At 38.1% G+C, this 72089-nt stretch overlaps 2 protein-coding genes across 2 annotated transcripts in view; one reads left to right on the forward strand and one right to left on the reverse strand.

Moving 5' to 3' along the window:
• Positions 1-16749: 16749 nt before the first annotated feature.
• On the reverse strand, positions 16750-55801 carry CUNH14orf39 (chromosome unknown C14orf39 homolog). Its single transcript, XM_036355380.1, has 19 exons — positions 55703-55801; positions 54881-54937; positions 54728-54784; positions 53647-53773; positions 47526-47615; positions 43274-43461; positions 43141-43183; positions 41080-41200; positions 39898-39977; positions 37536-37669; positions 36740-36816; positions 31439-31524; positions 31290-31348; positions 27248-27309; positions 25499-25674; positions 22848-22986; positions 18181-18238; positions 17408-17430; positions 16750-16788 (listed from the first exon to the last, which is right to left on the reverse strand). Exons 2-19 carry the CDS (start codon positions 54927-54929, stop codon positions 16750-16752), a joined length of 1608 nt encoding a protein of 535 aa, XP_036211273.1. The 5' UTR covers positions 54930-54937; positions 55703-55801.
• A 14358-nt stretch (positions 55802-70159) lies between these two features.
• SIX6 (SIX homeobox 6) overlaps positions 70160-72089 on the forward strand; it is a 2279-nt gene continuing 349 nt past the window's right edge. The window contains exons 1-2 of the mRNA XM_036325202.1: positions 70160-70816; positions 71869-72089. The exon at positions 71869-72089 is cut by the window's right edge and continues 349 nt beyond it. Of these exons, the coding sequence (XP_036181095.1) occupies positions 70245-70816; positions 71869-72037 (741 nt within the window). The 5' untranslated portion in view covers positions 70160-70244 and the 3' untranslated portion in view covers positions 72038-72089. The remainder of the gene's footprint in view (positions 70817-71868) is intronic.

The following is a 72089-nucleotide window of genomic DNA, read 5'->3' on the forward strand; positions in this document are numbered from 1 at the left end:
GGTCTGTGCACGGGTAATAATAGAGATGAGACACTGTTGGGGAAAGCAGGCCCAGGCCAGCACTCCTTATTACCACCAAACACAATGGGGCAGGTAGGAAACTTTTATTTCTAATAGTCTGAGAGTAGGCAACCCCCAGTCTCTTATGAGCACCAGATTTTACACAATACATTGAACTTGATTTTATGTCAGGATATTGCTTCCTTATCTTTCCTATTGGCATTAATGATAAATTAATGTACAATAATATTTTGAAGTGGCTGGCTCATGTGAGCACTCTATGTAGTCCCACTAGCTTAAAAGTCTTTATAAATAATTCCATTTTATAAATGATAAAATGTAAGCCCAGCTGTTGACTTAGCTGCTCAAATAGATTTAGCAAGTCTGTAGCAGGAATGCAATAAAGCTCCATGCTGCCTCTCTGATAGTTCTTGCTGATTCAAGTACGGTATAGGTAGAACAATAGGTTGTTTCTCTTCTTATTTTTCAGAAAGGCTGATTATTTTTTTTTCTTTTTTTTTTCTTTTTTTTTAATTAAATCTTTATTGTTCAGATTATTACATTTGTTCCTCTTTTTTTTCCCCCCATAACTCCCCTCCTCCCAGTTCCCGCCCCACCCTCCGCCCTCACTCCCCACCCACTGTCCTCATCCATAGGTGCACGATTTTTGTCCAGTCTCTTTCCGCATCTCCCACACCCCTTTCCCCCCCAGGAATAGTCAGTCCATTCCCTTTCTATGTCCCTGATTCTATTATAATCAACAGTTCATTCTGTTCATCAGATTATTTATTCACTTGATTCTTAGATTCACTTGTTGATAGATGCATATTTGTTGTTCATAATTTGTATCTTGACCTTTTTCTTCCTCTTCCTCTTCTTAAAGGATACCTTTCAGCATTTCATATAATCCTGGTTTGGTGGTGATGAACTCCTTTAGCTTTTCCTTATCTGTGAAGCTCTTTATCTGACCTTCAATTCTGAATGATAGCTTTGCTGGATAAAGTAATCTTGGTTGTAGGTTCTTGGTATTCATCCCTTTGAATATTTCTTGCCACTCCCTTCTGGCCTGCAAAGTTTCTGTTGAGAAATCAGCTGACAGTCGTATGGGTATTCCCTTGTAGGTAACTGAGTTTCTTTCTCTTGCTGTTTTTAAGATTCTCTCTTTATCTTTTGCTCTTGGCATTTTAATGATGATGTGTCTTGGTGTGGTCCTCTTTGGATTCCTTTTGTTTGGGGCTCTCCGCGCTTCTTGGACCTGTAAGTCCATTTCTTTCAAGTTTTCTGTCATTATTTCTTCAAATAGGTTTTCAATATCTTGCTCTCTCTCATCTTCTGGCACCCTATAATTCTGATGTTGGTACGCTTGAAGCTGTCCCAGAGGCTCCTTACACTATCCTCGCATTTTTGGATTCTTTTTTCATTTTGCTTTTCCGGTTGGGTGTTTTTTGCTTCCTCGCATTTCAAATCATTGACTTGATTCTTGCGCTCCTCTGGTCTGCTGTCGGGAGTCTGTATAATATTCGTTATTTCAGTCCGTGTATGCTTAATTTCTGGTTGGTTCCCCAATATAGCATCGAGGGTCTCATTAGTTTTCTTGTAGATTTCATTAAGTTTATCGGCGGCTTCTAAACAGTTCTTGAGAGACCTTAAAAGTGTCTATATCTGAACTCTATATCTTCCATTGACAATTTTGTCCTGTTTCTTTGTCTCCGCATTTTGTTATGCTTCCTTGGTGCACCCCCTAGTGGTCTTTGTTCGCAGTCTTATAGTTAAATCTTGATTGTTGTAGCTAATTCCAGGGAGGGTTTGACCTCCAGGCCAAGTGGCTATGAGAATCAGCTGTGTCAGCAGTGAGAGAACTTCTGTCCTCTAGGGAGGTGCTAATCTAGCCTTTGCCTGAGGCTATCCGGCAAATGCCTGTGTGCAGGGCTTGGGCGGGGCGGGTCGCACAGGATCAACAGGGTGGGCCGGAGAGAGCAGTTATGGCGACTCTCAGTCCTGTCCCCAGGGGCTCTGCCTCTCTGAGTCCCAGCACCCGCTGCAAAGCTCGGAGAGAAAGCTGCACTCGCTCTGACCGAAGCCAGACAGTCCCACTTCTCCCGTTTGAGTCTGGGTCGCTAGAGACTCGCCCGGATCTGGAGCTCAGAGTCTGCAACTCCCTCCCGATGGAAAACGCCAACCGCGCCAGCCCGCTCCGCGCACTCCGAACCTCAGAATTTGACTTCAGCACTGCGCCTCCTCTGAGTGTCCGTATGCGTTTCTCTTTCCTCCTAGTTGTAGGACTTCCACTCAGCCGGCGTTCCTGTGGTTCTGGGTGATGTCCCTTCCGTTTTTTGGTTTCACTTTTGAAGTAGTTGTTCAAAGCAGCAAACTCTGGCGTTAACCTATGCCGCCATCTTGGTTCTCTCTATTTTTTTTAAAATATATACTTTTATTGACTTTTTTTTACAGAGAGGAAGGGAGAGGGATAGAGAGTTAGAAACATCAACGAGAAAGAAACATCAATCAGCTGGAAAGGCTGATTATTTTATTTAACTTATTTTTTTAGACAGCGTGGAAAGGAGGGGGAGAGAGAGAGACATGGATGTGAGAGAGACACATCAATTGGTTTCCTCTTGTTCGTGCCCTGACCAGGGCTGGGCATCAAGCCTGCAATCAAAGTATGTGCCCTTGACCAGAATTGAATTCAGGATTCCTCAGTCTGTAGGCCAACGCTCTATTTACGGAGTCAAACCAGCTAGGGAAGTGATCATTTTAATTGAACTTATAGAATTATTTTACATTTTGAAACTTTTATAAGATTTTCCCTCCAAAACCAAATAAAACGTTTTTTAAAACTATAATTGATTTGTGAGGCTCTGTAGCATGTTCCTTTGTTTTCCAGAGAAAACATCCTGAGGCTGAAGCTCCTTTAGGGCAGGGATCACGTCTCTGGGCTCTCCACTATATCCCAAGAATTTAGCAGTGTTTGGTACACTGTGGGTGTTCGATCATATGTGTTGAACAATAAGTTGGCAAGTAAATGAATAAATTAATATACTTAAAAGAAGCTGGTGCCTATCATTATTTTTCTAGAATTCATTCCTTTCCAGTAGTATTCTTGAAGTGATTAAAATTTAACTCTTTAAAATGAATTTATCCCTGCCCCGTGTTTCCTAGTGGTTAGAGCATCAGCCCATACACCAAAGGGTCGCAGGTGCAATTCCGGGTCAAGGGCATGTACCTGGGTTGCAGGGTTGCAGGTTCGATCCCAGCCTGGTCAGGGGGCATGTGGGAGGCAACCAATGTGCCTCTCTCACATTGATGTTTCCTTCTCTCTCCCTCCCTCCCCCATTCCTTCCACTCTCTCTAAAAATCAATGGAAAACTATCCTCAGGTGAAGATTAACAAAAGAAAAGAGGATTTAAAAGGTTACTTAACATTTTACTTTTAAGTTTCTCATTTTCATTCCTTTTCTCCTCCTTTTAATAAATCCTCAGTTTTTCAGTGGACAGTAGAGAATTGATTGGTCAATGGTTTAACATCATGGAATAAAGTGAGTTCAGCCTATCAGTTTAATTTCTCTATATCCTTAATAGGATGGAACAAAATTAAAAAGGTAATTTTAGAGCCTTTCTATCCTTTGGAGAAGTAACTAAAATTTTGAAATGTTTAAAATAAAAAAGATTAGTCTTACTTTCTAATATTTAGGTGGTTGTGACAATTAAAAAATTGATAAAATGCTCACATTTTAAAGTTAAACTTGAAAGTATGAAATTATATATATTTTTCTTTTCAGCCTACTGATTTTTTAAAGAAATGTAACAAATAGTTATATTAATGTACCAGGAGTCATCCTACTAATATAATTAGAGAAAATTATAATCAAATAAAGTTCATTAATAAACTTTGATATTTGTTGGCTGATTATTTTTTATTTTGCATCAGAGTCTGTTTTTCAGTTAGTGCTAAAAATACACCTTTTAGTTAATAAGTTCTGCTAATTGGTATAAGTATGCATAATGAAAGCTATGCTCTAATAGGATTATGGTAATACTAGAGGCCTGGTGCATGAAAATTCATGCACTGGAGGGGGTCCCTCAGCCTGGCCTGCCCCTTCTCACGGTTCAGGAGCCCTCAGAGGCAGGAGGCGACCTGGCGATCAGGGGAAGGAGATGCCCCATCACACCTCTGCTGCTGCCACTGCCGGCAGCGCAAGCCTCGGTCGGCCCTGGTCACCTGAGCCTCAGGTGGCCCTCAGAGGCTGGGGGGCTGAGGGGGGTCTCCGGAGGCAGGCACGCATAGGCTTGCCATGGGCCTGCCACCCCGGCGGGGCTGAGGGGACTGGGAGCTGCCATCTTATGGCTGTGGGCGTCACCATCTTTGAGGGATGGGCAGTCAATTAGCATATTCCCTCTTTATTAGATAGGATTCCCTTTGCATCTGTAAAAAACCTACCACCACTAATTATTAATCATTTTTATGCAATAATCCTTTGCCATTTTTTCAGAAATTTATCGATATTTTGTTTGGATGAAGTCTTCTATTTTGCTCTTTTCCCCATATTTTGTGTTTTGTTTTTTTACATTCAGTATGATTACATGTCTAATAGGTAATGATTCTATAGTTACAAAAACTGCAACAACAGGGAGAATGTCTAATAATGGTTTTCATTTTAAAAAGAAATATATCTTGAGAAACCAAGATGGAGGCATAGGTAAACACCGGAAATTGCTGCCTCACACAACCACTTCAAAACTACAACTAAAAGAAAAAACAGACATCATCCAGGACCATAGGAAAGGTGGCTGAGTAAAAATTCTACAACTAGAAGGAAAGAGAAAAGCACACTGAGTCTCAGAGAAGGTGCAGAAGTAAAGTGCAGAGGTATGGAGGCACGCGAGGAAAGGGCTGGCAACAGAGGACATGGTTGTCTTTTTCAATTGGGAGGGAGTCTCAAACTCCCGACGGCTCTGAACTCCAGTTCCGCGAGTTCCTGGGGATCCAGACTCATACCGGGAGAAACTGGACTGTCTGGCATCGGGTGGAACTCAAGGGCGGCTTTCTCTCAGAGGTGCTTGCAGTGATTACCGTGGGACACTGAGACCCGGGGGCCTCTTAGGGTAGGACTGAGGAGCAGCCATAGCTGTTTGCTCCACCCTGTTGATTCCCTGAGACCCCGCCCCACCCAAGCTGCGAGCAGAAGCTTTTGCATATGAATGGGCTGGCCCTTTGAGATCTAAAATTACCTAACAAACTGCAGCTGGGTCAGAGAGACCCAGAACATCCAAAAGAAGGCCCAAGGCCCCACAGCAGCTTGCATTGCTTCACAGCTGGGTCTCATCTGGGCACCTCCAAACCCCAAACAAGGAAGGGGAATCTGCAGATCTCCTCATAGCTCCTGCTGGGTAGCCTCAGACAGAGGCTAAATTAGCACCTTCTTAGAGATTCAAGAGCCAGTGTACCCAGTGGTCATATTGGGACCATCCAGATTACAACTCCTCAGATTCATAAGGGACACACTCAGGGGGCAGACTCAGTGAGCACCAAAGCCCCACTGAAGCAAGTCTTGCCCCAGAAGGGTGTCTCCAGCACAGAAGTTCTCCCACTGTAGACACAGCTGATTCTCACAGCCAATTGGCCTGGAGGTCAATTCCTCCTAGTGATACCTACAACAATCAAGGCTTAACTACAACAAGACTGTGCACAAAGCCCACAAAGGGGTGCACCAAGAGTGACCACCTCAGGTAATTAGGGAGGCTGAGCCACTGGTCCCTATAGGTCACCTAGCACAGAAAGCCACTCTATCAACACAGGGAAGCAGCCAAAATGCAGAGACAAAGAAACAGGTTACAAATGACAGAAATGGAGGAAAGCAAACTACTGGATATAGAGTTCAAAACCATGGTTATAAGGCTTTTCAAGAATTTTCTAGAAACCACCGATAAATTTATTGAGACCCTCGAGGATATGAACAAGGACCAAATAGAAATTAAGCATACACTGACTGAAATAAAGAATAATATACAGAGATCCAACAGCAGACAAGAGGATCCCAAGAATCAAGTCAAAGATTTGAAATACGAAGAAGCAAAAAATACCCAACCAAAAAAGAAAAAAGAATCCAAAAATATGAAGATAGTGTAAGGAGCCTCTGGGACAGCTTCAAGCGTACCAACATCCGAATTATAGGGGTGCCAGAAGAAGAGAGAGAGCAAGATATTGAAAACCTATTTGAAGAAATAATGACAGAAAACTTCCCCTACCTGGTGAAAGAAATAGACTTACAAGTCCAGGAAGCGCAGAGAACCCCAAACAAAAGGAATCCAAAGAGGACCACACCAAGACACATCATCATTAAAATGCCAAGAGCAAAAGACAAAGAGAGAATCTTAAAAGCAGCAAGAGAAAGTCAGTTACCTACAAGGGAGTACCCATACGACTGTCAGCTGATTTCTCAACAGAAACTATGCAGGCCAGAAGGGAGTGGCAAGAAATATTCAGAGTGATGAGTAGCAAGAACCTACAACCAAGATTACTTTACCCAGCAAAGCTATCATTCAGAATTGAAGGTCAGACAAAGAGCTTCACAGACAAGAAAAAGCTAAAGGAGTTCATCACCACCAAACCAGTATTATATGAAATGCTGAAAGGTATCCTTTAAGAAGAGGAAGAAGAAGAAAAAGGTAAAGATACAAATTATGAACAACAAATACGCATCTATCAACAAGTGAATCTAAGAATCAAGTGAATAATCTGATGAACAGAATAAACTGGTGAATATAATAGAATCAGGGGCATAGAAAGAGAGAGGAGTGACTATTCTCAGGGGGGCAAAGGGGTGTGGGGGGTGCGGGAAGAGACTGGACAAAAATCGTACACCTATGGATGAGGACAGTGGGGGGGGGGGGCGGTAAGGACAGAGGGAGGGGTGGGAACTGGGTGGAGGGGCGCTATGGGGGGAAAAAAGAGGAACAACTGTAATAATCTGAACAATAAAGGTTTATTTTAAAAAAATAAAAATAAAAATAAAGCTATCTTATAATTTGATTTTCTAATTTTATAGTACTATCAACTTCGGTCACTAGGATCTTGTAATCAAAATCAATGTAATTCTAAAAGTACTTGGAGCTTATGCTTATCACTTAGCAAATTGGATTAAGCAAGTGGTAGGCCAATTCAAAAGAATATCTGCAGCAGTAAGGGACCTCATGCAGCTTCATCATAAGTAGAATGATATGCCTAAGTATACATAACGCTGGCATCTAATCAAATCAAGAGTTTCATTGCCCTTGCTAAATATGTCTCTTTTGAAAAGTTATTTTTAAAAGATATAATTCTGCTTGTTTCCCTTGTGTTTGTGTGATGCTATTTTTTAGCTAAGAGACTTTACTAATGTTTCAAAAAGTACTTCTCTTAGAAAAACTTGCATGCTGACCATTAGATTCAAACAAATAAATTAATCCTTTTAATTTTATTTTTTGTTCTTTCCTCAAAGTGCGGTGTTATTTTCAACAAAGTATAGTGATAATGAGACGTCTACTTTGATGCAAAACAGATTGTGGTCCTGTGTACGCTATGTACAACTCATTCATTCTTCCCCTCCTTTCCTCCCTCCCTCACAAATCTTTATAAGAATCTACTATATGCCAGACATATTAAATGCTGATATCTGAGCATCTTTAAAAAATAAATTTATTGTTTTCATAACATTTCTTCTAAAACATTAATAAAGCTTAAGTGATCATTCCATTTTTAACATAATATATTAATGAAATTCCTTTGAAGAGTTTCAATTTTTTAACTTTTTTAAAGTAAAAAATAAATATTTATTTAGAATGAGAAAGTAAATAATAAAGTACAGACATAGACTACAAACATCACAAAATCTAGAAAATTTAATCTTTTAATTGCCTGAAATGCCTCTGTAATATATTTCCTCAATATTTTCATAGGAAAATTATTGCATATTCCCATCAAGTTTCTTTCTAATCCTATATAATAAAAGCCTAATATGCTAAGTGTCCAGTTGGCTGGTCATCTGTTCAACCAATCAAAGCATAATATGCTAATGATATGCTAAGGCCGCTCAACCACTCACTATGACGTGCACTGACCACCAGGGGGAAGACACTCCAACTGGCAGGTTAGCTTACTGCTGGGGTCTGGCTGTTCGGGACTGAGCGAGATGGGCCAGACACACCCTGGAGCCCTCCTGCGGTTCCTCTCCAGCCAGCCAACATCCCATGTCCCTCCCCGGCCCAGATCGTGCACCAGTGGAGTCCCTAAGCCTGGCCTGCACCCTCTCGCAGTCTGGGACCCCTCAGAGGATGTTGGAGAGCTGGTTTCAGCCCGATCCAGCAGGCCAGGCCAAGGGACCCCACTGGTGCACGAATTTGTGCACCGGGCCTCTAGTCTTCATATAATGCTATGTACTCTGGCTGAGGTGGCACAGTGGGCCATGGAAATATGTTGAAAGCTATTCTAACACCACTTTTTAAAAAAATGTTTTTATTGATTTCAGAGAGAAGGGAGAGGGAGAGATAGAAACATCGATGAGAGAGAATCGATTGGCTGTCTCCTGCACGCCCCCTACTGGGGACTGAGCATGAAACATGGGCGTGTGCCCTGAGTGGGAATTGAACCATGACCTCCTGGTTCATGGATCAACACTCAACCACCGAGCCACCCTGGCCGGACTCCATCACCATTCTGACATGTAATAATAGTAACACTATAGTAACGTCAATCTTCCTAATCTTAGGCAGTCTAATGGGTATGAAATAATATCTCCTTGTGGTTTTGTTTTCACCCTCCTGACAACCAATGAAGATGAGCATCTTTAGGTGTATTGGTCATCTACATATCTTCTTTTGAAAAAGTTTTGTTCATATCTTTTGCCCATGTTTTACTGAATTGTTTGTCTTTTTTGTTATTGATTTGTAGGAATTCTTTATATATTCTGGATACCAGTCATTTGTCAGATATATGTCAGATATAATTATTTTTTCTTGTTTGTATCCATCAGGATAGGGAAGCCATATAGTAATTTGAACAGAAAAAGTTTAACATAGTTAAGAATACTTACATATAACAGGGGATTGAAGTAAAAAAGATTGGTTAGTAAGAAATAAAGAGAGCTCTAAAAATAAATATAGTAGATAGAATGAGTAGCTACTATCCCTAGGACTTGGATGCACAATACCCAAGGATTGAGCCTACAACCTGGGCATGTGCCCTGACCAAGAACTGAACCCATGACCTTCTGGTTCATAAGTCGATGCTCAACCACTGAGCCATGCTGGCAGTGTTTTTATTTTCTTAACTGTGTCTTTTGCTGAGCAGTTTTAAATTTTGATCAAGTCCAACTTATCAAAAATTTTTTTCTTTTAAAATTAATGATTTTTGTGTCCTCTAATAAATCTTTATCTATCCTAAGTTGTCAGAGCTATTCTCTTATGTTTCTTCTAGAAGTTATAGCTTTAGATTTTATATTTAGGTCAATGATACATCTCTAATTTTTGTGAAGTATAGCAGATAGGATTTGAAGTTCATTTTTCCACATATTTATTCCCTTTTCATAGTACCATCTGTTGAAAAGACTTTCTTTTCCCTGTTAGATAGCTTTGGCATCTTTGGAAAAAAAGCAAGTGACTACATAGGAGAGGGTCTATTTTTGGACTTTCTGTCCTGGTTCACTGATCTGTTTATCTGTCTTTATGACATGACCACATTGTTTCGATTATTGTAATTTTGTAGTAAATTCTGAAATCAGATACTGTAAATCCATCAGCTGTGTTTTATATTTTTCCAAGATTGGGTTTTGTTTTTCCATATAAATTTTAGGATCAACTTGTGAACTTTAAAAGAAAAATCATGTTAGGATTTTGTTTGGGATTGAATTGAATCTAAACATAAACTTTGAAAGAATTCAGTCTTTAAATCTTTAAATATGTTACCTCTCTAATTATTTTGGTCAAAAATTTCCTGTGAAATGTTTCTTGGTTTTCTGTATGAATAAATTCAGGTTCTTACAGAGATGCTACTATTGCTGTAAAGGATTAATACACTGTATTTTCCTTCTTATTCACTATGTTCCAGCCTGGTGAATGAGAAGGAAAATAGAGTGTATTAATCCTTTACTTCTTAAAAAAGCCAAGTTCCTGCCTCAAAATCTATGCCAATTTCATGTTCATTTTAAATATTTATGCAATTTTTGTGCACTGCTTATCATCCCATTTAGATCTTACCAAATATTTCTTGAATTATTAGATTTGCCACATTTTCCCTTTTGAGGCCCTTTATTTTCAACACATCAAGTACAGAAAGTAAGAAAAAGACATACTAATCAAATATATGTGGAATGTTATTAATTTAAAACCTCAACACACAATTCAAATATTTTTATAGTACCAGAAGGTATCAATTGGTAAAATAATAAAAATAAAATTAGGACCTGGGCCGGGGAGGATCCTGCAACCCGGGTACATGCCCTTGACGGGAATCAAACCGAGGACCATTTGATCCACAGTTTGACGCTCTATCCACTGAGCCAAACCAGCTAGGATGGGAGTAAATAATTTAATGTTACTGTTTTATGATATGTAAAGAAATTCTTTTTTGGAAGAAAGAATTATTTCCTTGCCTGGAACAAAACACACATAACTTTTGCAAGCAGTTATTTTTCAGACCCATTCGGACTATAGAATAACTGAATATAAAATACCTTCCTATTGAATACCTGCTGTGCCATTGGACAGGTTCTAAAAGTTACTTTAAAATATCTTGTGTCTCTATCATTTGATGTGCTTTGTATTTCTTAATGTTTATAAAATTTGAACATCAAATTATCTTGTTTTGCATGAAAATCTCTATCTGTAAAACAAATGAGACCACAATTCATCAAGCATTTACCATGAGCTAAGCACCAGGTCAAACACTATCATATTCCTAACAACCCTATTCATAGGTAGGATCATCAACCCCATTTTGAAAATGAAGAAACTGAAGCAAAGAGGGTAAGCAGTTGGCCCACAGTCAGACCTGTGCAAGAATCTCTCTGTGTTTAAACCCAGACAGTACTCCAGGGCCCACACTATGGAATATTCTTCCTATCATTCCTCTGCTGTACTTAACGCTTCATCGGTCTGGAGCTACAAATACTTCATTAAAACACACTTCCTTAAACACATCAAAAATAAAATAAAAATGTGAGCTGAGTCTTTAGAAAAACTACCTTCAAAAAAATAAGTTAACTTAAGTTCTAAAAAGTATCATATTCATATCAAAACAAAAAAGGTACACTATAAAAGAAATGGTGTTTTAAGAGACAAATTCTCAGCTAGATGTTAACATCAGAATACAAAGTAATGTATTTAGAAGAAGAACTGCTGAGCTGCAAATAACCTGGGTGTGAGTCAGAAAATATTAGGACAGGCCTATCCACCAGGGATATAGATTTGATTACATGTGACTTGTGTCAACTTTAGAGAAATCACGAGCAAAATATAAAAGCAAAGCAATGGGAATGCTTCTAAATGAGCCATTCAGCCTCCAAGGCAAGTTACATGGCAGCAATTGAAATTCAAAGGGAAAGCATCAACATGCCAGCCAGGTTTATATATTGCTTGCTCATTCATTCTTTCAAAAGATCAGAAAAACTTTGCTTTTTAAATTAAAAGTGGTAATAATACCACTTCAAAATTACTAACACTCTCTGGTGAGCTGTCTGTTTAGGCCCCTGAAATTCTAATACCTACTCAGTCACAATAAATAAAAATGAATATTTCCTATTACTCAATAAGGATTTACAACCCTGCAATCAGCAAGATAGTAAAAAGCTTAAGTAAGGTTGTGTGTGTGCGTGTGCATGTGCATGTACATGTGCATGTGTGTGCGTGTGTGCATGTGTGTGTGTGTGTGTGTGTGTGTGTGTGAGAGAGAGAGAGAGAGAGAGAGAGAGAGAGAGAGAGAGAGAGAAGGGGGTGGTGGTGTCCAAATTGCCTTTCATTCGTTTTTTAAAATAGATTTTATTTTGTAGACAGGTTTTAGATTCACAGCAAAACTGAACAGATGGTTCAGAGATTTCCCATATATTCCCTACCTACTTCCACACATGCATAGTCCTCCCCATTAACATTCACCACCACAGTGGTACATTTGTTATAATCAATGAAGCTACATCAGCACATTAACACCCAAGGTCCATAGCTTACATTAGGGTTCACTCTTTGTGTTGTACATACTATGGGTTTGGACTAATAATGACATGTATCCATCATTGTATTATCACAGAGTATTTTCACTACCTAAAAATCCTCTGTGCCCTGCCTATTCATTCTTCCCTCCCTCCTAACCCCTCATAACAACTTATCTTTTTTCTGTCTCAATAGTTTTTGCCTTTTCTGGAATGTTGTATAGTTGGAATCATACAGTATGTATGCTTTTCAGACTGGCTTCTTCCACTTACTAATATGCACTTAAGTTTTCTATCTTTTCATAGCTTGAAGTTCATTTCTTTTTAACATGGAATAATATTCCAGTATCTTGTTATACCACAGTTTGTTTACCCATTCATCTACTAAAAAACATCTTAGTTGCTTCCAAGTTTTGGCAATTATGAGTAAAGATGCTTTAAACATCCATGTTCAGGTTTTTGTGTAGACATTTTTTGCCTTTGTTAGGTATACACCAGGAAGCGCTATTGCTGGATTATATATTAGTAGTAAGAGTATGCTTAGCTTTGTAAAAAACTGCCAAACTGACTTTCAAATTAGCTATACCATCATTTCACATGCTCATTTGCATACCTACACCATTGCAATTACCTCCTAATTTCATTTTTCCTCTGACTATTGTCAGTTTAATCTGTCTTAGCCAAACTTTTTCTCTTGCAACGGTGGCATTTAGGATATAAGTTCCTTATTCGCCTCAGAAATCAAATCAAAACACTTGAAGATCCTCTATAAATCAGTCCTATCATATGTAATAGACTCATTTTCCTACTCTCTACTCCAATTAGGCCTATTCTAAATTTCCTTCACACATACATATTTGTGATTGTATATTTCTTTTGTTCATATTGTTCCCTTTACCTCGAAAGTCCTCCCTGCTTCCTTTACCAATACAGTCAATTCTATTAATTCAATAAGTATTTAATGAAATCCTACTAAACACTTTCCCATAGAGTTAGGCAGAAAAAATGCAAAGCTAAAAAAAGCCATCAACCTTACACTGAATAATTTTACAATCTACCTACCTTTAAAGTCCTAATTTAAATGCTATCTCCTCAATGAATCCTTCGCAGGCTTTCCATTCCATGATGGCCTTTTTTCCTGACTCTTAAAATACTCAGTCTCTTCTCTACCACAGACCAAGTTATAAACTATCAAATTTTATTATAAACTACTTTATTGTAACAGTTTTGTTGTTTAATAAGTTTTTGTCCTTTCAACTAATATAAGTTCCTTCAGTATAAGACTGCCTTTTACAGAAAGAGACTTTGCTTGGGGCAATGAGTGCATTTGCAGCATGCAGATGAAGTTTTATTGAGTTGTAGACTTGAAACCTGTATGGTTTTGTGAACCAATGTCACCACAATAAATTCAATTTAAAAAACAACACTATGTCTTTTAGCTCTTCTATATGCCCTCAAAATATCCTGCACACTTTAGATATTTTTAAAATACGTATTTTACTTTACCTCATTTATTAATACATGATAAATCTAACTCTACTGGTGTGGTAGGCATTTATTTAAAGTAAAAATAAACCATAGAATCACTGGGTCTCTCAAGGCTAAAACCCATTTTGACCCTCTTAATAAATGACAAATAAGTCAATAACATTTTTCTTCTTTTTCAAATATAGTCAATGTTTTTACCAAAACTATCATTTAATTCAATTGTAGAGTCAATAAAATACTTGAAATAAAAAGTAAAACTCCAGCCCTGGCCCATGTGGCTCAGTTGGTTGGAGCATCGTCCCGTACCAAAGGTTGCAGGTTTGATTCCCGGTCAGGGTACATACCTAGGTTCCATGTTCAATCCCCGGTAGAGTGCATATGGTAGGCAACAGATCGATGTCTCTTTTTGTTATCTCTCTCTCTCTCTCTCTCTCTCTCTCTCCTAAAATCAATAAAAACCTACCCTCCAGTGAGGATTTTAAAAAAACAACCCTCCAGCCCAGCCGGTGTGGCTCAGTGGTTGATTGTTGACCTATAAATCAGGAGATCACAGTTCTATCCCTGGTCAGGTCATATGCTTGGGTTTTGGGGCTCAGTCCCCAGTAGGGAATGAGCAGAAGGCAGCTGGTCAATGATTCTCTCTCATCATTGATGTTTCTATGTCTCTCTCTCCATTCCTTTATGAGGAAACAAACTCCACAAAAAACAACCCCCTCCAGCTTCACTTTCAACCGTTCATCTTTCAACAGTTGTTGAAAGTTTTGTGTTTTGTTTTGTTTTTAAAAACACAGTCCAAAGTTGTCTTAAATTTTTTCTATCATTAGTTATATGTCATCCTTATACTTCTAAAAATACACTTTGAGAAGTCTTAATTTAATACAATTGTGATATGTTGTGAACATCCTAAAGAAGCAAGATAGACTCTCACTCCAAATTTGCTTAGGATATTGAGATATAACACCAAACACACTCCAATAGGATATGAGAAGTCTTGTTACTTGCATAATAACATTTTTCTGAAGAGAGAAGACCAGACATTCTAAGCTGGTATGAAAATGGCTTAAGAGAGCAGGGGAAGAAGACTGGCTTTGGGTTTTTATATCAGTAGGGGTGGAGCTGGAGCAAGAGTTTCTATAGATTGTTTTAATGTGGTGCCAAAGGAGGGAACATCTGGGCTTTCTTATCAGCTTGACTTAATATAGGGCAAAAGGGGAAGAAAACAGGGTGAGGCTTAAAATCCAAAATATGGAGTCAAATTCTTTATTACTTAATAACTCGATACAACTAATTAAAAAAACACAAAATACAATGATATTGAGCAATGTGTTTATATAATTTCATAAAATTTTAAATATCTTCACTTAAGCTATAGAACTGATTAACAAGCAAATGCTGTACATAAAACAGATTTTTGTTGAAGACAGGAAACAAAATTTTAAATGTTCTTTAAAAATATTTAAGCAAAAAAAATACATTAACAGTGTCACCATTAAGACAACAATCCGATGTTCAGAAAATTATGTTTCACATTTCCTTTTCTTCCACTAAAGAAACTGAAAAAAAACTGATAAAATTATAATTTTATCCTTTGTTGTATTATAAGAACATACATATTATTAAGGTATTACTCTTTATATTGCGAGAGTAAAGCATAAGTGAAACACAGTAATTTTAAAAGCATTTTTTAGTAGCTAAAAACTAAGTATATCTCAACATTAATTCTGCATAGTTACTGCTAAAAGGTCTTCTGATGGCATGAAGGAGTTCTTGTCCTTATCAAAGCACCTAAAATACTACCAAAATGAAACTTAGATTCTGTGGAGAAGCAGGCTTAATATTTATAATAAAGATTAAAGGAAAAAAATATCAAATTCTATTAAGATTAATAGAAGTTCTGCCTGAATATGGCTTGCAAAATCAAAACCAAAATAATGATAGTGATAGCTAATACCACAATAAAAACAAAATTAAATGGCATGGGCTTAATTTCCTTCAATATTTAAATAATATAATAAAATAATATAATTATGATAACCCATTATTGCTTTAATCAACAAAAAAGTCTTCATATTTTAATAATGTAAATTTATGCCCTAGAGCAGTGATGACGAACTTTTTGAGCTTGGCGTGTCAGCATTTTCAAAAACCCTAACTTAACTCTGGTGCCGTGTCACATATAGAAATTTTTTTATATTTGCAACCATAGTAAAACAAAGACTTATATTTTTGATATTTATTTTATATATTTAAATGCCATTTAACAAAATCAACCAAAAAAATGAGTTCGCCTGTCACCTCTGACACGCGTGTCATAGGTTTGCCATCACTGCCCTAGAGGTTTACAGAGCAGTAAAATAATTCAAGAACTTAGTAATTAGTTCAAAAAAAAGTAAACTGAGTTGTATTTTGTGAGGAAGATGAAAAACCTTTTACAGAAGAAGGGGGTGTTGAGTTTTGATCCTGTTCAAATGAAAATGGAAAACTAAAATCATCTTTTCCAGCTCCAAATGTATGAGTTGAAGAGTCTGATGGAAAAGAAAATGTAAAGGCATCTTCTGGTTTCCCAAATAAGTTTCCTGAAGAAAATATATACATAATATCATGCTATTCATGTTACATAATTTGCATAACCTACTAAATTACAGTATACAGCTTACAATAGGATAACATTGAATCATTTATCTATCATGCAGATATTTAACTGTATTTCTCGTATGTGCAAAGTACTATCCTTTGTAGTATGGAAGGTTATTGAGATTCAAACTTAAATTCTACTTTAAAGTAATGTGTACTCAAGTACATAAAGAAATAGTATAAAAGTGGAAGGAAGGGTAAAGAACTCAAATGGAGAATATAGCACAGAGGCACAGAAATAGGTATGCATAGAAAATATACAGGTGACAGAAAACAATTCAGCTTTCAGGAGCACTGAGAAATAAGTTATTAAAAGGGAATTAATGAAGATAAGCTTGGAAAAACTGCTGTATGTCCAGCTACAGAACTGGGCTTCATTTGGTAAGTAAATGAAAGCCACTAAACATCTTCAAGAAGAGATATGACAGGACTTCTACTTCTTTATATAAGAGTTATTCAGGAGAGGATATGTAGAAAGGCTGGGAGAGTGTCTAGAAGTGGAAATAACAGAAAAGAGATGATAAAAGCTTGGCCTTACCTAAAATCACAGCAAGAAGAATGGAGAAAGAAATATTGGATCTAAGAGACATCGCATAAGTCAAACGTATTCAAATATTATTTATGAGTAACTACAATTACTGCTAATGACATTGGTCTAGGACAGTGATGGCGAACCTATGACACGTGTGTCAGAGGTGACACGCGAACTCATTTTTTTGATTGATTTTTGTTAAGTGGCATTTAAATATATAAAATAAATATCAAAAATATAAATCTTTGTTTTACTATGGTTGCAAATATCAAAAAAATTTCTATATGTGACACGGCACCAGAGTTAAGTTAGGGTTTTTCAAAATGCTGTCATGCCGAGCTCAAAATGTTCGCCATCACTGGTCTAGGAAATAACAGAACAATGAAAAGGGCTCTATAGTTTTAAAATAAAATTTTAAAAATCAACTTTACATAAAAAATAACAATTCCCAGAATTGTTATTAAGGAAAAATATTCTTTTTCATTCATTTTATTATTTAATACTATAGATATATTTTCAACATCTTAATTATAATTGTTGTTAAGTAATTTAAAATGTACAGTAATCCAAAGACTTACCTGAAACAAGTCTTTTAAAGCACCTATATTTTTCCATAGAGAACCAATTCAATGAGTGCATTAAGCAAAACAATTTAGTTTGTGCCACGTAGAAATTTCATATATTTTTAAACATCTCAGTTATTTCACCCTAAATAAATCTGAACCAGCCAGCAGTAGGGTGAGTGGGTGGGTAGGTGGATGGATGGGTTGATTACAGATACCTGAGTACTTCCTGCCTTTTTCACTTTATTGTTCCACTGACATTCAGTAGATTTAAAAGAAGATTGATAAAATATAGCTACAGGTCCAGAAAGAACTAAAATATTGAAGAGAGAGAGAGAGAGAGAGAGAGAGAGAGAGAGAGAGAGAGAGAGAGAGAGAGAGAGAGAGAGAGAATGATCGGTTGCCTCCCACACACACCCTGACTAGGCATGCCCTGACCAGGAAATCAAACCAGCAACCTTTTGGTGCATAGGACAATGTTCGACCACACTGGCCCGGCTATAATGTCAACAGGTATTTTAGATATGAAGAGATATCAATAATATTGTCAGAAATAAGGTCAGATGGCTTCACTGGTGAATTTTACCAAACATTTAGAGATGTATTAACACCAACCCTTCTCAAACTCTTCCCAAAAAAATCAAAGAGGAGGGAACACTCCCAAACTCATTGTATAAAGCTAGCATTAACTTGATACCAAAACCAGAAAAGGACACTACCAGAAAAGTAAAGTACAGACTAGTATCCCTCATGAATATACCAGTAGATGCAAACTACATATCACTTACCAACTTCTTGTTGTGACGAGAGAGGATTTAAATTTCCTGCAGAATAGTGTTCATTAAACTGAAAAATAATTTCCATTAAGTATTATTCATAAAATCAGTAAAACAGTATACATAGCATTTATATTTGAATCTAAAGCCTGGTTCTTCTAGTAAGCATAATCAGAGTAGACAAAACAGCAACATTCTATATAGTACACTATTGTACTTAAAAAGAGATTTATCTTCATAACCTATCATTTGATTATATTAAAATAAGGCTTATTGATTTGATTCTGGACACTAATAAAATATTAGCAGGCAACATATATTTTACTAAGGAAGTTCCTACTTTGAAATATTAATAAAACCTAAAATTCTAATTAACTTTTGCTTTATTCTGAAGCCTTTTTTACAAATCAGGTTCTTGGTATTGTTTTTTGTTTTTAAATATATTTTATTGATTTTCTACAGAGAGGAAGGGAGAGGATTAGAGAGTTAGAAACATCAATGAGTGAGAAACATCAATCAGCTGCCTCCTGCACACCCCCTACTGGGGATGTGCCCGCAACCAAGGTACATGCCCTTGACCGGAATCGAACCCGGGACCCTTCAGTCTGCAGGCTGATGCTCTATCCACTGAGCCAAACCGGTTAGGGCTCTTGGTATTGTTTTCCTGCCTATATGCTAAGTGAAATAAGCCAGTCAGAGAAAGACAAGTATCACACGATCTCTCTTATGTGGAATATAATGAACAAAATAAACTGAGGAACAAAATAGATCCAGAGACATGGACACATGGAACAGACTGACCAATCTCAGAGAGAAGTGGGGCAGGGAGGAGGGCAGGAAGAGATTAACTAAAGAATTTATATGCATAATGCATTATTGAACACAGACAATAGTGCAGTAGGCCTGGGAAGGAGGTCCAAAGGAGATGGAGGGGTTCAAAGAGAGAAAAAAAGGGGACATCTCTAAGACTTTCAATAATAAAGATATATATTTTTAAAGTTATAGGAAGTATGATAGCTTCATGTCACTTCAGATCAAGTTTTGCTGCCAAAGCCTGTTTTCTCTGTAAAACAAGCTTTTAAAAAATGGAATCATGGCCTTGGCCGGCTCAGTGGTTAGAGTATCAGCCAGTGCACCAAAGGGTCTAGGGTTCGATTCCAGTCAAGGGCATGGACCTGGGTTGCAGGTTCCATCCCTGGCCCCAGTTGGAGCATATGCGGAAGGCAATCAGTCAATGTGTCTCACGTCGATGTTTCTCTCTCTCACTCTCCCTCCATCCCCCCTCCTTTCCACTCTCTCTGAAAATCAATGGAAAAAATACCCTCAGTGAGGATTTAAAAGAAAAAAAAGGAATCCTTACAACAGGTTTCTGTTCTTTTAAAACTTAATATTGCATTATGAGCATTTTTTATGTTATTATTCTTCCAAAACCTGATTTTTAATGGCATTTTAATATTTCTCCATAGTGACATACAATGCAGTTTCTTTTTTCTTTTTCTAAATATATATTTTATTAATTTCAGAGAGGAAGGGAGAGGGAGAGAGAGATAGAAACATCAATGATGAGAGAAAATCATTGACAGGCTGCCTCCCGCACAACCCACACCGGGGATGGAGCCCACAACCTTGGCACATGGCCTGACCAGGAATTGAGCTGTGTCCTCCTGGTTCATAGGTTGATGCTCAACCACTGGGCAGGAGTTTATAAATTTTGTTAATATTCTTCAAAGGCCCAACTTGGCTTTGTTAATTTTCTCTGCTTGTTTTCTATTTCATTCATTTATCTTTCTTATTTTTACTTTGTTCTTTTTTCTAGCTTTTCAAGATGGAACCTTAGGTCACTAATTTTAGACCTCTCTTCTTTTCTATTAATTTAATTATCTAAATTATCAATTACTTAAAGTGATCATTTTGCTCTGGTTTTGGAAGCATTCCACAGTTTTTGATATGCTAAATGTTTACAATCATTCACTTCAAAATTTTTCTATTTTTTTTTCATGATTTCTTCTTTGACCCATACCCTACATATTTAGGATTTTCCCAACACCTTCCTATTGATTTCTAATTTAATTCTATTGTGGTCTGAGAAATTTATTAAGACATTTTATGGCCCAGATTATGATCTGTCTTGGTGAATGCACCATCAGTTGCTGGGTGTGGTGTTCTATAAATGTAAGTTAGGTCAAGGGGATCAATAGTGTTGTTCAGATTTTATAACATACATTTATTGACTGTTGTTTAATTATATAAATTGCTGACAGATTTTAATTGTTTAAAAATCTCCAACTTAGTTTGTGTTTTTGCCTATTTCTCCCTTAATTCTGTCAATTTTTGTTTTGTATTTTGATGCTGTTAGTAGGCATGTACACATTTGTCATTGTTATATCTTCCTTAGTAATTGACCCTCTTATCCTTATGAAATGTTCCTTTTTATCTCTGTCAATATTCTTTGCCTTGAAGATTACCTAAAATGCTATTAGTAGAGCCATTGTGACCTTACGCTTACAGTTTTCATGATATACCTTTTCCATCCATTTACTTTCAATCTGTCTTTGTCTTTATATTTAAAGTGTTATCTTATAGATAACTTATAGTTGGGTCATGTTTTTATCCATTCTTACAATCTCTACCTTTTAATGGAGTGTTTAGTCCATTTATGGTGAATGGAATTATTTTAAAATTTCATATTTTCATCAAACATTTTACTATTTTTTTTTCACTTTCTTCCTATGTATCTTGTTTTGCTGTTCCTTCTCTGCCTTCCTTTGGGTTAAATGTCATCTTAGAGTTCCACTTCAGTTTATTACAAATCTTATTTTTTTAACATTTTTATTACTCTTAGTCAGAAAACTGAGTAATTATTATGCCAATCTTATTCCTCAACCCTACTACTACAAAATCAAAACAAAAGATTAAAGGTAAATCAGCTTGCCAGGACTCCAATTAGAATTGGATATTTATAAATTATTTGGGGAAGAAATATATACTTACAATATTTTCTACCTATACAGGTATGTCATATATCTTTTGATATATTCAATTATATTTTTTCTTTATCCAAATGGACATATTTCCTGCTAAAGTTACATACATGTGTTTTGCATTTATGTTACTATTGTAAATGAGAATTAATTAACTATAGTCTATTTTTTAATTCCTCTAGGGATTACTGTTTTTGAAATAATCATTTAGATAAATTGAGATCAAAGGTGAAGACATAAAATACTACAAATTGTACACTAATACTATGTCACCCATCAATAAATTTATAATATCAACATTTTAATATTATGTATTAGATGTAGGAATAAAATATTCTAATCCACATAAAATTGGCTAACTGTGACTAAATTAGTTGAGCAATAACAATATAATATTTATATTATATTACACTGCTACTTATGGCATTAAATGGTTTGAACTTTTCTAAGTGTTTTATATACATAAATCCACTTAACAGTAAAAAATAACCCTATGGTAAAAGTTATTATTTTCATTTTACAGATGAAAAATAGAGTCTTACATATTCAAAATCCTACATCCAGTATACACCCAAGTGGTCTGGTGTCAGAGTCTAGTGTTAATCACTATGCTATACTATCTCTACTAATCAAATAAAGTACATAGTCTTAATTTTCAGTTTCAATTGCTAAATACAGAAGTAAGTATTTTATCATGATTTCTATCACTTAACAGGAGAAATCACTATTAGATGGAAATTCTTTAGGTCTTTTAAAATTATCCTATCTAATAAAAGGGTAATATGCAAATTAACCATCACTCTGTCACAAAGATGGTGGCACCCATAGTCACAAGATGGAGGTGCCCAGTCCTTTCAGCCCCGCTGGAATCCCCCAGTCCCAGGGGTGGGGGTGGCCACTGAGAGCAGGCAGCATGAGAGGCCTGGCAGAATGTTTGCTTCATCGCCGTGGCGACGAGGCAAGTGTTTTGCACCCGGCCACAGATGGGCCTCTGGGCCACGGAGAGCCTCTGGGCAGCGCGCGTGGAGTGGCCAGGCCCCGCAGAGAGCTACTGGCGCACGGATTCGTGCACAGGGCTACTAGTTTGATTATAATGTTGTTATACACACTCATGTAGATAGAAAAACCAACTAATAACCTGGAGTTTTTACACTGAGAATATAGGAAATTTGTTTAGAAGTTAAACACATAAATTATAAAACCAAATTAATTTTTAAACTGCCTTTAACTGCAATTCAAAGCATTCCTGCCCTGAGATTCTTTCTTTATAAATATATGTCAATTTGGGGCACCTGAAGTTGAAAATAAAAAATAATGGGTGAACTTTGCTATTTATCAATATTCAGAATCTTTTTTTTTTTTTAAATATATTTTATTGATTTTTTACAGAGAGGAAGGGAGAGAGCTAGAGAGTTAGAAACATCGATGAGAGAGAAACATCGATCAGCCGCCTCCTGCACATCTCCCATCGGGATGTGCCCACAACCAAGGTACATGCCCTTGACCGGAATCGAACCTGGGACCCTTCAGTCCGCAGGCCGACGCTCTATCCACTGAGCCAAACCGGCTACAGCCAGAATCTTTTTAAAAATTGCCTTTGTCCCAAGATAGTTTGGTACTAAAGAAATAAAATTCCTTGAGGTTCTAGTGTACATTTTTTTTTTTTTTTAGAAATGAAACTTTAGCTTCTCATGTTACCTTATCTGATGAGGTTTCTGAATCAAATATAGAAGAATCAAATAAATTCAATCCAGGTGATCTAGAAGTATAACTCATAAGAAAAGAAAACCCAGGGGATTCTTTTTGTGTTTGATCTTCAGGCATTGTATTTCTGTTTCTGTTATAAAGAAATAAGAAATCACCAAAATGTTAAAAACATATTATTTAATATTGCAGAGTGGTAAGTACCATAACAAATGTCACAGAGCAGTGATTTTCAACCTTTTTCATCTCATGGCACATGTAAACTAATTACTAAAATTCTGCGGCACACCAAAAAATATATTTTTTGCTGCTATTACAAATAAAAGTAGGTATAATTTTGATTCATTCACATCTGACAGCTATTGTTGTGTTGTCATTTTTTTTATTTGACCATCTAAGGCAGCGGTTCTCAACCTGTGGGTTGCAACCCCTTTGGGCAACTTTGGGTTGCTTAAGATCATCGGGAAACACATATATAATTACATATTGTTTTTGTGATTAATCACTATGCTTTAATTATGCTCAATTTGTAACAATGAAATTGGGGGTCACCACAACATGAGGAACTGTATTAAAGGGTCACGGCATTAGGAAGGTTGAGAACCACTGATCTAAGGGAAAAGAGGTCAGTGCCCAACTAAACAGTCAGGTATTGCATGTTTTAAAAATTATTGCCACATACCAGTTGAAAAATCACTGGCATATAGGTAAGAATTGACACGGTAGGGAAAGGGAGGAAGTAGCTACTGAAGTGACAACCTAAGGAGAAAAAGATGGTTTAAGGTGAAAAATAATGTTAAATAGAGTAAAACAATCAATTATGGAATGATAATAATTCCCACTGAGAATATACTGTCAGGCTCTATTCTAGGTATTTCCAACACCACTAAAGTGCTTTATTCCCCCAAATAACCCTATGAAATAGGTACTATTATTATCACTTCCATTTTATAGAACAGGATTTTGATGCATAGAAAGGTTAAATAATTTGCTCCAAATAATGTAGTGCCAGAGTTGGGATTTGATGCAACAATCCAGATTCAAAGTCAAGACTCTTAACCTTGATTCTGTAGGTCCTGAAAGCCAGTCACAAAATTATAATCTTTATGAGAAGTCAGATTGTTGCATAAGGGATTTGGAAACAATAATTAGACAAGACAGCATATAAAACAGTTTTTATATACAAAAATATTTGTATATAAATACAAAAAGATTTGGAGAAAATAATTAGATAAGACAGTATATAAAACATGGTTAAAAGCAGGGATTCTGAAAGCAAAACTGCCTGGGTTTGAATCTCAACTCTAACACTAATGAGTTGTACCACCTGTAATTCTGTTTCCTCATTAATAATAATGTACTTACATTTCATAAAGTTGTGAATATTAAATGAGTAATATTTATAAATTCTTAGACATTGCTATTAAGTGTTTGTTAAATACATAGAAATCTGAAGATAACTTCTATAACTACCTCTATGACTATTAATGAATCACTTAACTTTATAGATCGGTTTTCTCATCCATAAAAAGAGGTTTTAGCATATGATTGCCACATCCTTTTACAGTTCTTGGATTTGATGATGAGTCCGCTTTGAACATGCTGTGTTTGAGTCAACAGTATTACATTAATATATATAATACTCTTACTAGCAATTTAAAATATAGCTGTAGAACCCTGGCCAGTGTTGCTCAGTTGGTTGGAGCATCGTTCCATAGACTGAAAGGTTGTGGGTTTGATTCCTGGTCAGGGCAGGAGGCAGCCAATTGATGTCTCTCTTTCAACTCTATTTCTCTCTCTCTCTCTCTCTCTCTCTCTCTCTCTCTCTCTCTCTCTCTCTCTCTCTCTCTCTCTCTCTCTCTCTCTCTCTCTCTCTCTCTCTCTCTCTCTCTCTCTCTCTCTCTCTCTCTCTCTCTCCTTCCCCTCTTTCTAAAAAAAAAAAAAAATCAGTAAACATATCCTCAGGTGAGAATTAACAAAAAATTTAAAGATAGCAGTAGAACACAGGTGAGAGATTCCTGATGAAGTGAAATCTGTTTGACATAGGGTTTAGAGGAATCTCAGGGATCAGCATTAAGGAAGGGAGTGAACTATAAAAGGTAAAAACGCAGCACTATTTTCTTAGCTGCAAATTAAAAATCTATGGTTTTCAAAGTTAAATTATCATTTTAGAGATATTTATGCCTATGATGTTAGTTACAGAAAAGCAATTCTTGCTTTAGACATTGCAACATAAGGAAAAATGACTGCTGTAACATTATTCAATGATGTCTACAATCTACCACATGGGGTAATAGCATTTTAAACTTTCCATAGATTTTTTTTTATCCTTTGGAAAATGTTAAATATGTAGACTATTGCACTAGATAAGTACTCAGGATCTATGCCATCTCCAGCTAAATGTTGCAGAAAAAATGGGGTAGAAGATACATGAAACAAGAATGGCAGGATGTTAATAACTGATAATTGTTTAAATAGGGTTATAGGTACATAGGGTCATTATATTAGTGTGTATCTCCTTTGTATAGATAACATATTCCATAATAAAAACTTATTAAAGGTATAGGCATTTTACTATCCCTATCAATTATTTATGTAACTCAAAACATAAGTTCTTTAATTATAATTATTAATTAAAATCTTACATTTCAAGTGGGGGCGTTTTAGAGAACAGTAATTTCTCCAAAGATTCAGGTGTTTTCACAGCTTCAGGGGTTCTTAAAAATAAAGGAATTTCAGAAGTCTGTGCAAAATTCTCAGCCCTTTCTTCTACTTCATTATTATTATCTATTGGCTTCCCCAAATGTTCTTCATGTATAACCTGCAAATTTAAAGTAACAGAAAACTATAAAAATGAATGTTATTGCATTAATAAACTCACATATATAAAAATGTGTGAAGTGGAAAATACCATATTAATGTATGGTATTATCATTACACTAGAGGCCCGGTACACTAAATTCATGCACTTGGGGGAGGTGGTGGGAGTCCCTCAGCCCGGCCTGAACCCTCTCACAGTCTGGGAGCCCTGAGGGGATGTCCGACTGATGTCTTAGGCCTGCTCCCCCCAGAAAGTGGGCCTAAGCTAGCAGCCGGACATCCTTAGTGCTGCTGTGGAGGCGAGAGAGGCTCCCACCACCGCTGCTGCGCTCACCAGTCGTGAGCCCGGCTCAGGGCTTCTGGCTGAGTGGCGCTCCCCCTGTGGGAGTGTACTGACCACCAGGGGGCAGCTCCTGTGTTGAGCACCTGCTCCCTGGTGGTCAGTGCATGTCATAGCAACTGGTCTTTCTGCCATTCAGTTGATTTGCATATTAGCCTTTTATTATATAGGATAGGCAAAATAAGTAAAATAAGAATAGTTAATGAAAGTAATTGTCCAAACACACAAAATATATCTGTCCAAAAATGGGGGAGGGGGGGAATGATGAGCAATTTTTCTTTTAAAATTTCCACATCATGCTCTGGGTTGAGTTGAATATGGAATCTCCTTGAAAGGGAGAAGTAATTTACTTCTAAGCAATCTTGCTCTCATTGCATATGTTCTTTGCATTTTTTTTTGCTTTTATAAATTCATTATACTATTTTCTCAGCAAAAATTGAGAACTTGAATAACTAATTTTCCTTTACATTATTTTATATGCTAGCAATGTGGTTTCTAAAATATGTTTGTTATACCTAATTCCATTACAGAAACAGTTTGGGTCACTCCACAAAAAACTCTAAATGTGCTTTTTATCTGTATTTCTTTACAGCAAAAAATGTTATGTTGCTTCTCTTGTTTTTCTTAAGTTCTTTATTTTATTTTTAAATTATGTATTGGTTAGGGTGTACAGCTTATGGTTAGAAAATAATATACTTTACATAGCGTTCCCCACAATATTTTGAGTACCCCAACTGGCACCATACATAATTACTATAATACTATTGACTATATTTCCTATACATTTCTTACTTCCCCCTGAATATTTTATAATTACCAATTTGTTTCTCTAGTATGTCTACATATATCAACATTAACGATTTCTATTATTAAAAAATATTCTGAATATATTTTTATGGTAACCACTGGTCTTAAATTGTTTTGGTAAATTATTCCATCTTACCAAACAAAATTGTTTTCTTCCATTATAATTTAGTTGTGGTGTCAATATATAGTCAATTATTAATGACAACTCTTTTTGTGTATTTTCATATAAACTTTTTGTAGCTTCATTTTTTAATCTAAAACTCTAAGGAATAGATTCTATAACATCATAGCCACTTGATTACTAAGCTAATAACATCTATACCTCACATAAATAATCTTTACTATAATAAATCTGAAATAAAATTATGAACTAATATTTAAATTGGAATGTTTTGCTGAGAAATTAGAAACCAAACATTTGACTTACTTGTGAAGTACATTTTGATTCTTTCAATTGTCTTACTGTCCCTGTATCTCCACACTCAGCATCTGTTATATGAGAATAAACTATTTTTTCTTTTTGCAATTTAATTATAAATAAAACATGTTACACCATATGAAATTGCCAATATTTAACTGTTTTTGACCTACAAAACTACAACTTCATACAATTCAAAACAATACACAGACAGTAGAATAAAAACTATATGATCCCAGTCAGCGTGGCTCAGTGGTTGAGCGTCGACCTATGAACCAGGAGGTCACGGTTCAATTACTGATCAGGGCACATACCCAGACAGTGGGCTCGATCCCCAGTGGGGATGGTGCAGGAGGCAGCCAATCAATGATTCTCTCTCATCATTGATGTTTCTATCTCTATTTCCCCCCTCTCCCTTCCTCTCTGAAATAAAAAAATATATATTTTTAAAAAACCATATGAACAGTTTAATGAACAAAATTACAAAGAGAACACCTATATAACTACCACCCATGTAAGAAAAAGAATATTATGAGTACTCTAAAAGGTCTTATATTCCTCATATCCTCCTCCTCAGATGTAAGCACTATTCTGACTTCTGTAATAATCATTTCCTTGATTTGCTTTATATATCACCTAAGCAATATAGTTTACTTTTCCTGTTTTCAAATGATAACATGATGAAATAATAATATACATGCTCTTTATCTTGCTTTTTTTTTGTTTAGCATATGCTTGTGAGATTCATCTGTATTGTTATACATAGACAAAGTTGCTTATTTTAATGACATAAAGTATCCCATTGCCCAAACACACAATATATCTATCTATTCTACTGAAAATGGGCATTTGAAGTGTTTCTGCTTTGAGGCTATTACAAACAATAATATCACATTCTTTTACATATATACTTGCATTTACACGCTTGTATTTCTGTAGGTATAGAGTGGAATTACATGGTATAGAGTATGTGTATCTTCCATTTTACAAGATGTTAAACTATTTTCAAAGTTTAGCTTCCAAGCTATTTATCCATTTTTGTTGTGGCAACTGACCATCCTGAGCTACTCTAGGAAATCATTCAATTTCACCAGACAAAATTATTAGCTCCAATTATAACTTAGGTGTGGTTTCAATACATGGTCATTTATAAATGGCAGTTCCTACAATAATTATGAGAATTCCTATTGCCCTATATTCTCATCAATACTTACCTAGTATTGTCAGACTCCTTAATTTTACTAGTCTGGTGGATGTGTAGTAGTATTTCATTGTGTTTTTATTGTTAAGTTTCCTGATTTGCTGAGCAACTTTTCAGATGGTTAGCTGCCACAAAAGTTTTGCTATGTAAAGAACCTATTTGTGTACTTTGCACATATTTCCAATAGGATTGCCTTTTTCTTCTTGATTTGTAGAAGTTCTTTATACATATTTGGAAACTAGTCTTCTGACAGTTCTAAATCATCTTGCCTTCCAATCTTTTTATAGTGTCTTTTGATGACCTAGTGACCTAGCTTCTATTTTTTTAAGTGTCTTTTGATGAACAGAAATTCTGAATCTTAATATAGCCAAATTTATCAATCTTTCTTTTATGATTGGGCTTTTTAATTCTTATTTAATAGAACTTTCTTACCTTGAATAAATATTTTTCTACTTTATCACCCGAAAGCTTTATATTTTGCCTCTTGCATTTAAGCCACAAATATTATTTTTACCATATATTAACTTCTTCAAAAATACACTTGGAAATTATTGAACAGAGTCTTTTTTCTTCTAAGATAACTATATGCCTTCTTGAGTATGAAACCTCGCCATATCTGTTCATTGCAACTAGAACTACACCACATATATGCATTTCCCCACATAAGTGTACTAGTGATGTGTTGTTTCTAGAGATTAGCCATTCTTTCCTTGTCTAACACTCAGTCAGCTTGGCATGTATGGAGGATTATAAACAGGTGGAACAGATCACTGTGCAGATAAGATATATTTCTTTTTTCCAGAAGAAAGCAGGAAGAATATCCATTTACATGGGTATTTAAATAAGCATATTGTATTGGTTGAATCCTATACTGTGTGAGAAATAGTATATTACATGACCTTTTTGAATATGCTTATATTTACAGAATTTTGATACTACCAGAATGAGCCATTTTTAAAACCTCAAAATAAAAGTCAGCAATCCATATGCTAGAGACAAGAAGAGGTGAAGACTTTTATATAGTTTATAAGTAGAATAATTATTATTCATTACTAGGTTACCACAATATGCATACACGTGAACATGATATATTAAAAATATATCTACATGGATGTATACAGATACAGAGAGAGACAAAGAATGAGTATTTTTTTTTAAATATATATTTTATTGATATTTTACAGAGAGGAAGGGAGAGAGATAGTTAGAAACATCGATGAGAGAGAAACATCGATCAGCCGCCTCCTGCACATCTCCTACTGGGGATGTGCCCGCAACCCAGGTACATGCCCTCGACCGGAATCGAACCTTGCCGGGGTCCAACCCCAGCAGGTCCAAGGGTCCCCAAAGGTGTGGACGGAGTCGGCGAAGAAGGAATGACACGAAGACAGCGTTCAGTTGATCAGCAGCCTATCCAGGATCTCTAGCCAGGATCTCCAGCCAAGTTCTGGTCTGGATCTCCAGCGAAGTTCTGGTTTGGATCTCCAGCCAGGTTCTGTGTCCATGTTGTCTTGCTAGGTTCTCCAGGTTCTCCAGCCAGGTTCTGTAGCCATGTTCCCTCGCTAGGTTCTTCAGCCAGGTTCTGTCCAGGTTCTCCAGCCAGGTTCAGTCACCAGGTTCTAGTCAGGTTCTCTTGCCAATTTCTGTAGTCAGGTTCAGTCCAGGATCTTTTGCCATGTTCTCTTCAGCGAAGTTCTTCTGTCTGTAGGTTCTGTGTAGGTTCTGTCTTCTAAGTTCTGTGTGTAGGTTCTGTCTTCTAAGTTCTGTCTTCTAAGTTCTGTGTTCTAAGTTCTCTGTTCTTACATCTGTATTTATACCAGTTGATTCCAATCCTATCAATCTCTATTCCAAAGGTTAGGGCGTTTCTTATCTCCATTCCAGGGAGTAAAGATTATGTAGTTTAAGCATGAGTGTTCATAGTTAAAGTGATTAATTACCCGCCTGGCACTTAGTTAAGAGGTTTTATTCCCTCCCTAACTTCAGGGGAAAATCCCTACCTGGGGAAACAACCTTTCTCAGAGACCTTGGTTAAAACACATAGTGCCAAGAAGGTGAGCAAACATATTAAGAACAGTATGCCATATATGCCAGGTCCCTTAAAACAGCAAGGATGGACCGGCTCCCGGCAGAACCTGGGACCTTTCAGTCCGCAAGCCGACGCTCTATCCACTGAGCCAAACCGGTTTCGGCAAGTTAGTATTTTTAAGGATGTGTCGAAGTTTCAACAGCTACTTGTTTCTAGGATAATAAACTCATAGATATATATCCTATGACCTTTCTATAATTTTATTCAAAGTTAATCCAAAATAGTAAAAGATTTATGTAAAAGAACATAGTAGCATTATTTTAATAGCAAAATAACTGGAAACAAAATATTCAAAGTGAGAGGAGGCTACTAGTAAATAAATTGTAGCAAATCTATACAATCATTACAAATAAATTCAACTGAATGGCACAGAAAAACACCCTCAACAATGGTATACCAAGTGGGAAGAAAAACAATACAAAATTATATACATAGCATGTTTCAAATTTGTGGGAAAAATATCAAAGAACACAACATACATATGCATAGGAAAAAAAATCAAGAATATATACCAGTGTGTAAAGAGCCTGTTATGTCTGGGTGGTGGTATTTTTGTATCTTTCATGTTTTTCTCTGTTTCCCAAATTTACTACAATTAAAAGTATTTGTTTTATATTTAGGGGAAATGTACTTAAAAAACCAGGCATGCATGGTCAATTAACCAGAGATGCAAACAATCTAAATTACTTATTTGAATAGCATAAAAACCTGATATAATTTGTTAGTCCCAATTCTTAGGAAAAATATAAACAGAAAATAAGTACCTGTATCTCCTTTTTCAAACCATTGATTGAAGTTTGACTGTTTCTGTGGGGTTAGCAATCTAAAATATAGTAAATATAGTTTTTATATTATTTCCTAAGTTGATAAATTATTTTAGAAATTAAAGCATTTTCTTATTTTTAAAAGTTACCTGAACTGCATAAAATTCTGTGAACTTTTAATAGCTGTAACATGTGAACATTTTGAGTGGTTATTCATAGCAGAGTCATTAAGTATCTGAAAAAAAGAAATTAAGCATTAGAATTTGATATACAAAACAATAAAAAATGTTTGGCTTGTCATGGCTGCTCAGAGCTTTCCAAGAACATTGTCACCCTGGTCATCACCATTATTATTTACTAGAGGCCTGGTGCACAAAATTCATGCATGGGTAGGGTCCCCTAGGCCTGGCCAGAGATCAGGGCGATCGGGGCCTTCCAGCTGCCGGCTGGGGCCTTCTCGCCAGCCTGGCTGGCGATCAGGGCCGATGGGGGCCATCTCGCCCAGTCCTGATCGAGGCCGGCAGGGCGGAAGGAGGGACTTGGGGAGGTTGGCTGGCTGTGGGAGTGCATTGACCACCAGGGGGCAGCTCCTGCATTGAATGTCTTCCCCCTGGTGGTCAGTGCATGTCATAATGACCGGTCGTTCCACTGTTTGGTCAATTTGCATATTAGCCTTTTATTATATAGGATGACAGTTAATATTTCATTTTTAACTTTAGATATTAATATCTAAACCACTGCTTTACTACTGTTTGTATTGTCTGTTTCAAGTCTTTAATTTTTCCTGCGTCACTAATTTTAAACAGTCCCTGATTTTTCTTATTTAACCCAAAATGAAGATATTTTTATTTTAATAGAAAAGTTTATCCCATTTCTTTCTGTGTAACAGCCACTAGTCTTAATTTTATCAACTTGTTGTACTTTCAGATTATAGAAAACCTGGACCTTTAAGGAACACCTGTCTCTTAAAGAACAAGTGTTCTTTCAATGCCTGTTTTAAACAATATACATTTTTGCATATGTCTCCTAGTACAAGTATTTGTACAAGTATTTTAAGTATTTGTTTACAGTAGATGCCAAGAAGTAACACTGCTGAGTATGTGCACTTTTATTTTATTTTTTTTAAATATATATATTTTATTGATTTTTTACAGAGAGGAAGGGAGAGAGATAGTTAGAAACATCGATGAGAGAGAAACATCGATCAGCTGCCTCCTGCACATCTCCCACTGGGGATGTGCCCGCAACTCAGGTACATGCCCTTGACCGGAATCGAACCTGGGACCTTTCAGTCCGCAGGCCGACGCTCTATCCACTGAGCCAAACCGGTTTCGGCTGCACTTTTATTTTTAATCAGTTCACTGAACCAGTCCTCCAATGTAATTGTATCAAATTATATTCCCACTAACATTGACCTCACTAAATGTTAGCAATTGTTTTGATGTCTGAAAACTGATAGGTAAAACCAGGCATCTCATTGGTTTAATTTGCATTTTCCTGTACTTCTGAGGTCAGCATCTTGTTATGTTTAGTGACCTTTGTCTTTCCTTTCCTGTAAACTACCTTATCTTTGACCATTTCGTATTCTTTTTTATTAATTTGTAAGAATTATGTATTTATTTGCATATTATACATTCTGGATATCAATCTCCTGCCCATTCCATCACTGTCTTTTTGTTGTTGTTAATCCTCACTTGAGGACATTTTTTCCATTGATTTTTAGAGAGTGGAAGGGACGGGGAGAGACAGAGAGAAACATCGATGTGAGAGAGAGACATCACTCTTACACACGCCCCGACCAAGGTCGGGTATTGAGCCTGCAACCAAGGCATGTGCCCTTGATAGAATCAAACCCATGACCCTTCAGTCCCAAGGCCAATGTTCTAACCACTGAGAAAAACCGGCTAGGCCCATCACTGTTTTTTATTTTGCTAATATTATTTGTCATACAAAAGTTTATTTTGATGTAGTCCACTAATAAATTTGTCTTTTTTTGTTCCACACTTATAATTACTACATTTTGATAATATTTTAAAGTGTTTTTGGATGTTCTGGAATTAGTAGTGGTGATGGTTACACCACCTGTGAATATACTAAAAACCACTGAATCACACTCTTTAAAATGGTGAGATATGTGAATTATCTCAATACCAAAAGTAAAAAAGAAACATTTTGATATCTGGTAGTATGAGTGTCCCTACATTCTTTTTTAAAAAAACTATTTTAAATATATATGTTTTTGGGTTTTGTTTTGTTTTTTTACCTCTGTAGTCATTTATTAACCTGTTAATGTGGGGAATCACATCGATAGGTTTTTCTACATAACATTCCTTGGGAAAAGTGAAGATAGCTTCTTTTTAGAATTGGTTTAGATATCCTTTTTGTTGTATTAATTGGTCAATTTTGGTGAATACTGCAAATTAAAATTTAACTGAATTCTATGTATGTTAGAAACAAAGTTTGATAATTGTGTTATTCAGGTCCTCTACATCCTTATTTTTGATCTTACTTGATTTTTTTCCTGTGGCAAAAACTGTCAGTTTTCTATCCTATTCAAAATCTACTTTCCTTTTGTGTTCTGATTTCAAAAACCAAAACCAAAACCAAACCACATATATTTCCCAACCTGTCCCCAGATAGAGGTAGCCATAGGACTAAGTTCTGGCCATTGAAACATTACTGTAAGTCGTTTAGAGAGCTTCCAGGAAAGATCTTTAAACAATGGGGCTGAGCTCTGGCCAGGTAGCTCAGTTGTTTGGAGAATCATCCTGATACTCCAAGGCTGTGGATTCGATCCCTGGTCAGGGTACATGCAGGAATCACCAGTGAATGCATCAATAAGTGGAACAACAAATCGATGTTTCTCTTTCTCCTCTCTCCCTTCCTCCTCTCTCTCTCTCTCTCTCTCTCTCTCTCTCTCTCTCTCTCTCAAATCACACTCTAAAATCAATTGAACACACACAATTTTTTTTTAATGGGGCTGAATCAGCTAGCCTTGATCTCCTTCTTTCCGGCCTAGAAGGCAGATATAATGGCAAAGTTGCAATGGTTAGCTTCTAATCATGATGTGACCTTGAGGCAAAAGCTTAGCATTTAAGGATAGCAGGAAAAGAAAGCAGAGATGTAGCTTGAAAAATAATGAAATTGTGGAGATGGTGCTATTAGCCCTAATAAAGTGAACCTGAGTCACTTTAGAATTTCAAGAGAAAAATAAATGTTTATCTTCTTTAATGTTATTATTTCATGGTTTGATTTTATATATTGTTTCACATGTAGCCAAATTCAGAGTCAGCACTATTTTTGATAGAGTGATCATGTTTTAACTGTGGATTCAATTGCTTCCTTGAAATTCTATCGATTTTTCCTTTATATGTTTTGAAACTATCATTTTGTGCATCATGGTTATGACTTCTTGGTGAATTATTCTTTTTAAAAACATGAAATATATTTATCCTTACTAATGTTTTTAAATCTTGAACTCTATTTTATATAGCATTGTTACATTTGGTTTGGCTTTGTTTGCATTTGCCTGATGTATATTTTTCATCCTTTTATTTTCAGCCTTTATTTGTCAAGTTGTTTCAGCTGTTCTGTTTTAGTAGTATTTAGTTGTATTTTGTTTATATATTCCTTAGAAGCACCAATGTCAGATTTTTATTATTACTGATTTGTTCAAAACTATTTTTGGCACCTTATTTGTTTTATATTTAAAATGCTTTCTAGTGCCTGCCTGGCATAGCTCAGTGGTTGAGCTTCGACCCACAAACCAGGAGGTCATGGTTCGAATCCCAGTCAGGGCATATGCCGAGGTTGCAGGCTCAATCCCCAGTGTGGGGCATGCAGGAAGCAGCCAATCAATGATTCTCTCTCATCATTGATGTTTCTATCTCTCTCTCCCTCTCCCTTCCTCTCTGAAATCAGTTTTTAAAATATGTTTTAAAAATAAAATGCTTTCTAGCTGTTTTATCACCCCCCCCCCCCGATTCCTGACTTCTGTTGGACTAATTTTCTCCATTTCATCCTTTTTTCTACTGTTTTAAAACTTACACATTCCATTTATCTACTTTTGGCTAACCTTAAGTGTTAACATATGCATAAATTTATTTTTTTTCCAGCAAACATAGAATTAATCAGTATTTATATATTCTCCTTACCTCCATCCCTGAATAAAAAAAGAACTTGAGTAAACTCGTTTCCCTCATTTATTTTTCACCTTCATCTCATATTGGATATAATCTAGAATTTTAGTACCATATTTAAAAATTTTTTAAATTAATACATATTTAGAATTAATGTTTCACTAATTACTTTGGTCACCACTATCCTTATATCTGTGTTATTAATTATGAGTTAATGGAAAGCAATTATATTTTTCATTGAGAATTTCCTTCTGGACTATTTTCAGGAAGAATGAAGGAAAAGAGATTACCACACCAGAAGCTAGCTTTCTGGGTGGTGTGCTCCTTGTTTTTCATGCAAATCAAGAATCACCCAGAGTACCACCTCTCTCTAACCCAAGCTCCTATATTCACTGCTTCTACCTGGAGACAGTAAACCCATTGCTGACACCTGGCCAAAGGCAAAAGGATTATGAGATGAACAGATGTTAATGAAACTAATACCTACTGAAGTAACCCAATCAATTACTCTCAGCTCTATAACTTCGATAAGAGTATTCTATGCAAATCCTGGGCTACAAGTTCCCTCTTCAATCCAATCCTGTTTTCATCCTTCAGCAATATCTCAGTTTTTGGTCTACTGGGTAAAGGGCTTGGTATTTTTAAATATTTTTTCTATTATTTTTAGGAGCACATGAGAAGGCTACAGTATATGCTCAGGCTGCCTTGTTGAAACTCCTTTTTTTTTAGACCCTGAGGTTGTACTAATGACTGATATAATCCTATATAATAAAAGCCTAATATGCTAAGTGTCCAGTCATCCGGTCAACCAATCAAAGTGTAATATGCTAATGATATGCTAAGGCTGCTCAACCGCTCGCTATGGTATGCACTGACCACCAGGGGGCAGACAGTTGACTGGTTGACCAGTCGCTATGACGTGCACCGACCGCCAGGGAACAGACGCTCCGATTGGTAGGTTAGCTTGCTGCTGGGGTCTGGCCGATTGGGACTGAGCGAGACAGGCCAGACATGCCCTGGAACCCTCCCACGGTCCCTCCCCAGCTGGTCAATCTCCCCCGTCCTTCCCCAGCCCCGATCATGCACTGGTGGGGTCCCTCAGCCTGGCCTGTGCCCTTTCACAATCCAGGCTGAGGGCCGCACATCCCCTCTCCCGCCCCGAGTGCACAAATTTCATGCCCCAGGCCTCTAGTATATTTATAACACACATACGTACACACACACACACACACACACACACACACACACACAGAATGTCCTAAATAATGCAAGCAAGTATTTAATTTATACTATTAAAAAAGAAATACCTACCTGCATATTGTTTTCTTTTTGTTTGGAGTCAACACTGGCAAGCTTTGACTGCTTCATAGAACTGTCTTCTTTTTTATCTAGGTTATTAAATTGAATAACTTCAAATAATTTCCAGAGATTAAACTCAAATATCATACCCAATATTTAACCTAACCTTGTAATTTAAAAAAAGTCACATGAATACTTAATTTAAATTAAAATATAGAATTATGAAATTATTATACAAATCTTAATACCTCACTGTATAATAGCTATTACAATAACTATGACTGTAAAATGAAATCCAGCTGGCAAAACTACATCTTTATAATGGGGAACCAAAGACAGAGTGGTAATATTAATGACCAGGGGACAAAAATAGCCAATATACTTATCTAACACAATTGTAGTTAATCTAATATACAGATCTATTGAATGAATCACGATTCAAATATCTCAGTGACTAAGTCACAAATATCATTAACACAAGTCAGCTATCCACTTATTAATAAGACTTCTCAAATAAAGAATATATAATTATCCATCCTCCTCTGATAGCTGTGCAACCAGATCAGAACACTTTTTTTTTTAAAAATGTAGTATGAATGATTCCTCTTTCAAAGATAAAAAAGCTAAGTATAAAAGGCATGTCTTGTTTGCTCTCAGAAAAAATCAAAGTGGTACTTTCCTGAGTTGATAGGTTTCTAGCAGTTTGTTTTTGGTTATATCAAATGATAACTAAAATTGCTTCTTCCTATTTCTTCTTCTAGGTGTTTGAAAAGGAAACTAAGTTTTTGGAAATAAACAGATACTGTACCTATAACTCTTGGTTCTGAAGATAGAATATCTATTGGTCTGACTAATTTCTGAGATTCATTTGGAAGAAATAATTGACTTTTCTGAGAGGTTTTATTCAATATAAGTACATGTTGTTCATCTTTTTCAAAAATTCTAAAGAGAAGAGTAAATCACATTAAATATTAGTGAAGTAAAAAATTAATATATATTGACAGAAGACTTGACTTTGGGTGGTAAAGACATAATATATAGATGATGTATTATAGAATTATACACCTGAAACCTATATAATTTATTAACCAATGTCACCCCAATAAATTCAATAAAAATTAGCATATATTAAAGCCAGAAGAGATATTTAGATATGAGATAGTTAAAACTCCTTATTTCACAAATAAAACTGAGTTCCAGAGAATTTAACAGATCTACCCAATATTAAGTTACTTACTAGTGTCACAGCTAAAAGAGACCTTTCCTGATTAAGTCCAGTGCTCTTCTCAGTATACCACATTCTCATTTTTAAAACAGTAATTTTATGACTCTAAACATGTCAAAAATATTTTAAACTAAAATATCCTATATAATAAAAGCTTAATATGCTAAGTGTCCAGTCGTCCGTTCAACCAATCAAAGCATAATATGCTAATGATGTGCTAAGGCCACTCAACTGCTCGCTATGACGTGCACTGACCACCAGGGGCAAACAGTCAACCAGTGACCAGTCGCTATGACGTGCACTGACCACCAGGGGGCAGACACTCCGACCGGTAGGTTAGCTTGCTGTTGGGGTCTGGCTAATCAGGACTGAGCGAGATGGGCCAGACACACCCTGAGCCCTCCTGCAGTTCCTCCCAGCTGGCCAACCTCCCGCATCCCTTCCTGGCCTGATCATGCACTGGTGGGGTCCCTCCACCTGGCCTGCGCCCTCTCCCAATATGGGACCCCTCAGGGGATGTCGGAGAGCTGGTTTTGGCCTGATCCCTCAGGCTAGGCCGAGAGACCACACTGGTGCATGAATTCATGCACCAGGCCTCTAGTAATATTTATAAGTAGCATGCTTTAGATTTTGAAATACTTCAAACTTTAAAAATATTTATTTAGAAATAATCAACTAGCATGAATACAGAAACCATTAAAGCAACATTATGATCATAAGTCTTTTAAGTTTTTTCCTGGAAAAGCAATTTCACTGAATTTTTTCTAAGTCAAAAAAATTTTTTTTAAATACTGATGATTAAATAATTTAAATATATTACTTGATAATAACTATCAAAATCTATATCAAATAAAAGGACTAGTTACATAAGTTCTGTTCAATATAAAGAATTTTCATATTAAAAATTTGTCAATAGCCTGGCCGATGTGAGTGTCAACCTTTGAACTAGGAGGTCACGGTTCGATTCCTGGTCAGGGCACATGCCTGAGTTTCAGGCTTGATCCCCAGTGTGGGGCATGTAGGAGGCAGCTGATCAATAATTCTCTCTCATCATTGATGTTTCTATCTCTCTCTCCCTCTCCCTTCTTCTATGAAATCAATAAAAATATATTTTTTAAAAATTTGTCAATAAAGTGAGATTCTGTACATTTACTATTTTTTTCTAATCAATTTGATTTACAAAATTAAAGACACATTACTGTGAATGTGAGACATGGGAGAGGGGGAATCAAGAAAATAACAGACCCAAGAAAGTGGAATCAGGAAAATTAATTTGGGAGAGGAATGTGTTGAAAAATCAGGATAAAAGCAATGGCGCCATAGGAGAGAAACTTAAGAAGAATGAAAAAGGGTATAGGCAGATGAGAAAAACAGAAAGTTTATCAGACATAGCAATAGTAATACATCTGTTTTTTCATCACACAATAACAGACAAAATCAATCTTTTTTTAAATGCCTCCAGCACTGATGTCTATTTTATCACCATTAGGATGAATGACAAGGAAACACATGATGCCACAATTCAGTAGCATTTTGGCTCATCTTCACTCTCTCTGGCAAAGGAAGAACTGGTCAAGCTGGTGACAGGATGATAAAAAGGTAAGTATGTTGCTGCTCCTACTATTTTCCCATTGCTGACTCATCATGGAAAACTGGATGAAATATACAACTGACAGGTTATAAAACAGTGAATATGCTGCTGCTATCCCATTTCTCTTTACAAATTATCCTTGGCTGTACTAAATAACAAGCAAATTTGAAAATCAGCCCATTGTACTTAAAGGTATAAATTAATTTTTCATAAGAAATTAATAGAAAATAGCACGCACAAAATATGAATATAGATTCTGTATAAATATCAGTGGCTTGGGATAAAATATAGAATAAAATTGTTAGGTGGAGAATATTTGTTCACATAAAATCCCATTTTAAAGTTTACCTATACCTTTCTTTCAATTCCTTTCTTTTTTCTATATTTTTAGTATTCTCTTCCAGATTCTTAGTTTCATAAAATCTTGTAATCTGCTAAAAATAAAAATGATAAAGCAAAATAAAATGATTACTTGCAAAGTATTAAGGAACATGCTTTACCTTAACTAATAAATATGATTTTTCTATATTACCACAAGATTTATATTGTAGCAAGTATAAGCTATTGTTTAGTGAAAGTTGTTAAATTAACAATAAATCCTACTTCTTTAATTTTTCCTTACAACTCCATTAGCAAACCTAGATTTCAATGAACTTCCACCTTTTAACTTTTTTTATTTTTTATTTATTTATTGACATTTACACTTTTTTAAAAAGGACAGTTAGAAGCAACATAGAGATTCCCTACTTAGAGACATAATTACCACAAACTTTAAAGGAAGTCAAATTATATTACTTATCTTGAACCTCATACCTATGAATGATCAATATACCATATAACACAATTTTCAGAAAATTAGCTATTAAATTTTTCTCAAAATTTTGAAAAATTTAGACTTTGATTTGTTCACATACCTGTCAATGAAAGCCACATTTCAATAGATGGCACTAAAAATATATTCAAAAGCCTGACTGGTGTGGCTCAGTTGGTAGGAGTGTTGTCCCATGCATTGAAAGGTGGCAGGTTTGATTCCCATCAGGGCCCATACCCAGGTTTCAAGTTAGGTCCCCCAGTCAGGGTGTGAACATGAGGCAACCAATCAACGTTTCTCTCTTTCTCCATTCCTATTTCTAAAATCAATTTTAAAAATGTACTCAGGAAAATATCATGTACCATCAATCTTAAAGGCTAAACTAGTTCTAGCCTAGCTCTATAAAGATTATAGTCATACATTTTCAAAATTAAGTCCTTTAAACCATTTACTGTCTTGTTCTCTTTTAATGCCTTTAAATTTTTGTTATTAAGCTAGATGATAATTTTTCATCATTTTCTTCCTCAGCCCCCAAAGAAAGTTAAACTAGTCCCCAAAATCCAGAGTTGGATATACTCAATACCTACATTTTGGCTCCAAAGGCAATCTGAGGCAAACAAATTATCATATGCCCTTGTCCATACTGAGGCTCTTTAAAAATAACTCTTCTAAGACCTTAAAGTAATATACCATTACACTTATACATTTATACACATAACATATACCTGGTTTAAATATTTAATTTCTATTTCCACTTCATCTACTTCTTTCTTCAATTCACATGAAATTTTGGAAAAATTGTTGGCATGTCTAAGAATATCTTGTGTTTTACATCTCAAATTAACACTTATATGTTAAGGAACTATGTTATGCAAACAGATTTTACATTTATAATACATATATCAGAAATAATATCATGTAACATTTATATATACTTATGTTCCACATAAACAATAATTAATATTACTAACAGTATATGAAAACAGAATATAAACATCTGTCAAACTGACAAAGAAAATTTATTGTTTATCTATGTTATATATTGAGCTTACAGTAAAAATAACATTTCAGCCCTAACCGGTTTGGCTCAGTGGATAGAGCACTGGCCTGCAGACTGAAGGGTTCAGGTTCAATTCCAGTCAAGGGCACCTAACTTGATTGCAGGCTTGATCCTCAGCCCCAGTCCAGGTACACATGGGAGGCAACCAAATCGATGTGTCTCTTTTTGTGTCTCCCCCACTCCCTTCCACTCTCTCTCTCAAAATTATCCTCTGGTGAGGATTAACAAAAAGAAAACACATTTCATCCAAAATACTTAAGATTTTTTTCTTTCAGTTAAGTATTTTTACAGTGTGGTTTTTTGCTTTTGTTTTTTTTTACCCAAGTTCATCATGTCATTTGGCATGACTAATAATAAACAACCAATTCAGGTTCAAATCTAATTTCCCGTGTTTCCACATTATTTATTTTTTCCAAAATCAACATTAAAAATTCACCCTTTTCCTGCTCTGTAAGGTTCATCAGTGTACCCTGCAGAATTCAGAAGACAGCTAGAACTTCTATCTGGACTTTCTGCTTGAACTGAATTTATACCCAATTTCAAGTAGAGAATTTTTCAGCTGTTAATAGATATTCTGCATGGTTATTAGCTACTACAATTCCCTAAGTTACTCTAAAATTCATTTAGTAGAATATAAAAATAAATACTAATAGGACAGTAAACAAAAACTCCATAGAAAATCTGTCAGGCCTTTTCTATTCTGCCTTAAAATATGACTTGTATGAACATAAAATTTCAGATGAACATTATTTATAATGCTATGCCATTATCAAAAGTATCAATTTAAATTTTAAGGTATAGACATCTAAATCATCTCCCTACCTGTAATACCTCTTCTTGTTTGCCATGCATTCATACATCTCATCCCTCCTACATCCAACTCCCTACTGCTGTACCTTCTGCATCTACTAACCTCTGCCCTTTCCTATTGAGAAGTTAAAACATAAATGGGCAGCAGATGAACAACCAAGAACAGAAAAAGCTAAAACCCAAACACGGAGAGAGCAAGCAGCAAAGGAATAAAAGGGTAATTGAGGATGAAGCAGAATGAAGAAAGGTAGAGTACAGGGATAAAGAAGACTTAGTACTAACAGTGGAGTTATAATCTGATAGGAAAGCATATGAAGGATTGTGGAGGTTGGAAGAGGATTAAAGTTCCAAATTCATCACCAGGCAAGATCTTGACAAACAAATGAGACTTAGACCAATTAAGAATTACTTAAGACTCTAAGACAATGCCACTGTATCAAACTATTTGCCTACTCATCTCTCTCCCTACTAAAAGCTCCTTGCAAGAAAGCTCTGTATCTTCTTGAGCACTGTCTGGCACAAGGCAGATACCTAATGAATTTCTATAGGTGAATGAATGAATGTGACTCCACCTCCTGACCGCTTTCCATCCTAACAAGTTAGAATCAACTACTTAATTGGAATTCTTTCTTTGGTAAGACAGAGCAAGATGACTTTTTCATTGGTTTGGTTTCTAAGACATACCACTTAAAGCCAGATACATATAGCACTTCATTCTGATTAAAATTCCCTCTTCTAATCACATGCACATATATGAAAATTAATCCCAGATGAACTTTAAAGTAAACTCTAAAATTTTTGAATTAAACCAAAAACAAACCCATGTGATTCTCACCAAAGAAACACAATAACAATTAAAATGCAGAAATAATACTTATCTAATAAAAATTCTAAGTAGAAATACTATTGTGGATACATATGTAATGTCCATTTAGTAAGTGATGGAAAAGGAGCAGGCACTGAAAAACAAAGTTGTATTTTAGATTGAGTTATTATTTTCATTATAAAGATGTCACTATTAAAACAATATACAATAAAAATGTTAATACCTAGAAATTCCATAAAAATAGTTTCATTCATTTTTAGTTGTTCAGTATATGCCAACACTCTGTTTTGAACTTCTTCATGTTCTCTTTTCTTCTCATAATATTCACGTGAAAGAGGTGCTTCTGAGTATTTTAGTTGGTATTGCTTCAAAACATCTTTATACTGACATATATAACCATGGTACATTTTTCTGTTAAAATTTTTAAAAATGATGTCATCATCAGAGTATATTTTAAAACTATCACTTGTTAAAGTCTACTAAATTAAGCATAAAAGGAAAGTCTAATACCTACTTATCCCTGCTTCCCTAAATACTGTTTGTCCTTCAGATTTTCCTTAACTCTATCACACTTTCCAACTCTTATACTTTTTCTTCACTACCTGAGTTATTCACTCCTTAATCCACTTCTACTTCCGTTCTCACCATTCTGATGAAACTACCCTTCCCAAGGTCACCGATGAGCTAATTTGTTGAACTCAGTGATCTCTTTTTAGCTCTCCAACTGACATTACAGAACCTGGCTCTTTTTAAAAATATATTTTTGATTAACTTTTTTAGAGAGAGAGGAAAAGAGAGGGGGGGAGAGAGACATGATGTGAGAGCGAAACATATATGGGCTGCTTCCTGCATTCCCCCCACCCCCACCCCCTGCACCAGGGATTGAGCCTGAAACCAGGCATGTGCCCTGACTGGGAATCGAACTGGCAACCTTTTGGTGCATGGGATGACACCCAACTAACTGAGCTACACTGGCCAGGGTACAACCTGATTCTTTTGATCACTTCTTGAATTTCTATTCTCCCTGAGTTCTGAGTCTCTATTCTCCCCAATTCAGCTACTTCTACAACTACGGCTTTTAAATCTTCTTCAATTATCTAAGCCAAAATGATTACAAAAAGTCATGTTCTATGTGTTAGAACTCTGGTTTCACAACCATTCTGGTATACTTCAAAACTATTTTAGAAAGAAAATTTCAGCACTGTTTGGAACTCCATTCCAACTCAGGTAGAAGTGGGTGGTCATCTATTTAGGTACAAGTCTTGAGTGAGACAGTTAATTCTTGCAAAATGATATTAACTCTTTCTTCTCATTTGACCTTTGCTTGCTCTACAGTAGGGGGTCAGTGACTATGACCTATGGGGCAAATCTAACCTGCCACCTGTTTTTGTATGGCCTATTAGCTAAAAACGTGGTTTTTTTTAACATTTTTAAATGATTGAAGAAAATAAAAAGTATAATAATATTTCATCACACATTAAAGTTGTATGAAATTCAACCCTAGCCTGTTTGGCTCAGTGGATAGAGCATCAACCCGTAAACTGAAAGGTCCCAGGTTCGATTCCAGTCAAGGGCAGGTACCTCAGTTGCAGGCTCAATCCCCATCCTGGTTGGGGCTCATATAGGAGGCAACCAATCATTGTCTCTCTCACATCAACGTTTCTCTCTCTGTGTCTCTCCCCCTCCCTTCCACTCTCTCTAAAAATCAATGGAAAAATATCCATTAACCAAAAAAAAGATTTAAAAATGTTATGTGAAATTCAAACTGTAATGTTCATCAACCAAGTTTTATTGGAATAGTCATTCATTTCTATATTGTCTAAAGTTGCTCTTGCACCACAACAGCCGAGTTCAGTAGTTACAACAGAGACTGTATAGCCCACAAAGCCTAAAATATTCATTATCCTCTTTTTACCCAAATTCTTATAAAATACTTAGCTTCAAAAATTAATACTCATAGAAAATGTTCTAAAAATATATAATCTTCATGTTCCTCAAAATTTTATAAATTTTATAAATTAAGCCATACTATATGGGGAAATTATTTTAAAATACAATAATGGTTATCTCACTTCAGCACAGGAGTAAAGAAGAACAAGTATTCATAAACTGCTTGTATAGTGAGAAGAAAAGTAGGGCTAACAGCCTTGTACTAGCAGGTCTGAATCTTGAGAATGTTTTAATTTCTTAATATTACCAAACTCTGTTCCCTTTTAACCAGATAAAGCAGTTGATCCTATTCCTCTAAATGCATATTTGCTAATTAGGTGCTAATTTAGGGAAAATACCTGTAAGAAAACTGAGTCTGAGATACCAGTTCCTGATGAGATTAGCATACCACATCTGTCCTATTCATATTACATATTCCTGCCCACTCTTCTAACATATTCTGTATAGGAACTCTGAGAGAGCCCAGCATAGCCAAGTCATGATTCAAGAAGAGTCATTACTATCTTATCTGTTGCCAACTATACTAGTCTTTGTGAATGCCTGGGACAGGGATGGGAGATTAGGAAAAACAAGGAGCTGGTGCCTTTACTTCTTTCATTACCCATGATACCAACAAATAGACTCTATTCTTTTTATAGATGCCTGGTATTGACTCATCAACTCAATCAACCCATGTGGCTGGTTTAAGAAAGAAAAATACAGCTTTAACAAATAGCTATGGAGAGCTAAAAGAAGTAATCCACAACAAACAAGATCAAAAAAGTCCATGTTTGTACTGGTTTTCATTAGCCCCTCATAGAATCATTTTAATAACTTTTATAACCAAGGCTTGCATTGAGAGATGTTATCAGAAGCAATAATATATATTTTATTTTGGGGAGAACATTGAAGATACTGATTATCATATTGCATAATTTCCCCTTTATGAGAACCAAGAGGAGAAATTTCTCTCAATTCTTATTACCAGGAAAAACCTCTACTTATCCTAAGCAATTGAACTGGTTTTTGTTTTTAAAATGATTACTCTGAATTCCAAACAGATCACATTTCCATAATGTCTTGGCTACTACTAGGAATTTCAAAGCCTAATTTATGTCTATATCTAACAAATATGCAAAACCATGTAGTATGAATTTCTATCCTGATCAAAGGCTTCATTTTTCTATATTATCCTTACTTCTCTGTAGCCTTGACTTTTATATTTAGTTTTAACACTGTGGTACTATTTATACAAAGTATCTCAAATGCTTTTTGGGTGAAAGCATGGTCTATAAATGACAAAGTAACAGTCTCCTTTACTAATTCCACCCTCTGCCTTTTCCTTGAATGATCATGTATTCTACCTTTCTCTTATTTTTGCTCTATACATTTTTCTGGGCTATCTCATCTATTTTCATGATTTCAAAAGCCAATGAAGATCAAATCTATACCTTCAGTCTCTACCTTCTTTTAATATGAAGGGTATTGCAGTATCAGCAGTGAGACTGGCACTACCAAGTTCCTTCCCTGGGAACTATACTCAGCATCTCATTATCAAGCCACCATAACCTTGAACTGTGCCTGTGAACAGCTGTTCTTTATCTCAATTTACTTTGTGCATTCCTACTTTTACTATAATGTTAATGTTATTTGGTTTTATGTGTTATTTGGTATGATTTAATAGATTATTTTTAAGTCCAGAAATGCTCAAAAATGTTTCCATATAAATTGATGGTAACTGCTTCTTCACTTAACGCCATCTCAGCTTATGAAGGATTTCATAAGAATGCTCTATTTTTGGGTTGTGGGTAAAACCTGTATTCCAAATTTTTCATAAACTAAATCTACAGCTAACTAGTCTCCCAGATGCTTGCTTATAACAATGTAGTCATAACTGAAGCACTATTAATTGAAGCACTCTGCTACAGCAATTGCTATTGATAGTTTCTATTTAAGGACATATGTAAACAAATTCAGGGTTTGATAGAGCTATATAACAAATAGGTAGGCCTTTAATGGTACCCCAAGAGTCCAAAACATTGCTTTACTTGACCAGAGGGAAGGAGAAGTGAGGACTAGGTGAAGGTGGACAAAGAGGGGAAAAATGGAGACATCTATAATAATATAAACAATGAAAATAAAGTTAAATAAAAACAAAACAAAAAACTACACCCCCCCCCACTGTACAAAATTTCTGCATTCTTACAAAGCATATCCTATTAATACTTACAGGATTGATAAACTTAAATATAGGTACTTGCTCTGGCTGGTGTAGGTCAGTGGTTAGAGCATCAGCCTGTTTACCAAAGGACCTCAGTTTCTACTCCCAGTCATGGGCACATACTTGGGTTGCAGTTTTGACCCCCGCCCCAGTCAGGGCATGTGTGGGAGGCTACCACTCAATGTGTCTCTCTCACATCGATGTTTTTCTCCCCCCCCCCTTTCTTTCTCCCCCTTATCCCCCTCCCTCCCTTCCACTCTAAAAATCAATGGAAAAAATACCCTCAGATGAGGTTTAACAAATTAAAAGCATTTATATACTGTACTTGTCTTTTTCAATTGTTTCCTGATAAATAGTAAATTGGTCCTTCATATAGTCTTCATATTTATGAAAAACATCACATGTTGGCTTCCAGCTAAGGAAAAAAATATTATAATTAGCATCTCAGAATGATAAATGAATTGTTAGAGATAATGAAAATGAATGCAACCATTTAAAAATAAACAAATTTTTCCCTTCCTGGAGAAAACAAGCTTACATCAAGAAAAATAGTCCCATCTCCCATCATCACTACCATCCTTCATGCAATCATACATATGCTCAAATATCATTATCTGTTAAGCTATAACAATAAAAGCATAATATGCAAATTGACTGACCGAACAGCAGAACCACCGTCTGGCTGACCTTCCAGACGACCATGCTATGACATGCACTGGCACCAGGCCAGCCAAGGCAGGTGCAATGCGATTAGTGGAGGGGGGGAAGTGGGGCCTGCCATCGCCCCATGATCGTCCCACAGAGGGATGCCAAGGCTACCTGGCCAGGTGGTGCTGTGGAAGGTGGGCAGGGCCTCCCACTGCGGGGCCATCGATCACGGGGCTCCCAGAATGCAAGAAGGCACAGGCCAGGCTGAGGGACCCTCCCACCCTCGAGTTCACAAATTTCATGCACAGGGCCTCTAGTTTTTACATAAAACCCATTTTGGAATCGTAACTAGGGAAGCAGCAACTGTAACATGACTTGACTGTGTACATATTGCTATGGCATTTCTAGAATATCCTCTGCAACACTGCAACATCCGGCTTTCTTTCTCATCATACTTCTAAGGTCTTGGCTAAGAAATTCTTTTGGAGTAAGCATTCAAAGAGCTAGGATAAGGCCTAAAGAGAGATTTTTTCTCCTTTGAAACTTAAAAAGCCAGGTTGTTACACCCTCCTGAACTAAAAAAGAAACTAGACCAAAATGAATTATAAATGAATTATAAAATCAGATGGTAATAGTAAAATAAATATTCACCTTATACATTTTTATTACATGACTCAAAAAGTGTTACCAATGTGAAAAATCTAAAATTAGCATATATCATGGCAGCCTCCATTCTACGTATTGTTCAAATATTTTCTCTAGCTCTTCTTTCTAATCTTTTTTATTTTTTCAGATTCAAAAAGTATAAATGCCCACTTTGGAAGCACAGAATATCATCCATATAGTTTCAACACTGAAAAAATAACTAATATTATTGTTTTAATAAATTGCTTCCTTTTGCCTTTTGTATCAATTTAGGGTGTCTTTCTTTTTAATCTGCATGTAGTCATACTTATCCATTTCCTAGGTGATTTCTACTTTTGGTGACATATTTGGAAAAGTTTCTTTCTCTCAAAGATTATGTTGTCATCCATATTTTTTTCTAGCACTATTATGAATTCATCTTTAACATTTAAATTTCTAAACCAGCATGCTGACATCATAAACTAGAAGTGGTCATGGCATTAAACTCAACAGATCCTACTAACGGTCCTCAGAACCCAGCAGAGATGAAATTGTATAAAGTACAATACATCTTGAATACAGCAGGTTCTCAGGCAAAACTATCAGTTCTTTCCCAGTACCCATTGCAGTTAGTTGATGGAAACCACTGGTAAAACCCATTACAATAAAACCTAAATAAAAAAAATTTTTTTTAAAGTTCAACAAGATATAGTTTTTATAGATCAGATAGCCAAAAAATTTAAACAGTACTAATTCCTGTTCTGGCAAGGTTTTGAGGAAATAGAAACTCTCATACCTTGTTGGTCGGAGTATAAAATTAGTATAATCTTTCTGAAGAGCATTTTGACATTATCTATCAAATGTTTAAATGTGCATGCATACTCTTTGATTTAACAATTTCACTTCTAGAAGTTTATCCTATAGCATTAGGCCTATAAATGTGAAAGGATACCTGGACATGTTGCTTATAATACAAAAAAACTGAAAACAACCTAAATGTCTATTAATAGAAGAATGGTTAAATAACTTAGGATACATCAATACTAAAAAATACTATGGAGCTGATAAAAAAAAAATGAAGCCTATAAATAATCATTACATATATAATATCATTTACATTACATATTGTTAAAATTTAAAAAACAAGTTGAAGAATAAATATGGTATACTTCCATCTTTGTAAAAAAAGATATGTAGATAGATGTGCATGCAGTATCCTATATAATAAAAGGCTAATATGCAAATAGACCAAATGGCGTAATGACCAGTCACTATGACACGCACTGATCACCAGGGGGCAGATGCTCAACACAGGAGATGCCCCCTGGTGGTCAGTGTGCTCCCACAGGGAGAGCACCGCTCAGCCAGAAGCTTGGCTCACCTCTGCGGCAGCACTAAGGATGTCCGACTGACAGCTTAGGCGGGGAGCGGGCCTAAGCCGTCAGCCAGACATCCCCCAAGGGCTCCTTGACTGCGAGAGGGCACAGGCCGGGCTGAGGGGACCGCCCCCCCCAAGTGCATGAATTTCATGCACCAGGCCTCTAGTATGTAATAATATTGAAAACTTATTAAAAAGGTCTGAAACGGCCCAGCCAGTGTGGCTCAGTAGTTTGATCACTGACCCATGAACCAAGAGATCACTGTTCGATTCCCAGTCAGGGCCATGACCAGGTTTCAGGCTCAATGTCAAGAATAACTATGATTTTTTTAAAAAAAGGAATGAGGTAAAAACCAAAAAGGCTTATTAAAATTTTGAATAACAAAATATTTTAAAACAAATATGAATCTAAGATATAGTACTTAATATAGACAATGATCCACATAAAATTAAATACAAAAAACTTAACACATTTTTTTCATATATTTTAAAAATCTTTATTGTTGAGAGTATTACAGATGTCCCCTGCATTTCCTCCCTCCACCCAGTTCCCACCCTGCTCCCAGGACTTCGCCACCCTATTGCCTGTGTCCATAGGCAATATATCTATAATAGTAAAAGTGTAATATGTTAATTAGACCAGACAGCCAAAAAACCTTCCAGACGAAGCTGGGGCTGCAAGGGCCAAACTCCTTGCACGAATTTCATGCATCAGGCCTCTAGTAAGCATATAAAATCTTTGGTTAATCTCTTCCCATCCCCCAATCATCCTTCCCTCTGAGTTTCGTCAGTCTGATCCATGTTTCCATGCCTCTGATTCTATTTTGTTCATCAGTTTATTCTGTTCATTAGATTTCTTGTTCATTTAATTTTTAGATTCAGTTGTTGATAGATATGTATTTATTGCCATTTTATTGTTCACATTTTCTTCTCCTTCTTTCTCTTAAAGAATACCCTTCAACATTTCATGTAATACTAGTTTGGTGATGAACTCCTTTAGCTTTTTCTTGTCTGTGAAGCTCTTTATCTGATCCTCAATTCTAAATGAGAGCTTTGCTGGGTAATCTTGGTTGTAGATCCTTGCTATTCATCACTTTGAATATTTCTTGCCACTCCCTTCTGGCCTGCAAAGTTTCTGTTGAGAAATCAGCTGATAGTCATATGGGTGCTCCTTGGTAGGTAACTAACTACTTTTCTTTTGCTGCTTTTAAGATTCTTTGTCTTTAGCCCTTAGCATTTTAATTCTGATGTGGCTTGGTGTGGGTCTCTTTGGGGTCCTCTTCTTTGGGACTCTCTATGCTTCCTAGGCTTGTAAGTCTATTTCTTTCCACTGGGTAGGGGAAGTTTTCTGTCATTAATTCTTCAAATAGGTTTTCAATATCTTGCTCCCTCTCTTCTCCTCTGGCACCTCCATCATGTGAATGTTGATACTCTTGAAGTTGTCCCAGAGGGTCCTTATACTACCTTCATATTTTGGGATTATATTTATTTATTTATTTATTTATTTATTTATTTATTTATTTATTTTCACTCTTCTGATGGGGTGTTTTTTGCTTCCTCATATTCCAAATCATTGATTCTCGAAATCCTCTACTCTCCTGTTGAATCCCTGTAAATTATTTCTTATTTCAGTTAGAGTATGCTTAATTTCTGACTGGTCCTTTTTCATATCTTTGAAATTCTCACTACGATCCTTGAAGTCTCACCAAGACCCTTGAAAATCTCATTAAGATCTCTGACTGGTCCTTTTTCATATCTTTGAAATTCTCACTACAATCCTTGAAGTCTCACCAAGTCCCTCGAAAATCTCATTAAGGTCCCTGAATAACCAGAGTTCAACTATAATTTTGAACTCTGTATCATTATTTTGAACTCTGTATCCAGCAGTCTCTGCATTTTGGCTGCTTCCCTGTGTTTGTTTCTATGTGTTTTGTAGAGCTGTTACATCTCCTGGAATTGGCAGAGTGACCTGTGTATTAGGTGTCCTATGGGGCCCAGTGGCTAAGCCTCCCCAGTCACCTGAGCTGGGCACTCTAGGTGTGCCCCTGTGTGGGCTGTATGCAGTCTTGTTGTAGTTGAGCTTTGATTGCTGTTGGCGTCCCTGGGAGGAATTGACCTCTAGGCCAATTGGCTATGAGGACCAGCAGCGTCTACAATGGAAGAGCTTCTGTGCAAGAGATACCCCTGTGGAGAAGGATTTGTTTCTGTGGAGCTTTGGTGCTCACTGAATCTGTCCCTTGAATGTATCACTTGTGAATGTGTACAGTGGTAATCTGGTATGGTCTGAAGCTGTCCATCAGTGCACTGGCTCTGGAGCCTCCCAGGAGGTACAAAGTCAGCCATTGCCTGAGGCCATCCATCAGGAGCTACCATGACCTGCAAATGGCTCTACTTGTGTTGGGCAAGAGCCTAGGTGATGCCCAGCTTTGAAGCAAGGCAGGCTGGTGCTAGTGCCGGCTCTTGGGCCTTTTATTGGTAGGTTTGGAGCATGCTGATGCCAGCTGCTGCTTGTTTAAGAGATTTTAGCAAAGTCTGAACACTGACCCAGGACAGGCCATTCATATGGAAAAGCAGCTGCAAACAGCTTGGATGGGGCTGCAAATTGGATGGGGTGGGGTTTCAGGGAATTACCAGAGCAGAGTGAACAGTGTGAGCCATGCTCATGGAAACTCAGTTATGGCTGCCAGTTAGCTCTGCAACAGGGGAGGACCCAGCACAGGAACAATGACCCCTGTGAGCAGCCCTGTCTGAGAGAAAGCAGCCCCTAGTTCCTGCCCCAATGCCAGACAGTCCAGTTCTTCCCCATATGTCCCAGATTCCCCCAAAGCTTCCACCTGGTTCTGAAGCTCAGAGGAAGCGGGATCATCTAAGTTTGTGCACAGGCCCTTTAAGAGAACACCCGGGACTCCCAACAGCCTCTGTGTCACTCAGCCACATCCCCACTGGTTTTTACAGCACAAAGTTACAGGGACTTCTCTTCCCAGCTCTGGAACCCTGGGCTAGGGGTCGGGTGTGGGTCTGAGCCCCCCTTCTTCTCACAAGAAGCCTTGGAGATAACCCTCCTGATTAAAAAAATGCCACACCTAGGCGTTGGACCAGCACGTTCCATGCCTCCACCCTTCCTACTGGTCTTAATGTGCTTTTTTCTTTTTTGCTCTAGTTGTAGGACTTCCATTCAGCCAGCCGTTAAAGATGGCTCTGAATGACTGTTGTTCTGTATTTTAGTTGTAATTTATATGTGGCTGTAGGAGGCGATGAGTACTAGTGTTTACCCTTGCCACGTTGGTTCTCCTCTCTAACATTTTATTTTTAAGTATTTGTATATACAATAAAGTCCCATTAACAATTCTTTATTTCAAAATGGTTATATCTTACAATGGATTTAAGTATTAGAATCTAAAACCTGATGCCATATTGAAATAATTCTTAACATATTGAATACTTTTATTTTGGAAAGCTACTAATTTTAGGCTAGATTCTACTAGACAAAAATACAATCTTGAAAATTCAAAGATGTAAATTATTTCAAATTTATTTATGTAATAGTAATTTTATATACTGAATCTAGATTATTCAAAATTCAGTATTTAGACTAGTTGGATCTGAATTAGAGATCTTGTAGCACTTTTTTTCTTTTGAACTTCCTGTGATCCCTTCTTACAAGGCAATTTAAGACTTAATTCATCATTGTGCTAATATAAAATACTATTATAAAACAGCAGTTTCTAAACTCAGAAACCTTGAATAAAAGAATCTAGTGACAATTATTCAAAGTTCTTTTCTTTCAAATACTCACTTACTACAGTTGTCTTTGATTTCCTTACTATGTTTACAGTAATAACCAATTTCCTCATCTGTTGTATTTATAGTTTCCTGTATCTTACAAATTATTGCTTTATTTTGTTTAATATCTTCAACGCTTTCTGAAAAAAAAAAGAAAATATTTATTTTCTTAAGGTAAAAAGCATAAAATTAAAGTAAACAAATACAATAGAAAAAAAGAGTTTGGCAATTTACCTAAAAGGAAGATAGCCAGAGAATGGAGCAAAAATGAGATGGGAAGGGCCCTATACTGAAAAGCACAGAACCAAAGCCAGGCTTGCTCCTACCTAGACCCATAAGCTAAGGATTTGTGTTTGGGATTGAAGAGAAAGATAAACATCCTTTTTTATTGTAAGAAGGTTAGAGTGATATCTAAGATCAATGGTATCTAATGAAGCCATGAGTTCATGTAAATGTTTACTCATATATGATTCTAACATAAGTTTTGACAAATGTGAAATTTCGATTCAATTCCATGTCAATTAATTATTAAATGCACCTTCAACTCATTTCTTTTTAATAGTGACTAAAACAGATAAAAGTAAAATATAGTTTCTTAAAAAGATTAAAATAAAATTTTAATAACCTGTATTCTGTTGCAGAAAAGACAACTAAATTCTACCTTTTCAGAACGATTAAGAAATTAATGGTTCTATTTTATTTTCATAGTTTTTCTGTAGAATCTTAAAGTACTGTATTTATGTAATTTGCTTTGCCATCTCACTCTTAATATTATTTTCAGTATTATCATCCCTGAAAAATATGGCATCCATCAATCCTGACCCCTGACTCACTCAAATGTTTGAAATAACCTGTGTTATTTGAGAAAAATATTACTTTCAATTGCACTTAGAGGGTCATTTCAGCTTAAAGCAAAATTCTTCTACACAAATTAAATACTGAATACAGAATAGGACATTATTAGGCACTCAATAGAACTGGCACAAAAGTTATAATGCCAACTGTAAGTTACCCTAAGCAAGGCAACCACATATTACCTTGCATGCCATAAGAAATTAAAAACTAAGACATTTTTATCATGCAAAACTACTTACTATTAATTCGTCGAATCATATCTTCTTTAGTACTTATATCTTGCTCATACTGAAAAACTAAAATAAATAATTCTTTTGTGACCACTTCATTGTTAAAATAGCAAGTGATCATACAAATAATTCCATAATTCTTTATTTTTATTTCATACCTACCAAATTCTAGCAAAAGTCTGTCCAAACTGACAAGTAGGCTGTCATTCATCTTGGATACTGTGTTTAAGAAAAAAAAAAAATTATCAGGAAGGATTTTCTGAAGTCCTATGCAAAACAGCACATATTCAGTAAGGCATTTGTTAACATAGCATTATTACAGGAAAATGTGGATGCAGCAAGAACCGGGGAGGGCAGAGACCTCGTGGGCACCTCACCCAATACTTGCTGAACGCTGCTGCCTGGCAGACTTCCGGGGGAGCCTCACACTTGTTTATAGGTGCTTGTCTGAATGTTCTGGAGCCCACAGACACCCAGAGCTCTCAAAAGAACATGCCCTATGAAATAAGTATCTCTGAATATGTCCTTTCCGAATGTGTCCTTCTAGGAGTAGCAAGACGGCTAAGGAAAGCCCCTGACCAACCTACAGCCACTGTGCGCTTAGAATCGACCACCGAGGACGCAGAAGGCGGGGGTCTCCCGGGACCGCCACGTCCGCTTACGCCCGAGGCGCGCTTCGCCCCCCTCCTAACCCACCCAGGTTCCGGAGCCTCCTAACCCGGTTCCGGAGCGGCCCTTCCGTGCTCTGTGGCAGGAACAGCGTGTTTCCCTTCACCTGAGTCCGCCCACACTCCGCCCACGCGGCGGCGCCCACGGAGTCGGCCGCCCTATGGCGGAGGCCGGCACGCGCCTGGAAGTTTCTAGAAGCCCCTAGAACGCGACCTCCCGCTGTTTTCTGGAGACAGGGCCCGCCAGCTTCCCAACCTCACAGCCACCGGCGGGGGAATAACTGCCACACACAGCTCCTTTTCCCCTCCACCTCACCGGCCCCTGGGGACCGAACGTCCACTCCCTTCCTTTCCCGGGTCCCAGAATCCACTCAGAATCGAACGCCCGGCACGCGAAGGCAGCCGCCAACCCGGAACTGCCCGCTGGGCCCCGCAGAGGAGCTGAAGAGCCAGATCCAAGTCCCGCGAGACTAGCCAGTCACAGCTTCCTCTGGGCCAAGCGGGAGCCAAGCACTTTACCACCCGGAAGCGGGTGCTTTGGGAGCCGGGGAGGATCCCTAAGTGGAGGGCTGGGGAACCTCTCAGAGACGCTCTCGGTTTCTTTAAGGAAGTGTTTTTTGAAGACTACGCATGGTAATCGTTTTAAAAGCTTTTTTGAGAATAACAATGATATTAACTTTAACAGTAAAAACACGGGCACCAGTCATACAAATTCAATTTGCAATCAGCATTTTTCGAAAGTTCTTGAAAAGCAAGCATAAGATTTCAAACACGTTCTCCCTCAGCAAACATTTTGGGAGTGCGTCACTTGTTTCTAATAAAATGCACATTAACATTTTATGTATGAAATGCTGTCTTTATTCTTAAATATATTTTTATTGATTTCAGAGAGGAAGAGAGAGGGAGAGAGATAGAAACATCAATGATGAGAGTGAATCATTGATTGGCTGCCTCTTGCACACCCCGCACTGGCGATCCATCGAGTGCGTAACCTGGGCGTAGGCCCTTGATCAGAATTGCCAGTGCTCCACCCACTGAGCCAAACCGGCCCAAATGCTGTCTTTAGATAATTTATGCTCTTAGATTTGCATCTCCAAAGTGAAAAAAGGATGGAGAAAAAATAATTTCAACAAACCAATCCCCCAAATTGCCTTAATTATTGGTATATCTCTGGTCAAAATGTTTCTTAACAGTAAATGATCTAAATAATTGCCTCAATTCAGCACAACCTAAGTTATTTCAGATTATTAAAATGAAAAAAGAAACTTTCAGAAACTTTTCTTGCTTAAATTCCTTAGATCATATATGCATAACCAACTTTATTGTATTGTGATATGTTAATCATTAGCATTAATAATAGTGAGCCATCAAAGCAAATATAAGTTTGATGATGCAATAAACTTAGCAGCTTTATTTGTATACTAGTTTATAATATCTTTATTAACTACTCCTTTTAAGAAAACCTGAGAGAATAACATAAAGGTTAAATTTATAATTTAATTTTACTGCCATTACACTGCTTTGATTGTCAAAAAAAATTGATGGGTCAAAAGAGTTGATCCATTTCAGCATATGAGTAGGTTTTCTTATGAAAATTGTGGAAACCTAGAGACGCCAGCTTACAAAGACCTGAAAATCAATTTATTTGTATTTAAATTCACACCTATTTATATCCTAATTACTCTCAAAAAAATATACCTGCATTCTACCAATACCACTACCACCTATCCCATTCCAGAATTCCTTCTGGAAAAGTAATAAAGATGATGTTCCATGTGCTGGAGTTTTAAACAATAAATTGTATTCATCTCTCTAAATTCCCCCAATAAAATATAGTGCTCCATTTGAAATATTATAGAACATCAACTCAGGTAAACATTTATCCTAGCAAATCATTTTCTGGGAAAGTACTCCCATAAAAATATCTCCCTACCTATTATTAGAACCTTCCTCTTTTGCTCCATACATGCAAATCAAAATCTGAAGAAATCCTTTATTTAAACCTCTTGCCCATTTTAATTACACTATTTTCCTTTTCTTTTACTGCTAAATTTATCCAACAGAAAGCATGTCTCCTCCCTACAATTCCTTTTCACTCCTTTACTCATTGACTTTTTCAACTCAACTGTTATCACCATTATATTTAACCACTTTCTCAGGTAACCAATAAAATATTTTTGCTCCAAATCTAATGGCCTTTTCTCAGTCTTATTCCCCCCTTTCCACCCCCCCCCCCCGCCCCAAATTCTCTTCTATATTCGGTTTTATTAAAATTCCCTGCAACCTGCCCAGCCCGCGTGGCTCAGTGGTTAAGTGTTGACCTATGAACCAGGAGGTCCTGGTTCGATTCCTGGTCTGGGTACATGCCTGGTTTGCTGGCTTGATCCCCAGTGTAAGTTGTGCAGAATGAAGTGGCATTTATTACCTTGGAATTGTTTTGAATTGATTTGGGATTATAGCCATTTTGGAGGCTATAATTGATTTGGGATTATAGCCATTGATTGGAGGCTGCCAATCAATGAGTCTCTCTCATCATTGTTGCTTCTATCTCTCTCCCTTTTCCTTCCTCTCTGAAATCAATATAAAAATATTTAAAAAATTCTCTGCAACCCTGACTTCCAAGATACTACTTTCTTCTAGTTCTCCCATCTCTTCTACCCTGCCCCTCTGATTTTGGCTTCTTACTTCTTACCCTCTCACTGTCACTACCCAAATATGGACTCTTATCAAAGTTTTTTCTTTAATTCTACCTTTCATCCTCTTTTCTTTGGATTATTTATCCATAACAACTTCAGTTCTCACTTCTGTGCTTAAAACTCTCAAATCTATACTTCCAGTTCTCTCCTATTATCTGAAAATTATCCAAATATTTACATTTATGTACTTTGCCATCAATCTACATCTAATGCTCTACCCTTCATTTAATAACCTCCTACTTATTCTTTAACTCTCACAGTTCATGTACTTATCCTTTATAGCCTTTAACATGGTTATAATTCTACATTATTTGTATAATTATTACAGAAATATCTATCTCATCCACTGCATTCCATGAGCACAGGCCCAACCTCCTCTGTTCCTCCTCCCCACAACACTCACAAACACCTTGGCAGCCACAATGAATAGGTTACATCAGTAGTTTGTCAAAATGGCTATAATCCCAAATCAATTCAAAACAATTCCAAGGTAATAAATGCCACTTCATTCTATCTAAGGACTGCCTCTGTAGGAGAAACAATCATAGAAGAAGAAGGAAAGCAATGTGAATCTGCTAATACAAATTTATTTACATCAATGGCCATTATGTCAGTGGGGGAAACAACAGGCTTAAAGTGTGCCAGGATTTTCAAATATGCATGATTAAATCTATATTTCAATATTAAAACAAACACCAACCTTCTTTGTGTCCTCATTTGATCCCCTGTGTTGGAATTAGTGTTGCTGACTTTCCTGGCCAAATTGGATTTATACCTTCATTACCTCTGAATTACCAAGGCTGTAAAATATGGGTAGTTGTTTGATAACTCTGTTATCCTTTCTTGACAATAATCCTAATGCTGGTAGGTTTCCCTCTAAGTGTATGCAAACCATAGTAGGCAAATGCAAAATTCTCAGCTGTTTTTTGTGTGTTTTGTTTTCTTTCTTTTGTTGTTGTTGTGTGTTTTTTGTCTTGTAGACACCATTTAATGTTAATCTGATCCATCCATTGTCTTACTGTTCATATATCTTTGATTCTGTTTTTGGTGCAAACCTGCTTCCCTCAAATATGTCTACTACTATAAAATCCTATTAAGTGGGATTTTAAATTTTAATTTACTCCACATTGTTCTATCCTTTATGCCACATAATTCTTTTTTTTCGCCTTTTTTGCTTATCTATATTCCCAGCATCTAGCACAGTGCCTGACACTGATAGAAACTAAATAGGTAAGTTAATGAATAACTAAATGAATGAGAAGTGTTCAAAAAATGGTTACATCATTTCACATCTAAATTATTGTAACAGAGTGGGAACAACCCCTCCCCTTTAACCAATCTTATATTCTTTCTATTCCATTCTATAGCGATACTGATTTTTCTTACGTCTATTTCATCATAGTACTCACCTAATTCCATATAAATTAATGATTATATTTTCATCTGCTTTAAATTAAAATACTTCTGTTCTATTTAAGACCTCCTATAATTTGACCTTAACTTTATTTCCCAACAAATTCTCTCATTTTAAGCAGTCCAGTTCCCTCACTGATCCATGAAAACACTATGCATGTTTAAGCCTTAATGTCTTTGTGTTCAATGTTCCTCTGAACTGGAACGTTTCTTCTTCTTGACCCAATCAAGATCGATCCATTCTTCAGAGTTCAAGTCTCAACTTCCCCAAACAGTCTAGCTAGCCTGACTATTTATAGATATCCCTTTTCTCTGAGATCTGTGGCACTTTCTCTGGAGTCTATGGCACTTATGTAGTATTTAAGTATATAAACACTAGGGTTATAAAGATTAAGAAATTCCTTGCTCTCAAAAACTTCTGCATTTGACTGTTGACACAGATATTGATGATTATGAATACTATAATAAAGATATACATGTGATAGTTTGGGGATATTAAATCAATGACCTCAATGACCTTTAGGTCTAAGTCAGTCAGCAACTCTGTATTAGTCAGGGTCCCATAGGGCAGGAAACAAAATCAGATGATTCAAGTGATAAAACCTTAGTGAAGAGACTACTTAGAGGTATGGGCAGAGTACAAAGTATTCACTCCAGAAGTAAATGTCTAGAAACCTAGATTTTAGTAATGAGTTTCTGTACAACACTCCACAAGGCCTCGTGGGGGCCAATCCATACTATAAAACCATTCATTCCACAGCAGAGACCAGAAAGGATCCGAAGGACACCAAATGTATCCAAAACCCCATCTACCCCAAGAAGTCACATTTGCCTCATCGCCATAAAAAAAAAAAAAAAAAAAAAAGAATTTAGAGAGGCAGAGGGAAGCAGATTTAGCATTTATCTGAGAAAGACTAAATTATCTAAAAGAAACTTTTAAGCTGACAGTTACTAAGACACCTCTCAGAAGCTTAAAGTTGTCCCCCTCATACTACACTGCTTCCGGTATCCAGCAAGGTAGAAACTCACAAGAAAAAAGTTAGAGAGAAATAAAGGCTCAGGATGTTCAAGAGTTCCCCCTCAGACAATAGAATTTCTCTTTCTTAACAAGAACCAATAATACTATGCATTTAGCTACCACAGGACTCTGATCTCAGGATGGACTTTGCCACCAATCTGCATCTAATGCTCTATCCTTCATTTAATAACCTCCTACCATTGACCAATGGCCTGGCCAATCAAAGCACTCCATCTCTGGAACCAGTCTTTTCTTAAACAGTATGCGTTGAATGGAAAAAAAGAAGAAGAAGGAGAAGGAGAAGGAGAAGGAGAAGGAGAAGGAGAAGGAGAAGGAGAAGGAGAAGGAGAAGGAGAAGGAGGAGAAAAAAATTCTCTGTGAACTCCAAAAACTTGTAAAGCTTGAGCAGTTGATAATTATCTTTCTCACCATATGGAAAAACTAGCCTTACAATGAAGGCAACACGAATAAAAGCAGAAGCAAGATATAGAGGAGTCAACTATCTTTGCACTTTCAGTTCTTTAAGCCAATATATTCCATTGTTGTTCAAGATAGGGTAAGTTGGGTTTATGTCACCTGCACTTATAAAGTTCTTTTAAATGCACAAAAGTAGAGGTGATGAAATTTTGTGTCATTATATATGCTATTTGAAAATTTATTTGCATCAAATTTCCAAGCATCAAAGTCAACTAAATTTTATCAATTGATCATAATCATGCCGTGCTTTAGTTTGTTTCATATTTGAGCCATGATTTCTTGCACACATTTTGTTCTTCCTAGAGTTTCTAATTACACTTTTTCTCCCTATCTACAGAAAAAATCATATGTATTCTTCACCACATCATTAAATCCCTCAGGCTCATTACTAATCGTTGAATGCTCTAGCATAGCTTCTAAGCCCAGAGTAAGCACTAACACTCCACTTTAAGTGACCTTTACCTTCCCAGGCTAATCACTCAGTTTCATTAAAGATTATTTCTTAGGCTGCAGTCTGGATGCATTCATGGGAGTGGGGATGGGGGGCGGGTAGAAGAGCCAATTATCATGCCCTACTTTACACAGTTCTTCAAGCTCTCACCTCATTTTCTGCTCCTCTTCCCCTCACAATTATCCATATCTACCAACTCAGGGGGAGTAAATGGAAAAACTTCCTCATTCGTTTTAAATGATAGTAAATGTTAACTATTGTGCCACACTGTAATACAATGATGCCTTCAAAATCTATGGAATTGTATAGCACTTAAGACCTTTACAATAAACATTAATGCTTTTTCAGTTATCCTATCTACTTTTCCAACATGAGGAAACTAGGAAATTTTATTGAAAGACACAAAAGGACATTTGAATAAATGAGAACCATCCCATGTACCTGAATGAGAACATTCAAGATGTAATTTATCCCAAATTAACTATTTATGCAATACAAGTTGTTGGAGGAGGTCGTCAAAAGGACATGACCTCCAGTTGACCTACAAGCTAGACCCTGGCAACCAGAGGCTCCTCAGCCCCTCCCCTATCCTTAGAATGTGTGCTCTGCCTGTCATTCCCACAGTGGGAGCCATTTTCAAGGACATAGCCTTGAAAGAGTAAGTTGTGAGGCCATCTGACTAGATACTAGACTGAATCCAGTTAGGGCCTCTCTATGCATAACTTTTAAGATGTGACCAGCAGTTGTGAAGACCTGCTCACTTTACAGCTCCCCAAGACAAGCCTTGTAATTATGTTCCCTCAGCTTATTAAACCAACTGCCTATCAACCTGGAGTCATCTGCCTCTTTCTTAGGTCTCTCCTTGCCTTCTGGGCACAGGGGCCAGTTTGCAAACTGACAGTGGGTGCGCCAGCCAGGAGACTGAAGAAATGGGCCTTGGAAAAGAGGCATCAGTGGGAAAATCCCTAGTTGGCCATGAATCTCATTTTTTGTTTTTTTCAAATTAATCCTCACCTGAGGATATTCTTTCCATTGCTCTTCAGAGAAAATGGAAGGGAGGGAGGAGGAGGAGAGAGAGCGAGAAACACCGATATGAGAGAGACACCTTGACTAGTTGCCTCCCACGTGTGCCCTGACTGGGGGTGGGGAGTGAACCCACAACCCAGGCATGTGCCCCTGGCTGGGAATCAAATCCACGACCCTAGTGCTGATGCTTTAACCACCGAGCACACCGGCCAGGATGGCCATTGACCTCTTCGTGGGAAGGGGTGGCCGATATGTCAGATGTTTTTGGACCACCACGTGAATCTGATGAAAAACTAGAATCAATTTAAATAAACATCAATAGGAACTTGCTAAATAAGTTATGGTATGTACACTATGGAACGCAATGCAGCCATTCAAAATAATGTGTAATTATTAGCAGGAAAATGTTCACAAAATGTTATCACAATAAAAGGTTATAAAACAGTATGAATAATACGACAGTATTTCTGTCAGAAGGGAAAAAAATATGTACCTGTGTGTGTAGAAAAAATGGTCTATAACGACATGCACCAAGCAATAGTGATTATCTCGGTCTTGTGGCCTCCAAAACTGTCAGAGATCTGTAGTTTTAAAACACTCAGTGTGTGATAATTTGTTACAGCAACTACAGGAAACTAATACAGTGAACATTTGGGGAATTTCTAGTAAACTATCCTTGCTGTTTTTACTATTTTATCTGCTTCCATGAAGTTCAGTTTGAGAAGCATCACTGCCCTAAAACATCATTCTAGAGACGCTATACCCTTCTTCTTTGATAAACACTCCCATCCCCCATCGGCTTTCAGGAGTAAGCACTCACATTGTCTTTGTCTATGTCTGGTTCATCCCAGAGGACATTTTAACAAGGCTTAGTTTAGTGAGGAGATATTTGGCAATGGAGAGTGGGAAGCAGAAGGAAAGAGTCATGGAATTAGAGCAAACAGAAAAGGAAAGGGAAAAAATAAATACAAATTATTATAATACAGAGAACTACCAATCTTTGGGAAATATGAACTTTCAGAGCCCATGAAAAGGACTGATAAAGAATAAAAAGGTAGACAAGGAGAAAGGAGATGAGACAGGTAGAAAGAAAATTTAACTAAATGAAGGGTAAAAAGAAAAAAAATCAGTTCAGCCCAAATTTTAGTAGCTATAATGGCAAATTCTCTTATATTAGTTTCACCAATATCTAGAAGTAGTAGAGAAAGTAATTAACAGTTAAAATACAAAACAGAATGCCATAGTTTGAAGAAGCTGAGAAAAAAATCTGCTGTTAAAGGAAACATGCACCTATTTCTCTGTCCCTTATTTATTTCTAAATCTACTCCCACTGTCTGTCTACATAATTCCCTGCCAGAGCTTTGCAGCTGGTCCCCACTGGGGCTTAAGCAGACTCCTCTCTGTGTTTCCATTTAAAAATCTTTATTTCAATAGGTGGGCCTAGAGCATCTGCACTTCCAAAATTACCACACAACTGATCCAAAATGATTGAAACAAAATTGGTTTCAAAAATTGCCCTTAAGCTGAAAAGAAGATGAAGGCTAACATTTCAGACCTAAAGAAACATTTATCACAATTCTGAGGTCTGTAATAGACTTCTGTAGTTGTAATAGAAATGTTGACAGCTTGTTAATTATAGAAATGCTAGTGAGCATCACTGTTATTCTTTTGAAAGACCTGACAAAAGAGTTTGGAGGTGGGTGGGTGTTTTTTTTTTTGGGGGGGGGGGGGTGTTTTCTTAAACCAAGCCTTACAGCACCTCAAGTCCAATCTCTCCTCCCTAAGAGGCTGGATTCAGCTCCATTTTCCTGTGATGACTCAGAAAAAGGTCTTCAGCAAACCTAGATGTCAACATTTCTAACACCCCAAAGAAGACAACTGAAGTCTCTGAGCCACATTTGATATTCAAGGATCTTTTAGGGCTTGCAAGGGTACACTACTTGGCAAGACTCAGAATAGTTTAAATCTCTCTGAGATCTGTGACCTAGAGTGCTCCAAACTCTGAAAGTCACAAGAACAGGAAACAGCATCAGACCTAACACATATTTATATGTGATTCAAATCCTCTGCCCTCAAACTCAGCTGGAATTATACAATCTTCCTTGGGTAGGAAAAGCAAGGTATATAGTGGACAGAGGTTTGAATCTGTGTTTTAAAACTCTCTACCACTAACTAGTTATATAATATGAGTAATCATTTAACCTCTTTGGTCTTCATATTTTATTCATTTGTAAAATGAAGAGGGCCTGACCAATAGCCTTCAACCATTGTTGTCTGTCTCAGCAAATACTCAAAAATCATAGATTGTAACATGATAGAAACACTTTCTCCAGAGATATTTTAAAATTTTTAAGTATTCAGTCATTATAAGTATTTACAGCAAAGTTTAAGAAACAAAATTATATAAGTTCTTAGGAACAAATTTTATTGTGGTAAGATTCTCTGCTTTGAAAAGTAAGATGCCATGTAAATGTATTTTTTGTAATGCAATTTTTAAAGTAGTTCATGCTAACCATATGGATCAACTCAGAGAACGTAGGGTATTTATTGGAGGCTAATGCCTTTATTTGATTTTACAGTACTTGGAAGGGAATTATTACTTACTACACATATAACACATAATTAATACTTATATATGATATGAATACAACTTAATGTGATAATGTCTGGCTCACCCAGAGGACATAAATAAACTTACATTTTTCACTTCATTGAATTTTAAAGTTTCTATGTGTATTTTAGAAAGATACTTTGATCTTGGATTTGAAAATGGTCAAAAATAACTTGCTGGTGGAAAAAATAAAGTTCAAGCAGAATACTATGAATTAATCATTCTTTCAGTCATCCAACTAATGTTTCATTACTAATAATAAAGTGTTTATAAGTGACACACTGGTTACATTTTTAAATATTAATCCCTCACACAAGAACCCACTGATTGATACATATCCCTAAACAAGCTCTGTGAAAATTTAGGCTTACCCCACAGAAGCGGGGGAGAGAAAAGTGAATTCAAGACCATAGTTTAAACAAGGAGTATGACTTGAAATACACTCTTTGGCTTAAATACAAATTCTCATCAAATGTCTAGGAGCAATAGGTCAAAAAAGAGCTGCATAGTCAGCCTAACATTTTAAAAAACACATTAGTGCTAATTAATTGTTACTTTCAAATGGTACATCTTCCCACATTTAAACTTATGAAAATTTCCCTTGGCTTAACATAAGCAATTTTGCATCATTTTAAAAATAGCTGGTGAATGGTTTTGCAAATAACAACAAAAATATCCTAATCTTTTAAAATTAGATCAATATTTTAATTTTAGTACCTTTTTGCCAGTTAATTTTACAGTGCCAATCTACAAAACATTTCCAGTGGTGTTTGTTCTCAGAAGTACACAATAAAGAGGCATCTCTCTTCTTCATGACAAAGTACATACTGGCAGGGGACGAATGCATGAAACAGAGCAGTCTACCTTGGGAGCTTATTAGGATAGTTAGTACTTTAAAACTAGGATATTGAATTAATTCCATAATCTGAAGCTCGAGACCATCAAATACATACGCAAATATACCTATATTTATGCATATGATATCTTCTGAAATCAGAATCCTAAATTCATTAGTAAATACTTGAGAGTGTGAAATTTTAATACTATAATTCTAAAGACAGTAATTTTCTAGACTTTTTATTTACATTATTCTCACCCACTGGCAACATACGGCTTTGAAGAGAGCATTCAAGATTTCTCCCCCCCAAAATAAAAATGGACATACACAAAAGGCTGGGCTCTCACTGTCCTTCCAGTCTGACTCTCACATACAGCACAGATAGATGTCTTTATCGAGGAATTCAGATATCTTCAAATGGCTACATTCTTAAAATCCCTGACTACAAAATTGTGTAGGAAATAAAACAAAGACATCATTTATATCACAGGCGTTTGATTTAGGAAGAGTCCAATAAAAGGTAAGACAAGAAACAAGAGCAAACAAGACAAGAGATTGGAGAGAGTGTATTGACCTCTAAGCAGTGCTCTCCCTTGGCGAATTGTTCGGCAGAGTATAATCAGGACTGCACGGGTCCCTCTGCTCCTGAGAGGAAAATCAGAAGGGGCAAAATGAGGTGTTCGAGAAGTAAGTCCCAGGCTGAACTCTGAAGATCTCTAGTAGGAACCTGGAGGCCTTTTGCCCTGCTGCCTCCATACTTAACAGTTAGACAGACATAGAATCTGCCCCGGGGGCAATGTCTTCTACATGGTTGTTTTTTGTGTGTGTTTTTTCTCTCTCCCTATTTTCCATAAAGTAAAGCTGAATCTGCAGAAAGCAGAAAAGACGTCTGTGGATTCCAGTGAGAATCGAAAATTCGACCAAGGCTCCCAAACCAAGGAGTTGCAAACAACAGCAGGAAGTTGCAGAGCTGCACAAACAGGCCCGAGCCCAGGGGCTGCCGCTGCGCTTTCTAGATTTCCTGGTCACAAGCGCAAAAGAAAACTGGAGTGGGGGCGGGGGGTGGCGAGTCGGGCTCAAAGTTCCAAAATTGGTAACAATCTAGCCTGCTGTGAAACTAAGAGAAGCCAACCCGAAGGTCCAGCTTTTGCCTGGAACCCCGAGAGAAGTGCATTTTAGAGGTGGGTGTGGGTCACTGCCTTCTCCACAATAAGATTATTTCTAAGGAACCCACCGGAGCTTTGTCTCACTTCCGGGGATGGGGAGCCCAACATATTTCTTCTGTTTGTCCTTTTCCCCCTAATGTGCGGGGGGGGGGGGGGGGGGTGCAGTTTATTTTCTTTGAGTTAACAAAATTAAACCAAATCCCCCCCGCAATGGTGAAGGTAGAATTTCCTGAAGCCTCCAGACACTTCTCAGACCCCACCCGCTCCGCGCCCAGACACCGCGTCGGGTGGGACGTGCTGGGACGCGGACTCGGCCGCCCGCCGAAGCCTGCACCCTTCTCCGGTGGCTCCAGCGCAGCCAGTCCTCGCTTTGGCTCCCAGTCGTCCGAGAGCCCCGGACACGCTTAAGCCAAAGCGTCCTCTAATTGACTATTTGCATAACTATTGACCAAGAGGTGGGATATGTGTTCCCATTTCCTGGTTATGGCACCTGGACTCGGAACCTTTTTTTGAACCTTTTTTAAAAAAAATATATTTTATTGATTTTTTTACGGAGAGGAAGGGAGAGAGACAGAGAGTTAGAAACATCTACAGAGAGTTAGAAACATCGATGGGAGAGAAACATCGATCAGCCGCCTCCTGCACATCTCCCACTGGGGATGTGCCCGCAGCCCAAGTACATGCCCCCGACCGGAATCGAACCTGGGACCCCTCAGTCCGCAGGCCGACGCTCTATCCACTGAGCCAAACCGGTTTCCGTAAGGACTCGGAACCTTAACACGACTTGTTCACAAAGACTGGGGGTCGGAAGCAATTCGCCGCTTTCAAACTGCGCAGAAAAGGCTCGGTCCCCCGGAGCACCGCGACTCATCACCTCCAGCGGCAGCTGCTCTGGGCTCTGGGCCTGTAAGGTCCCGAGACCCCCGGCGGCTTCTGCGCACGGGTGGGAAGCGATTCTGCTGGGAACGTGGGCAGGGGAGACACCCCGAGGAGGGAATGGAGAAACTTATGTAAACAGGAGCAGGGGATGTTTTCCATCCTTGGCCAGAAGTGCCACGCAAGCAGCCCTCCCGTGGTCTCCCTTCACCCTAAGGCCCGCTTGGTGTTCTGCACTGCGTGTTGTGGGCCCTTGTGTGTGATGTTTCTCACTAAAGTTGTCCTTCCTGCGGATTTGGAAGTCACCCTAAGCTAGAGAAGGTCTGTGCTTTGTCATTACCCTCATCTCTCTCTTTATGCTGCCCCTGCCCTGTCGCATTTCAAGAAAATGGAGCTCTGTAGAAAAGAAAGCCTCTCTGTTGAGGCGGCGGGCAATCTCACAGAAATGATGTAAATGGTTGCAGGGCCTTTTTCTTCCCCTCTGCTATTTTTTGCGAGTGAACTGTGAAGATCTGTGAAAATAATATCAGGGTTTCCCGTCAGAACGAGCTTTGCCCTGCACTCAGGCGTGGCATGATCTGACCCGACACCTCCAGCCATCTGTGCTATCTATCTGCCTTCTGAGTGGCCGGAGCTGTACCGGCCGCGTACAGATTGTGCTTGATCCTAAGGAAAAGGCAGCCCGAGCCCAGTCCAGTTCCAGGAGAACCTCCCTCGTGGATTCCATTCTTGGGATGAGCCTTCCAAAGGTGGTTTTCCTTAGACGCCCCCTCCCAATCACCTTCCTCAAACTCAACAACCCCCGTGAAAGGCCCAGGTGAGACTGGGGTTGCTTTTTACCTAGGCCTCAGAACACGGTGTGATGCAAACGTCAGTTGGAAATCAATAAAAGTTACAAATTCAACCCGCGGGCCTGAAGGCAGAGAGGCCAAGAAGGCCTTCTCTGCGGGCGGGGTCAGTGCCCAACAGCTTAGTGGGCGCTTTCCGTCCTCCCCCCTCCCCCCCACCCCTGCAAACCATTGTTGTGCCACTCCCCACCCCCCTATTTTACTTCTACTGAATTACTTTTTGCACTAAAAAGGCCAAGGTTAGAGTTTCTATCCCCATCTTAAGAGTTAAATGTTCCAAGACAGACTAGGGGAAAAACTAGCCTTCAAGAAAAAGCAAATCAATATTTTAAAGAACATCTTTGAAATAAGCTTTTACGTTGCTGTCCTGACCTACCAATGACTTCTCACTCTAGATGCGGCTATGCCGCACATTTATTCAAGTTCATTAAACTGGGGAGGGGAGGAGGCTGAAAAGTATAAACTTTTGGAGGGTGCGATGCCCCTTTTCTTCCGAGTGTTTGACTTCATGGTCAGCACCTGGCTCTGAATGATTCCAGGAGGCTTTTGAAGGTGGTGGTGGGGTTTGGAGTCCACACTGACCTCCTACAGATCCCCGGTCCGTTCCTTCTGCTTCAGAGTGGCTTCCCACTGGACTGCTTTGGCAGAGAGAAGAGGAGGAAAGGCCTGCGGGGATGGGTGCTGGGAAGAAACGAGGTGATCCACTTCCCCTCCCTGCCTGTTGCTGCGCTCCCCGCACTGTGTGCTGTGTGGTTACAGCTAAATGACGGGTCCTTGGAGGATTTCAATTTGGCCAGTCCGCTTTGTCCCCTGGAGACCTCCTGACCCAGGCAAAGCATCGCCCCAAAGTGGATTCCTGTAGCTTCGCTGCCGCTTGGGGGAGGGGGAGGGAGGAGGGAGGTGGTGGAGGGCGGGGGACAGAAGAACAAGGCTAGGGAGACGGGGGTTGAAACGCTGCTGCTCTCGACTCCTTTTCCGCCCAGCTCGCAAGTCTTTTCCTCCTCGGGGTTCTGCAAAATACTGCGGGGAAGTCCACGGGCGGGCAGTGGGCGCTGTCGAGAACGGGGAGGTGCTGAAATGGCCTGGACGCCCGGGTTGCGGTCTTGATTGGCAGAGCCGGCTAGTGACTGACAGGGGGTCTCCATGGCGCCCGCGCTGCCAATCCGCCCACCCCAGTAGAGAAGCCCGCCCGCCCGCCCGCCGGCCCGAACGGAGCGAAGCTGGACCTGAGCCGCGAAGCCCGCGCCTCCTCGCATCCCTCCCGCTCGCTTGCTCCCCGCAGCTGCGCCGCCGCCACCGCCGCCCCAGCGGTCAGGGTCAGTCCGGCTGCCCCGAGCTGGTTCCCCGAGAAGAGCCTGGCGCACCCGGTGGGCCAGTGGGCATCTGCCGCGCGTCCCGCTCCCGGCTCGGCGCTCCCGCTGCCGCCGGCGCCGCCTCGATGTTCCAGCTGCCCATTCTGAATTTCAGCCCCCAGCAAGTGGCGGGGGTATGCGAGACGCTGGAGGAGAGCGGCGACGTGGAGCGCCTGGGTCGCTTCCTCTGGTCGCTGCCCGTGGCCCCGGCGGCCTGCGAGGCCCTCAACAAGAATGAATCGGTGCTGCGAGCGCGAGCCATCGTGGCTTTTCACGGCGGCAACTACCGCGAGCTCTACCACATCCTGGAAAACCACAAGTTCACCAAGGAGTCGCACGCCAAGCTGCAGGCGCTGTGGCTCGAAGCGCATTACCAGGAGGCCGAGAAGCTGCGTGGACGGCCCCTGGGGCCGGTGGACAAGTACCGCGTGCGCAAGAAGTTCCCCCTGCCGCGCACCATCTGGGACGGCGAGCAGAAGACGCACTGCTTCAAGGAGCGCACGCGGCACCTGCTGCGGGAATGGTACCTGCAGGACCCGTACCCCAACCCCAGCAAAAAGCGTGAGCTCGCCCAGGCCACCGGACTGACCCCCACGCAGGTGGGCAACTGGTTCAAAAACCGCCGACAAAGGGACCGGGCGGCGGCTGCAAAGAACAGGTCAGTACCCGGAGCCTCTCCGCCTTGCACTCACCGGGAAGGGGGCGGGCGACGGCACCCTGGGCGCCAGGCCTGGGTCCCCGCGACTTGGATTCCGCGGAGTTGGGAGCGCGGTCTGCCTTCGGCTTTGAGACCCTGCGTTCTGGGATTCTGGGCAGGGGTTCCTTCCGGGGCGCTTGGTTCTACACCCTCTCCATTCTGGGAGCCTGGGGAGTCGATCCAGCAGTCGGTTCCAGTCACCAAATACAGGCTGCATTGGGAAGGGGGGAAAATTAAAATCCCAGGAACAATGAGGGACCTCAAGGCCCAAAGCTAATTCTTGTCAGCCTTGGCCCAGGCTCTTATTATCGAGCGAAGGCTGGCTTATTAGCAGCGCGGCAGTTCGGGCCTCTTAAAGCCCAGATGCGCCCTACTCTGATGCTATGAAAACAGTTGTCCATGAACTTCTATTTCTAGGAAGGAGGAAGTGGAGCTCTTCTCTTCCCATGCGTGGGCAGCCCAGTCTCAAAACAGCAAATGAGTGGGCTATGGCTTTTTTACTTTCCAGCGTAAGGCTCTCAACCAGCCGAGCATTTTGGCCAAAAACACTGCCTTTTCCCCCAGGCCCAGATGCTCCCTGCAACTCCCAGGCAGCCCTTTTGGCCCTTAGCTTTGGGCCGGCCAGGCCTTGGAGACACAGACACACTCTGGGAAGGGGGTTCTCTGGGAAGGGGGTCCCCTGCCCCAGAGCCTACTCTGCCCTGGTCACCCACACTTCATTTATCCTGATAGTATTGCAAATCTCTCAAAGGTGGCCAACAACCGGGAATGACCCTGTGAGCCCAGCATTCACAGTCTGGGGAGACTGGGAGTCGAAAGGACTCTGAAGAAGGGTGGGGCAACTGCGGGGCTCTGCAGAGGCGGCTGAGGACCCCTGCCCAACCCCTGTTGCCTCATCTTACTCGCTTTAATGCCCCGGGTTCTGAGGGAGAGCCGTTGGCCACTGGGCTTCAGGGACACGGACCAGGGGGCAATGGGAAGTATATTAAGTGTGTTCCATTCCTACCCTGTAGACTCCAGCAGCAAGTCCTGTCTCAGGGCTCTGGGCGGGTGCTAAGAGCTGAGGAAGAGGGCACTACCGAGGTGCTGGGGACCACAGCCAGCCCAGCCGCCAGCCTATCCAGCAAGGCAGCCACTTCAGCCATCTCCATCACGTCAAGCGACAGCGAGTGCGACATCTAAGCTGCCCACGCAGCAGGCTCAGAAACAGAATCCAGTGTACAAAAAGACACAG

Source organism: Myotis myotis, unplaced genomic scaffold, assembly GCF_014108235.1.
Source record: "Myotis myotis isolate mMyoMyo1 unplaced genomic scaffold, mMyoMyo1.p scaffold_m19_p_1, whole genome shotgun sequence".
NCBI lineage: Eukaryota > Metazoa > Chordata > Mammalia > Chiroptera > Vespertilionidae > Myotis > Myotis myotis.

Excerpts from the sequence above, each read along its gene's own strand:
- CUNH14orf39 (XM_036355380.1), bottom strand. The coding sequence starts at position 54,929 with ATGAATGACAGCCTACTTGTCAGTTTGGACAGACTTTTGCTAGAATTT. Across the intron at positions 43,184-43,273 it reads TATTTTTATGGAATTTCTAG|TGCCTGCTCCTTTTCCATCA; the intron begins GTATTAACATTT and ends TTTGTTTTTCAG. Across the intron at positions 31,525-36,739 it reads AAAAAGAAAACAATATGCAG|ATACTTAATGACTCTGCTAT; the intron begins GTAGGTATTTCT and ends TCTTTTTTTCAG.